The 64,114-nt window shown below is 37.4% G+C and overlaps 2 protein-coding genes across 2 annotated transcripts; one reads left to right on the plus strand and one right to left on the minus strand.

The window, feature by feature from the left end:
* Positions 1 to 4,066: 4,066 nt before the first annotated feature.
* LOC126335173 (60S ribosomal protein L30) lies at positions 4,067 to 9,510 on the minus strand. The gene is made up of 3 exons (XM_049998155.1): positions 9,334 to 9,510; positions 9,103 to 9,248; positions 4,067 to 4,291 (listed from the first exon to the last, which is right to left on the minus strand). Exons 1-3 carry the CDS (start codon positions 9,352 to 9,354, stop codon positions 4,114 to 4,116), a joined length of 345 nt encoding a protein of 114 aa, XP_049854112.1. The 5' UTR covers positions 9,355 to 9,510; the 3' UTR covers positions 4,067 to 4,113.
* Positions 9,511 to 9,566: 56 nt separating this feature from the next.
* LOC126335172 (YTH domain-containing family protein 3) lies at positions 9,567 to 58,340 on the plus strand. The gene is made up of 5 exons (XM_049998154.1): positions 9,567 to 9,998; positions 10,136 to 10,160; positions 11,364 to 11,434; positions 13,016 to 14,794; positions 54,243 to 58,340. Exons 1-5 carry the CDS (start codon positions 9,975 to 9,977, stop codon positions 54,291 to 54,293), a joined length of 1,950 nt encoding a protein of 649 aa, XP_049854111.1. The 5' UTR covers positions 9,567 to 9,974; the 3' UTR covers positions 54,294 to 58,340.
* The last annotated feature ends 5,774 nt before the right edge of the window (positions 58,341 to 64,114 follow it).

Below are 64,114 nucleotides of genomic sequence, written 5' to 3' on the forward strand. Positions count from 1 at the left end.
GGGCTGGGTGCAGGAGTTGTGTACAGATGGACAGTAACTCCTGTTCCCATCCCCTTTCCTCAGATCCCTGTAATAGACCTAGATGCAAGACCTGTCCCATACCACCACCACCACCTATTACAGTCCAGTGACTTATCTCACCAAAGACAGGGCTACCTGTGAAAACAGTAATGATCTGCTAGCTAAGTTGTAACTACTGTGTTGCACTCTACATGGGCATGACAAAGCTGTCTGGCAACATGAATGCGCACTGAAACTGGCTAAGAAACAGGACCTTGCTGAGCACACCGTCCAACATTCTCCCCTTTCCTGCTAATCCCCCTCAATCTAACCTCTCAACTGCACTTAGCTGTCCTCACCTCTCTGCCCCTCATCCCTGCACACTCCACCAGCAAACTTTACCGCCCGCAACCCTACCCTGCTATGCCTCCCCTCCTGGCACCAGATACTTCCTTACCCATACCTGGGTGCCTATCCCATCATGTCTTGCTCATTTTTCTCTGGTTTCAGCTGCCAGATATTGGTCATTTGCTTGAGAGTTGCCCTGACAGACAAACGTATTTTCAACATAGATCTTGTTGGCTGAGAGCTTATTTTTGCATCTTCTTATAGTGCCTATTTGTGACTCAGCATCTCCGCCGTATGGTGAGTAGCAAATATCCATTTCATAATATTATTACAAAGACTTAAAATACAGACAGTATCCATGATGCAGTAGTAGTTCTAAAAATGCTTAGTAATCTCAGTGATTAAGATTGTATCCACAGTGCAGATGAGCTGGCTTTATTCACCATAAATAGAAATGATTCCGATTGTTATGCTGCTCCTAGTGACAATGGAAGACTTGTCAGTTTCAATGACACTGGTAAAGGATAGCTTTTGTAACCAATGGAAGTACAAGCCGTTTCAAAAGGGAACAGAAACAATGTTATGCAGCCTGTGATACATGGTAACATTGGAAATAACATACCAAAGCAATCAAAATCTAAAAAATACCATGCAAGTAGATGAAAAGGAACTGAATACCACAAATGTTGGCAGTCAAGTAGAGCCTTTCCGCATGGCTGAAATGAAACACTCCCTTAAGGGGACCACACCCTGCGTATCTAACCCATGTTAAATTAGGCAAGTATTTGACCCATTGCTGAAAAAACTATTTGATGCAGAACCTTAATATTTTTACTGTATGTTACATGATGCTAATGAGTTAACTGTACTAAAATCTACTTTATTCATTTTATAGTTCTTAAGAAAAAATATTTTTGTTAGTAAATTTAAGAAAAGTTCTCTGCAGAAAATATTTGTGAACTTCCTAATGGGGGAATATTAATGAATGTAGTACTAGAGGTGGCTTTTTATGAAGAGTTTCTGAAAATTTCATTCATTTATCTATGATAGTTTCTGATGTAATTGGGTATGTGTACTGAAAATTTTAGTTTGCGGGAAATTGACTTTAAAGAAAACTTTTGAAACTTGTTACTTACATTTAATTAAAACTGTCCTGCTGCATATAATGGCCCTTCTTTGGCCTGTAGCAGGTCTTCCAGCTTTTTTTCCACCTTCCTGGATGTTTGTCTTGCTTTCTTGTCCATATTAGATGCAGAACTGTCTGCATCAGCTAACCATTTTATCGCAATGTTGCAACCCAGTGATCATATTTTCCACCATGATTAATTCCCAGCTTTTTCAGTACCCATCACTTTACAATATTACCACAATTGAATGTAATAACAGCATCACGAACTGTTAGTTTCATTGTATGCATGCCTACAAATAGTTTTAGGAAGGCAGTTCCAAGTTATGCTGTTGAAACAATTTCAGATCTGTGCCTGCCCACACAGGCATTTCCTTACAAGACCAGGATGGTTTAATTGCTGTAATAACAGTGGCAGGAAGAGAATGCTGGTGAGAATAAGATTTCCAGTTTCCAGAGCTATTTTATTTGCACCACAAATTTTCTCCATGGACACATCTATGACATGGGATTATCAGTAGAGGACTTATGGAAGAAACACCTCTCTTCACTGCCTCCAGATTTTCTTCATATCTCCTAATTGCCTGCCCATAGTATACCTGCAAGTTTTCTATAGCAACTACTTGCAATCACACTTCAACACTAACAGCGTGTTGTTTACAAACACCATAAACAAAAGAATACAGACTGTTGTCTTCGAAGGATAGCCAACACACTCGGGAATAAAAAATCCCCAACGAGCAAGGTAGGGGATATAAAGATCTAAAATATGTGCAGAAAAGCGGGTAACAAAAGTGGGTGTGGCACAGACAGACATAGTAGAAAAATGCTCTAAATGCTAAAAAAATACAGCAAAATCCTTTTCAGAGTACTTAAATAAAACAATCGAAATATTATGAAAATCGATTTTTTCGATCTGAACCACAGTGTGATCCCCTTAAGAGGCATGTAATCATGCTGCAACTAACATTAGTACAGCTCTACAACACAGGGATGGGATGTGGTGGTTTTGACAAACTGCAAAGTCTGTACAGGACAAGCATCCACCCCCAATATAATGGTAGTTACCTCTTGTTCGAGTCTGCATTGACAGTAGTCTTGTCAGTATTTGGATGCTGTACAAAAATCTGAAGAACATAAATCTGTTGGAGTTTTGACGAAGTATTGTACTACCTACTGAGATCTCCATAAATGGTTAAACCTCGAGGGCCCATGTTAAAATCCAGAAAGATGTACCATACGATATCTGCATAGATAATGTTAGACACCTGGCAAAAAATTCACACAAATGTAAAAATTTTGGAAAATTTCACTGTATAAAACTTAATGTTGGTCTTTTTGTAATACCACAGGTACAAACTGTGCAAAATACAGAAAACTTTGCTTATGTGTGATGTTAAGCATCCTTCAGACTTTCAATACCATTAGTGACAATTATAAAAGGGGGGGGGGGGGAAGTAGTAACACCAGTTTTTATGACTAAAATGATTAACATTATTTCCTTAGTACACAAAATTGAATTGTGCTGCTGAACTATGAATGTCAATGCCCTGCGTATATTTGATCATACATGCAAAAACGTGTAGAAATATTTTTGTCATTGACAAGCTGCTACCCTTGAAAACTACTTTGACTTAATTTCATCATAATCAAGGGAGAAAGTTTTTAGCATTCATCAGTTGACATGTTGACAAATGCCCAAACCTGCAGCAATACACCTGAAAATCTTCAGGGATTCCTAACAGTAATGTGGCTATATAACTAAGATTTGCTGAATTAACAGGATAGCTTTTGTTACTAGTATGCATAATCATTTATTAGGTATGAACAATACAACAGTTTGCTAATGATGTTTCTGCACTGCTTGCACTCTATTCCAGCACGTTTACTCAGTTTCTGTTACTACCAATGTTTCCACTGAAATGATCACTACAATCACAGCACAAGAATTTCCGTGCAGGCTGAGTTTGCAGATCAAAATGGAGTTGACTGGGTCAAATGCATTCAACAACCTTTCACATTAATAAAGTAAGGGAATGGCCAGCCAACAAATTCAAAAGAAAAATGGAATCTACCCCTTTAGCAACTAAAAATTATATGAATATCTAGTCACATCTTGAAAATACTTGCTAGCTGCATCACAAGCAGCAGTGTTCATTTTAAAACATGAGAAGTAGCACATTCACATCTCCTGTGTTTATTTTCTTGTAATACGGTGAATGTCTTCAAGCAATTATGTGACTACTGTCACTTTGTGAATGATTCAACATACATTCACTACAGAAAATATTCACAGCAGTTAACCTGTATCCAAACATGCCACGAATTTCATTTTAAAGATACTAATAATTATGGAAGTTTTATGGTATCAACTGGCAACACACACACACCTGCGGCAATTATGAATATTCAGTTTCACCTACTCAAACTGCCAGATCACTGTTCACTTTAAAATTACCACACTTACTTCACCAGTGCTCATGCTACTGAAGTAAATGGTCATGGGTAACTTGGCTGTATTCAGGAATGCAATTTTACAAATGTGGTATCCAAGACTGCCAGAGTAACAAAATTCACAAACACATTTATAAGAACTTTAAATATTAAAAACTTTATTCACACACAAATGCATTTTAACATTACTGCCCATCAGCAGTTGGCATCGAACGAATGATATCTGAATCTCCTGGGTCTGTGATGGACAGTGTGCAGACCCTGAAATATTTTCCACATGCTGTTCCAAGTTCAATGTTATTACCAGAATAGTGATGAACTCCAGTCTTTGCCAACATGGCATAGTATTCAATTTCTGATTTCCTGCAACAAAAAGAATCCTGTCAAATGAAGGTGTACTAGTACAACAGTGCAAGAACCCTTACCATAGGTAAGGATGGTAATTACACAGAACAGGCAAACTAATACCATAATCTCTTCAAGAATGTTATATGTGATTAGGTCATAGCAATTTGTTTGGCAAAAATTACATTTCAAACAGGTTCAACTGCAGAAACTTTCAAAAATCTGCTCTTAAAGTAGGCTTGGATGTCAACATTGCACTAAAACACACACACACACACACACACACACACACACACACACACACACACACACACACAGGTTTGGCCCTTAAATGGAGGATTACTGATGAAATACAAATGTCAATTTTTGCTTAAAATAGTTTATGTATCACACAATTTGCAAACTTTGGTCACAATAGTCTTTGTAAACTGAACAAAAATTTGTGCATACCTCTAGGTTATGTACCGGTACTGGTCACTAAAGAGTTCATTGTAGGCAATATACAATGCTAGTGTAAGACAATTATTACAGCAAAATAAAAGGGCAATGATCGCTCCGAACAAACTGGGCACTGGCTAAAGTACTACTACTGTTCACAGAGGCATCACAACTCTGGATGGAAATAAAATCAGTGCCTGAGAGAAATTTTTTCCACAATGCCGTCACGTCAGTTTAAATGTAGACTAAACCTTCATGAATAATTACTGTTGTGGATCTTTCCATATGTGACCACAATGTGTGTTTTAGAGCTCCTGGAATTACACATTCTGAGCACTACAAATTATCAACATAGGCAATTCACACGATAGTCCCTAGCACAAGAGAAGCTCCCTGACAAAATCTGCTTGGCACGGCTGCCTTTTACGAACAATTACATAACACAAATTTGTCTGCATTTATATGGCAATTCCTCAGTGCTACCACTTTCGCAGGAGAATTTTATTAGGCAGCATTAACAACAGCCTTTGTAACATGTAAATGAAAGTTACAGGGATGGAATGGTGAGCTGCACCGACTAGCACACTGAGAATTCCTCGAGCTTCTAGTTCAAGAAACAGTGTGGCGGCGTATGATAATTGGTTTGTGGGGTGCTTAACTGCAGGGACATCAGCACCCATACAAAGTCCCAATTTTTACACACAGTCCACTCTAACCATTGTTACAAATGATAACACAAACACCCAGTCCCCAAAAAGGTAAAATCCCCAACCCAGATGAGAATCGAACCTGTGATCCTGAGACAGCAATGCTGGCCAATAAGACCACGAGCTGCAGACGTGGCAATGTATGATGCTGCCTGCTAGTCAACTGCGTTAACATGCACTGTAGCACCAGAGTTATTTGAAGTGAATGCTGACTACACAGACACGCTTGTGCCCCACTGTGCTCTTAACTCTTACACCTCAGGTTTCATTCAACTAAAGCTGTGTTTCGAATCAGTAAGGATACACCAAGACGAAAGTCATAGAGGTGGCAATACTTTGTGGAGGATGGAGACAACTTTCGTTGCAATATCTGTTTTAAAAACACCGTAATATATCAAAAAATAGAACAGGAAAGATTGGGCATCTTACATGACAATTTACTGAGCAATAAAACAGCGATGTCTACGGATATGGAGGTCAATTCTTCTTATATTGTGAGTCAGACAAAATACCCAGGTATGCATATAATCCTTCAAACTGCACAGAAAGGGCATTCAATACAAAAGTAAAGCCTGAAGTAGTCCAAAATAAGATTTTTAAATCTGAGTCCAATAACATATCCAAAAATCAAAACTTTCCAAGCTTTTGCACAGAATGGTATGTAATTTTACTGGACTAGTTTTTGAGGGTGCAAACATCTCCTTGCAGGAGCACTAATCTAAATCATATGTTTTGTTTCACGGAGGGGAGGTAAATGGTAACAAGAACTAGATGCAGAACTCGTGGCCATGATCGACGATTTTAAACCATTTTGAATCAGAGGACACATTCTGTTGCACTGTAGGACACAATGATAGATTTATGAAAAATGCTGCCCCACATAACTGAAGAATATTGCCAAAGATACCATAAACTTTGAAGTGAGAGAGACTACCAGTGTGTCTAATGATTTTTACTTTTATTGTGAGGCATATATAGCTATAACTGATCTTTTCATTAACAGTGACTGGGGCCTGAATGCTTTTGCTCTCAAGGCATTCTGTTTCCCATAGATACATACAATGCTAAATATTAAAGATGTAATACATAACTTTCAAAATGGTACATAAAAAACGAAGCTGTAAGCATATACATGCAACAGGTGTCTTGCGTAGTACACAATATGCATTTGGTCACAAAAAGTTCTCTTAACAGCAACAATAAGTTCTGCATCATGAAGGAAAACCATCAGAAAAATGGTCAGTCATTTTAAAACAAGTTGCAATGCTAATGAGAAACACCATGACATCCACGTTCTGCTGAAAAAACTTTTATATAGTTAATTAAGGAAACCTGAACTCCTGAGTAAAAGGAGTGCATCTGTAACCCATTTATCATATTTGTAGTGAGGTGTTCAGAACCTCTCAGCTGACAAATGGTGAATTTTGAACAAATGGTTAAGTGTACTGGAGCCTTTGGAACGTATAAGTCTCAACCTGAAACTATATCTCCCTTTCGAAAGCTATAATCAGACAGCTGATCCCAAGCATATACAACGGAAAGTGGGCTACCATGACAGCACAAAGAGTTAGTGACATCTGCACAACTTCACTAATATTAAGAGAGACAGTGTATGCAGTTGCTGCCTTGCTTGTTCTACTCATTCACCTGCTAATGAGACTAGCCACAAGTACCATTTTAAACAAAATCGCAGTAGCTCAAAATGGGCTTCTTTCGATGAAGTTTCCAATAAAACTCCAATGAAAGCAGCCATGATATTTTCGACCTGTAGGGTCCCAATGAGAAAATATTTTCTAGACCAGACTTAGGAACAAACTAAAAGAGCACTTTATTAATAAATTCATTTCTAAACAAAAATTGACTGCGCTGTGGTAACAGAAAGGAAAGATGCATTCTGATTAACAGTTTAATTTCTTCAATTGGTAAATGGATATAAGTAGCTTCTGGGTATACAGTGAAATCCCTATTTTATGTTTTCGAGCAGCCCAGATTTGAATAATGCAAAATTTAGGTATGCAGAATCGAGAACAATGTTAAAAAACCCTAAATACAAGCACAAACACATGTAATTGACATTTATGATTAAAAGACTGCAACTGTCCCCAATACTTTGTATAAAATCTAAGTGAATGAAATGACATGTGGACTACATGTTTGCACAATAACTTTCGGTAATGAATTTCATCAGATATGAAAAATCATAGATGTGTAACAGCAAGTAAAAAGTCAAAAAATCGAAATTGGTATGTGGGTACAAGGTACTCTAGCTACTTTCTGATATGCTACAATCACAAATTATATGTTCAAATCAAGGGTTTTTGGAGATCCTTTGTGCTCACCAAGAAAAAAAGCAAAAGCCAATGAAAGTGTCTAATTAAACCAAAAGCATCACACCAGCTGTGTAGTCAAACCTTAAGCATAAATTCTGACACCTTAATGGCTAACTTTGTTACCACTGCTGTTAATGTTTAAATGCTTTTCTCATGAGCCGCATTTCATATGCTTGCCACCTTAAAGCGTTATTTTAGGATTGAGAGAAAGACGCAAAAAATGGATTTACTTTTACAGTTGACGTTACAAGCTTGTAAAGAGTCAACTCAGTGAATTTCTGTACACTGTAGAATGCAAATTTGAAAGACAGTTCTGGTGCTACAGTTTTGTTTCATGCCCTGTCACTGCTTCCAATCTTTACAATCCACAGTGTGTGCTGCAAAGTATGTATGTAGTCATGACAGATTTTAGCACAGAAGTCTTTACTGGCTACTGGGCAACTTAACAAGTTGCCAACCAATTACAGTTCATTAGCCAGGAAAGTGCAAGGTTTCGACAATTATGACCAAGCATAATCTTCGAGACTCAGTGTTTGAATTTAAAAGGCTGATTGACATTCTTGCTGAATACAGTGCATCAGAATTACAAGTAAAGAGATGAGAGAATTATGTGTGGCACAAGGAAATGTGGCAACTAGGCTCCGTCACTTATTAGCTCAACTTTGCGTTGACTTGTTTTTCCATTAGCCCTACAACCTAGCAATAGTTTTATCACAATTGTGTGGTGAAGCTAATTGTTACAAGTTGTGCTGGCAACAAAGATCACGCGCTATGTCAGCATTTCCTCTGTGGAATTGAACTTCAAATACAAATAAACCCTAGCTCTTTCATGTCTGACACTTTCCACAGTATAGACTGTGTTCATCTCAAATTTAGAATAAACCGGATTAATCGTGACAAGAGCGATAAAAAATTGCAAATTACGTACATTTCATAAACAAAGATTGCGAATGGTGAACAAGAAAAAAATCTTCGGGGATTAAGGAAATACGTCCTCAACCTTATACTTCATTCCTTCTTCGGAAACTTTAGGGTAGAACATACAGAGCAATATTTACAACTGTCTAAGCTTAACTAATGAGATGCGGTTCCCACTAGTGCCTAATGCACGTTTGGGCGAAAATTATATTTTGCGCCCGCCCTCCCAGCCGAAATCGTGGTTGTGGTGACCCTGATCTGAAGCACAGCCTAGGTTAAGTTAGAAGGACCGGTATGTTTATGTCCGCGCCATATTGAAAAGTGCAAGGGGGGGGGGGGTCAAATACATAACTTTTAGAATACTTTAGGCATCAAAGTTCGCTAAGTCAGTTAATAGAAAGGCATTCGTATATATAATTGTTATAATTTCACTTACCGTAATGGTGGTGTATTGTTTGCAATTATTACCAACTTCGCCTTTCCCTGCCTCAGGGATTTCAGAGTTTGTTTCAGGCCAAGAACATATTTTCCCGACTTCATGACAAGAGCCAGGCGGGAGTTTATGCTCTCCATTGCCTTTTTCTAAAATACATAAGACATATTAAAAATTCACATTCTGGAATGAGACACATGTTTACACATGATACCACGTGTTAAAGAAATTCACCTGTTTCTTTTGCGCAACCATTGTGGCCGGTAGAAGAACGACTTTTTAAGTGCGAAATAGAAACTGTCTCTTCTGGAAAAACTTCACAACCTCGATGCAATAAATAACTCCCTTATTCCTTCCACTACACTGCGTCCACGTACTTCTCAACCTACACCATACCTCAAAAGACCACTTCAATGAACTTCAGAAATCAAAGAGCCTCATGGTATAGACTGCAAAGATATTACACTAAACAAAAAGGGTCAACAGGGAAGGGAAAAATAATTTAGTAGAGGATGTTAATTTTGAGAATGAAAGCTACGATGAGAAAAGTTAACACGTGTATCAATAGTTCTCCAGAAATATTTTCAAAAATTGAAAATAAAAATTGGAGGAAATCCGAAGTGGATGACACCTATCTGGAACATATGACGTACTCAAATCTATATGCGCATGCGCACTTGCCCAACTTTTCGGAGTTAGGATCAGCCGCCATTGTTTCTTAATGAAGTGATTTGTGTGTGGAGTTTTGTATTATTTTAGGAAGTTGTTTGTATATTTTGTGCCAGAAAGACTTTTGACTAATTATCCCTTGTCGATTGACAGTTTTATTTTAAAGACTTTGCATCATTTAAAGAACAGAGTGCAGAAATTAGGTGATGTCAGCAGGCGTGTCAGATCAGGTAAAGGAAGAATTGCTATCCTAGGGCGTAGTAAATTGAGATGCAGTCTTTGAAAAGAGAATAAAGAGTGCGATAACTGTGCTGTAATTAATGCTTGTGTCCTCTTTCGTATGTTACCTGGACGTGAACCTGCGCAGCGGATGAAAGGACAAGGGAATCAAGGTAATACGAACAACTTGTCTTTTTTGCGTATTGTCATATGACATCCCATTGCTACACAATTCCTAGATCGAAGAGAGGTACAGTCTTTATGAACACAGTATTAACATTTGTTGTGATAGTGTGTTGGAAAAAGTAGTCTTGCATATGAATGTTGTTATGTCGTGTCGCCTCGTAAGCAGTTCAGTAAGAAGTGACGTGCAGTCTTGCGTGTTACTGGTCTACCAGTATTCATCTGTATCCAAGTGTCACTAATCTTAAACGTAAAAATTTTGACGTGTGTTGGCCTATAGAAATTTTTAGTAGGTATTATGTAAGTTTGAAAAAAACAGATATGAACTTAATGACACTAAGAGTGAGATACATTGTATGTTGATTAACTTTCCAGCTTGAGATTGTGGTAAACAGGAACTACTCAATGTAAATTGGAGCCCATGGCTAGTTTTTCGTTAAGTCAGTATTTTTGATTGTTTAGGTAATCAGACTTGTTGTTCCCATGATAGATACAGTTTACAAATTAATATGGTACAGGGAATAAGTAGATTTTGATTGCCATTGTTTTGCAAACTCTGTACACTTTATTGCAGAAAACGGTTATGCATAATGAATGACTGATTCAGCATGAGTATGTTGTTTAGTCTGTCACAGTAATTAGCTAATTTCTAAAGATTTTGTAAACGTGCAAGCATCTCCAAGTCTGAAGTAAAAGTGTAAACAATGGTATGTTGTGTGAAATAATTAATGATATTTGCGAGTATTATTGTATATACTATGATTGTTCTAAAGTTTGATAAACATGCTGTAATGTAAGTTCAGTGCCATACACAGGGAAATGTAATTTCTTCTACTAAATGGTTTGCATTTTATAGAAGTGAAATGATGAAAGAATTAGCTTACTCTGATGTCAGTAGTAATTTTCATAATTCTGTGTACATATCTAGAATAAGAACAGCAGTTACATTCTAGGCTAGGTTCTGGAAATAGCGAATGACGTTATAGCCCGTGAAATTAATTACATAAACAAGCTGCACTATGTGATGGTAAGTGGTGTTACATTGACATACAAACAACCAAGATGACAATTATATTAGATTAAAATGATTGCACTAATGTGGGACCATGGAGACTACTTTTAGGGCTGTCACTTTTCTCTACTTAATAATGTTGTTCACTGTTAACCTAAATACTTTTATTTTTTACTTTCAGTGTCAAATGGCCCAAAGGACCACGTGAATGAACATGAAGATTTTGATTCATGGCGAACCCAGCATCATCAGGTAACTTTTCCCATCCTTTAAGTGCTATTGTATGATCTAGCCTGCTTTTTAGATTTACTCAAATTTTGTTGTAAACAGCATTATAATTTATTACATCCTTGTGTTGGTGAAGGCTGCCCATGTTTGTTATTGACAATCCCAATAAGGATCAAATTTTGAAGTTTTAAAGACTGTATATAGTTTTTATTTATTTATGTTTTGTGCTAATACCATTTGGGTACAACAGTGTGTAGGACATGCCAGATACAAAAATAATATATGCATATATAAAGTGTATACAAATTAGGATCAGATTAGTTAATGACAGGGCAAATGGTTGCCCATTTCCTTTTCAGTTTATAAAGCTTCACACATGGAATTTGAACTCCTTAAAGTGTAGTCTGAGGGAAGGAAGAGGGAAGAGATATTTAAAGTTCGTTGCTGGCAATTTATAGTCAATGTAATTGTGATCCGAAGGTAATAGGGCCCCACAGGTTTTAACCCATATTTGAGTATTTGTGCAACATTAGCGTTCAATATTGTTGTTTCATGTGTGTGCAACCACTCATATCATTATGTTAAATTTAATATGCATGTTTTGAAATGAAATGATGCACTTGTAAACAGATGATTACAGTAAAATCCACATGGGAAAAACTTACATGATTGTTATAGTAATTTATACAAGGGCCCATGTCAGCAATGTGGCACAAATGTGAAAACATGTACTTAAAAACAGTTTAAGATAATTAATGTACTGACATAGACTGAAATATAGTTTAGTTGTAGTCCTAGACATGACTTTATATAAACTACCCACTTCTTTAATGAAGTCTCATATAGGGCAGATTGAAAGTTATAAGTAGTGAATAAATTGTGTGTGTGTAAAAATTATTTTGTGGCGAACCAGTGAGTTCTGAAAAATAATAAATGTCCATGAATTTTGAGCACAACTTTTGAAAGCACCTACAAATCTATGGAAATTATACTTCAAAAAAAAAATTTTTTTGCAACTACATTGACTGTACTAGCTGTGAGATGGACATATGTTGTTATTGATGTTTTTTTGTAATGTAGTATGTTTAGGTTGTTTGTATAGCTTATTGCAACTATTGTCACACGGAAAAACGTTTTGGGCCATCATTCCTTTTTATGGCAATTGTAATTGCTAGAGTTGAGCATTTTGAAGTACCTGCTGGCAAGGAACCATTTTTTCTTTTCAATGATTTTGGTATTTTTATGCACCATATTCATAGCTTTTATTTTTCCACAGAATGCTAACTTCTTTGTTCAGCTCCTGTTAATACCGTGTATGTTTCTAGATTGCCTGGTAAGTGTTAATAGTTAAGTGCAGAATGTTATTGCCCCACTGAACTCAAATGCCCATTTCAAATTTTCTAGGCTCAGTGTACTATGGAAACACATGTTTTATGCAATTTATGACAGAAGAATCCCTCTCTCTGGCCGCTGATTGATTATTTTAAATATATATTAGCAGTATTAGTTAAATGCAATTGGTAAAGACACTATTTGTCTCTCTTATTTTATTTTATTGTAATTAATGTGTCTTCATTCTAGTGGAATACTTAATTTCTGTTTCAGGGTTACAACACCCCAATTTCAACTTCAATGGCATCGGACCCATACAACATGTCAAATTACTATGGAACATCGTTTCCATACCAAGCATTTGGAGTTGGGGATGGCACTTGGTCAAATGGAGGTGATCCCATGACTTTTTTGGGTGGTTATGGTGGACAGATGGGCCATGATTCGTACAGTATGGATGGCATGTTTGGTGGTGGCGGAGGTGGGTTTGGAACAGCCTTCGGGCAGCCTGCTGCAGCCGCAGCAGCTGCTGCTGCGGGGTTCAATTACTTTCATGGGAATGGAGACTTTTCAACGTGGGGCAGCTCTGCTGCACCCATTTCCCGCAAACCCCATTATGATGATTATTACAGGGGTGGAGATGGCATGTACACAGCACCTGGAGTTGGTGGATCTGATGTAAAAGCTGTGGAACAGGGAATGCAAGGTCTAGGACTTTCAGATACTGGTAGTGGCAGTGGAAAAGTTTCTGATGGCAAGGACTTAAAACAGCAGAGCCCGTCTGATAAAAGTGGTAGTGTAGATATGGGAATGGGAGGAATGGTGACAGTACAGCAGAGTGTAGCACCGGCGCCCACAGTACAACCGAAGAAGATGACGTGGGCATCAATTGCAGGGCAGCCAGCCAAGCCTCAACCACAAGTTTCTTCAGGAGGAATGAAAAAGAAAGGCCCTGGTATGCCTCCACCACCAATGGTTCCAGGAAAGCATAACATGGACATCGGGACGTGGGAAGGGAAGAATGGTGGCAGCAGTAGTGCATTAGCTGGTGGACCCAAACAGCCAGTTGCACCTCCACCTACTGTGCGTTCAACATGGGGAGGACCAGTGCGAGGTGGAGGGCCTAGGGGGACTGCTGGTGGACCACCAGGAGCTGGTGTTGGCAGCTATCCTCCAACAGCTGGAGGACCACCACATCACCATCCTGGCCATCATCCTGGTCAGGTTGCCGTCTTGCCAGGACCTCACCATCCCCACCATCCTCATCATCCACAGCCAGGTACTGGGGCTGCTCCTCCACCCCATCACATTCAGCAGCAGCCTCCACCAAACCAACATCCTGGAGCTCTGGTGCCAGCGAATTCACTGCCATCGCATCCAGTGCTGGATGAACTGAGGATCAAAAACAACTACAACCCTCCAGATTTTGATCTTTCAGCCAAGGGAGCCCGTTTCTTTGTGATAAAATCATATTCAGAAGATGATATCCATCGTTCTATCAAGTACGAGATTTGGTGTTCTACTGAACATGGAAATAAGCGTCTAGACCAAGCATTTCGTGAACGTGAGGCGAAAGGTGGTGGACCAGTTTTTCTATTCTTCTCTGTCAATGGTTCTGGACATTTCTGTGGTATGGCACAGATGGTGTCACCTGTAGACTACAATTCTTCTAGCTCAGTGTGGTCTCAGGACAAGTGGAAGGGGCAGTTCCGTGTAAGGTGGATATATGTGAAGGATGTGCCGAATGCTCAGCTGCGCCACATTAGACTGGAAAATAATGATAACAAATCTGTGACAAACTCGAGGGATACACAAGAAGTACCGTTCGAGAAAGGAAGGCATGTGTTGCGAATACTGCACAGTTTTCGCCATACTACGTCTATCTTTGATGACTTTGTGCATTATGAAAAACGGCAAGAGGAGGAGGATAACCGCAAAGTTGTGGCACAAGCAGCAGCTCAGGCTGCAGCTAATGCAGGAGAGAAGCAACAGGGACCTCCGCACAGCAGTGGGCCACAAGATCGTAGCAGTGGATTGCCACAGCAACAGAAGGTAAATAAGTAACATAGTTTTCAGCACTGTGGATGTGTTTGTAGCATTCTCAGTAGTCACTGTAGTTCTGTTTATGCACTAATGATGGATAAGTTTTATAATTTTGTCTCTTATGTCAATTGTGACCCAAATGCATATTGAGATGTGTTCAGTAACTATTGTGTTCTCAACACTAGTAAATTAATGCAAAGTAGGAAGTAGTGGAGGATATGGTTCAACCTCTCAACTATCAGAGTGACAGTATCAACAAGCTGTTGTTCATATGTGCTATGTAACTACTGTGGCATCATATAATTGCACATTCTAAAGTATTGAGACCCCAGCAGGAATTATGGGGCTTTGGGCTGAATGATCCTGTGTTTGAAGTTTTTAAATACGTTGAAAACTTTGATATATATCTGACCTCAAAGGATGTCAATGGGATACTAAAACCGCAGAATATAAAAAAGTATATAAAATTGTTACTGGCATGGGGCAATTACTGGCTACGTGAACCTGGTATCAAACTATTGCCTTCCAACATTGCTCGTTGTGCGATACATTTCTGGATGTGCCATCTGACAGTCAGGCTGTTACCTAACTGTCAAATTAGACCTTCATAAAAAGAAAATGTCAGTGGTGATGTTGCTGGTGGAAGCTGTCTGGCGGTATCATGGACTCACTCCACTACCAGTATAGCACACGGTGCTGTAATTCAGTCATCTGTTTGCTACCTGCCTACTTGAATAACTGTCCCAATAATTACATTTAGGATTACATGGTGTGGTATGCTCCTAACATTGTGTGAGGCAGTCAATGTTGCCACTGTAATAGGCCTATACAAAACAATGTAATATAATGAAGCAAAGTGAAAGACTGCTGTTTGGGTAGAACAGTGAAACCATCCAAGTGGATTTATCTCAAGCAGCAGTGTTGTTATAGTTGTTATATTTTCTTATGCATTGTAATTTGTGCTACAAAAAAAAAAAAAAAATTAACAAATGATTGTTGTTTCTGCTCCTGATTCTGACTAGAATACCCATTCCAAAGGCCTTACACAATAAACACAAGCTTAGTTGACACCACTGAATTCAAAGATTTTGCTCTTTTTCTTTCTTTATGCAGCAACACTATGAAAACTCTACATTTGTTTTGAGCTATAATGTATTTTGTGTTTGCTGAAAAACAACATACTTCTCTCTTCGAAATGGATCCTTCTGAGTTCCGTTGATATGCCACTCCTCAAATGCCTTATACACTAGAGTCTTGCTAATCCAGCCATTCCCAGCACATATGGGTGCCAGATTATTGAGTGTCTGAAATTTATTTACCATTTATTTTAAAACATGGAGGATATAGTGAAATTTTCTTTATTAAACCAAAGGAAACAATTTTATAACATAGAGGATATACTTCATTAAATACAAAAATTCATTAATTTTCAAAGAAAACTTAGTCCTTGAGTGTACAATATACTGTACATAATTGTACTGTCATACCACTCCCGATGAAACACCTCCCTAATTTTTAACTATCACAATGATGATACGCGATGGTGGCATGCTTTATCATGCATCTGCTTTATGAGCATTATATCGGTACTGCATATATCTGGTTGTTGCGCAATGTACTCCAGGAAGACCTCGGCAGCTTCAGCACTAGCAGTGAGAGAAATCTTCACACACACTCCTCCTGTGTCCTCTTCATCACTTTCATGTTTACTTTCTTGCATGCTTTTGATTATTTCTTCATCTGTTGAAGTTAGGTCCGTATCACAGTTTTTCTCATTCAGCCACTTAGTATCATCAGCATCAATTTCTTCTGCCCGTGGAAGGTTGTGGAACGTGTCAGTGTACAAAGTAATTGATAATTCCGAATTGATTGACTCATCTCTGTCACTACTGGATCCAACTCAGCATCAATGAATAACCACAATTTTTTCCAGCTCTTCGTTACCATAGCGGTCTCCACTTTGTCCCATGCTTTGGCTGCTTGAAAAATAACTTAACATATGTTGTTTGCTTTCCATGCCTTCAACATAGCCTCTATAGTCATTTTCACTTTTTGCCGGGCAAGGAGACAAGAAGTGAATGTCGATAATGACAATAAAAAACAAACAAATCCCCTGGTCCATATGCAGAATTATGGCTGTCACATTGGGTCTCAGAAAGAGTGCTTGTATACCATCTGACTTCAGAGAAACATCTGAAGGATGACTGGGAGCATTGTCAGTTATAAGGATAGCTTTCAGTGGAAGCTACTTCTTCTTTAGCTCTTTTCTCACTGCTGGTACAAACATTTCTTGGAACCACAGAGAGAATATTTGTCTATCCATCCACACTATCTTCTGAGCGCAATACTGCACTGGTAGAAAGTTTGTCACTCTGTTGAGAACAGCGTGGATCTTGGGATTTTCCAATCACCATAAGTGGTAGTTTATGATTCCCATTTGAATTACAACATGACATTAATGGTACACGCTGTTTGTGTTGCTTGTAACCACAAGCTTCCTTCTCATTGTTGGCAGCTAATGTTTTTGAAGGAAGCATCTTGTAAAAGAGTCCTATTTTATCAGCATTATACAAGGTATCAGCAGTTAAATCGTCTTCCTCTATTATCTTCCCTATCTTGCTTACAAACTCATCAGAATCCTTATTGTTAGCTGAGAAACTTTTTCCAGTGACTGTCAGCTGCCGAATGCCATATCGTTTTTTTCCAGTTTGATAGCCAACCTTCTCTCACTGCAGAGAAGTTACTACCGTGAAGTTGTTTGTTAAGTGCAGCTGCTTTTTCCTTTATAATTGGGCCACTGACAGGAATTCCTTTACTGTGTTGTTGTATGAACCATCTGTAAACAACTACGTCCAGTTCTTCACTCTCCCTCAGTCGCATAACCTTCCGTTTTCCCACGTCACTATCTGTTTGTGTTGAGTACTGTCGAATATCATCATCTTTCTTTTTGATGTCATAAATAGTTGTTCATCCAACATTGTACTCGGTAGCAATGGCTTTCTGCGAAGAATCTCAATTTAACTTTTCTAAAATTTCGAGTTATGCCTGAGGTCTAGCATGTTGTGTTTACTTTTAGAAGACATGATTCCGTACTGTAAATTTCAAATGCAGTATATAAAGCATTGTTGCACACGATAATTCATTGTGCATGTTTTTGGATGTGCGCCGGATTACTGACAGGCCAGATTAGTGAGAGTCTAGTGTAGTATCACATTAACTGTTAGGTCTCATTATGAATATGAATTAAATTTGTAGACCTTTCTCCTGTGTATATAATCAGTGGGAAAAGCATGGGGCTCATTCATTTGTCAAACACAGTGTTTGTCCAAAAGCTTTCTCCACAGTCGCTATTTTGATGAGAAACTATAGTTGTCTGTGTAAGTTGATCCTTGACAGTTGCAGTGGAATGGACACGGAAGCTTCACGCACCTACCTCAGCCGATAATGTATCATGATATTGTAAATTTGTCTATGGCAGCACCTCAGTATTCTTGCAGCTTTATAAACAGCTATTGTTTTCGCTTGCAGCCATTTGGTTTTGCAGTTGAAAGATGGAAGCAGTGCTGTGAGCTGTTGGGGAGCTTGTTAGGTTGTTTCGACTGTAGCTTCAGAATTCCATTGTCACTGATACGATCTAATGCTATGGCAGTTTTGTAAAGAGTCTTTGCTCACCTTTATGCCTCTTGACAAAAACAGTTATGGTTCCTTGCCTTGTATTGACTTGCAGCTAGAATTGTTAACATATTTGCCTTACTCCTCTCAGTACTGCCTTAATAATGTAATCTTATAGGGCAGTGCAGCCAAGTTTGTAACTGTATTTACTCTACAGGAATATATTTTCCATTGTTGGAATATATAGTTAAAATATTATATAAAGTTGATAACCAAACCTTCCGAATTTAGGTTTGGATTCTTATGCATTCCATTGCATGTACTGACGAATGGTATTTGTGTTTAATGGTAAGAGCAGATTTGAAGTCAACTGTGACATTCTTGACCAAAATAATATTAGGAGATATAATTTCCATAGAGGCTGTGCCCTAGTCTAGGGTTCTGAAAGGAGTTTTAGAGTGTAGTACAGTAGCCTTCAACTGGTTTCTAGCAGACATAGGACAGGATTTTTTAAAATTCCGTGTATTTAAAAACAAAGTCAGAGTTTTCCTCATTAGTCAATGGTATAATTTATCAGAATTTTCACTATCAGTAATGTTTATATTACACAGGTTTTAACTTTCCAGAGGCATACACAGCTCGTGGTGTGTTCTGAAATCAGTTAAGTTACAGATGGGCTTAGTATGAAATAGGAGATAACAATGACATCTGAATAATAAAGAGCAATGTTAGTGACATTGTCAAAGCAGGTGTCATTTGCTAATACTGAGGCTATTGCCCAAGTTTTTATAAAATGATGCAATAAAAACTTGTTTTTTGTGCCTCCAAACATTAGTCTTTAAAATTTATACACACTTTTCAAGTGTTCAAACCAGTTTGGAAAACTTTTTTCTATGTAGTTGTTGGTGCCTCAAAATCTTGACGGCTTGCAATAAAAAAAAAAAATTTCTGCATGCTATTCAGCATTAACTTTTTTAAACAGCTGTCTTGACATACACTGGTATAGAGTAAGCAAAAAAAGGGGGGGGGGGGGCAGCCTATAATTTTCTTGAAAGTATTTTGCGCTTGTTTGCTTCAATTCATATTGGAGGCAGTTTGTTACAATATTGCATATGGCTTTTGCATTCTTTTCATCATATTTTGTTTACATTTCCTTACACCAGTCGACATAAATTTGTTTTAGAGCTTTGGTCAAATAGTGTGGAACAGACTTTTTCTCAGCTAAAGTACCTGTATGTGCTGCAGAGATATACTTTAAGGATGCCTCTGTCAGAGTTAATTAATGTGCCAGTCGCTTGCAGCCATGGTCCACAGCACCGACCTTTCTTCAGAATAACAGCAGTTTTTGGTCAACATTAACAAAATTCATCATTGATAGAAGCAATTGTGTAAACAGTGTTTTCTGAAAGTGAAGTAACTAATAAAGGTTGAATGAAGCAATTTTAGGTGTTGTTGTCAAGGTAGTCCTTCACGATAATTGTAAATTACCCTCACTGTAAACAGACTACTTATCCCATGGCTGGAGCTATCATTATTTTAACACTTAACGAATTTTAAAACAATAGTAATGTTAAAAGTCAAAAGTGCCATGTGTTAATATTTTGTAAAACATTAAAATACTACGCATGTATACCTAAAATCTTGATTTGTAATACGGTAAACAAAGTAATGTGCTGCTAAGGCTAGGAAGTCCATTAATTAACAATGTGATTAGGTTAGCACTGTTCATAATTGTTAATATATTTTATAGAAGGTGTCTGCAGAGTATGTATTTGCCTGTTAGTGTGTGACTTACACTCCTTCCATGTATCTGAAGGCTTTCCTTCAATGTGAAATTGGCAAAACTGAAAGTTGTGATTCAACCCATCGACTTTGACCTGTGACATCATCAAGATGGCAGATGCCACTATTTCAAGAATATACAGTGCAACCACCATGATGCCACTTGTTACACCCATGAACAAACATAAATAATTATCCAGAATGAAATTTTCACTCCGCAGCAGTGTGTGCTGATCTGAAACGAGGTACTGGCGAGAGTAAAGCTGTGAGGGCGGGTCGTGAGTCATGCTTGGGCAGCTCAGTCAGTAGAGTACTTGCCCGCAAAAGGCAAAGGTCTGGAGTTCGAGTCTCGGTCCCGCACATAGTTTTAATCTGCCAGGAAGTTTCATAAATAATAATATTTAACTTGAACAATATAATTGAACTAATGGGACAAATGTGGGAAGTAGGGGATTTTGATCAGGTCAAACTAAATATATGACTGTAAAGAATAACAACATGATTTCAAAACCAATATTAATCCAAATATGAAGCACAAAAAATTCTCAACGTTCAACATGATAAAATGCAGAAACCAAAATCTTTGGTATCATAAATTTCACTTGACCTATCTAGCTCAATCGAATCCCTTAATACCAAGAAACCCACACACAACTTGAAAACCCAGTACCACTAATTTCACTTGACCTTTGTAGTTCATATGAGGTTCTCAATATCATGAACCCACACACAACTCCAACACCCACTACTACAAATTTCTGTTGACCTATATGGCAGCTAAAACCCAAAGCCCACAGTTCCAAAACCCAATGTACTCAAATAGTCAAATCTGCTACCCAAACCGTCACTTACTCTATCTATCTCGAAAGAAGTCCACAGTCCAAGTGGCAATACCCATTCACAATATCAAAAACTTAACCTAAACAATAATGGTAAACCAATATCTGTGATACTTACCAACCAAACTCCTGTGCAGTTTTCAGACGCTAGCAGTAAAAACCCTAAAATTCATGAAAACCTGCATGAAAGGATGGTGGTACAACCTCACATACGGCCTTCCAGATTAGTGTTTTCCAGGATTTCCCTAAATTGCTTGAGGCAAATGCTAGTCAGTCCAAATAACTGTAAGAACTTGATCGTAGACAACATCTCAGCCTATTGCAACAAGCCATGACCAACTCTCTTATTCATGACTGACAGAAAAAAGAAAAATAGAATTAAATCTCTGACCATAAGAAACATGGCACTAATAATTCCAGATACAAACACAAATATATCAATGACAATTCACAAAATCAAAGTAACTTCTAGAAATCTGCACAAACTCTTCCAGTAACAATCTGATGCACACAACTTGCAGTGTCAAATGGTTTATTAACGCATCAAACAACAAACTTTAAAACGTAAACATCCAGTGCAAGAGAGTGCCACCAAATGCTATGACATGCCATCTGCAAACATGACCAGACTAAAAAATGCCATGCCACCATTACGTTGCAACATAACACAGTTAATGTCACGGATCGAAGCAAACGTGCAGAATAACATCTTTCAGTTGATGCGTGAAATTTATGGAATACAATGTGGGAATGAATTAATTTACTGAAACAATCGGACAGGCTGTTAATCACATGTAAACCTATATATTAGAACTTTACTGAGAAATAAGATTTGTAGACATCGTGAAAGTTGCCATGAATGTAGACAATAGAAAGATGAATCCGCAAATAGTAAATTAATAAAAAAGCTATTTAAAACGTTTGATGCTCTGTATGTCAGTCTCAATATATTTCAGTTAAGTCGTTATTCTAGAGAACACCTCAATTATTGTGGCAGTTTTTCTACTTTTGGATAACATTACTAGCGTTTCCCCTTTCTCCCTCCCTCTTCATTTTTCATGAAATTTTGTTCTCATTTTGCCTGTGTTTGTGTTCCATAAATTTGTTCATCAGTTTAAAATCATCTTGTTTCCTTGTTTTGATCTGTACTAACTGGAAGATCAGGTAATTTGTTTATGCCACACTGTAAATTATTTCTGTTGCTTCTCTTGCGTTGTTTGTTGTAAGATATGTTTCTCGATATGTTTCTCATATCTATGTAATTTGTTTATACCACATTGTAAATTAGTTATATTTCTTCTCTTATGGTCTGCTGTGTATTGTAAGATATGTTTCTCATATCTAGACAGGACAGCAAACCTTAGATCATCACACAGTATAAATTTTCTTTTTCTTGTTATGTCATATGTATTTCTTAGCATAAAAGAGCACATGCTATCATGGTGGCTTTTTCATTGTGTGTTGCAGTTCATAACTGTTTGCACAGAGAATGATGAAAGGTGAACACAATGAATTATAAATTGTACGATTAGACAAGATGACAGAACCAGTGTTCAATAAATATTGTCAAAATGTGGAAGACATGAAATTATGTGGTAGCATGACAGAATATATTGTGCAGAATGCTGTTGTATAAAACAGATTATTCCATAAATTTTAAACTTTACACTCAGGTGCTTGCCTAACCACCATATGTAAATTGGGAAATTCTGAAAATACCCCACAACATTTTTGAAACAGTCGTTGGGCTGCACTAAAGATGCAGCCCATCACATCATCCAGTTTTTCTTCTGTCACATTTGTTGGGTTTGCCAACTCACAGCCAAACTAAATCTGATTGGAGTATAAAAAAGTATCCCAAGAAATCATGTCATACTCCAAGAAACAAAAGTGCGAAACCCAGTAAACAATGTTATAATGAGTAAAAGCAAGATCAGTTATTGTTGGTCTCATGCTTTCCATGTTGAAAATAAAAGTAATAATTTCATATATTATACCAAATCAAATCAGTAGATTCAGCCATTCTCACTGGCTGTTGGACATTGTCACCTGATTGGCTGCGGCCAACAATGGCACGTAGCAGAACAACTAGTGACACCATAAGTTCACTTAGCCTATTTTATGGTTCCAGTACTGCTTTGTTAACATATTGTGCTAGTTAATATCGATTCTGATCTGTGTTACATTTTGATTGAATCAAATGAAGAATTTCCTTACATTGGAATTTTTTTCCGTTTTTGTTTTGTGTGACTTATGCAGTGTATTCTTTTATGATACAACTGGCAAATTAGAAGTGTAGACTAGATCAGTGTTCATTTGTTAAATGTTAAAGTTAGCCAACAGTATGCGTATGAATGCTTCAATCTGTATTTTATTTACTTTAATGTTTAAAACTGGTATAACTGCTTGTCTAGCTTCCAATAATTATACATCAGGAATCAGTTTTTTACTTCCCTTATCAAAAGGAAAAATGCTCTCAAAGAGTGTGTGTGTGTGTGTGTGTGTGTGTGTGTGTGTGTGTGTGTGTGTGTGTGTGTGTGTGTGTGTGTGTGTGTGTGTGTGTGTGTGTGTGAGTGGGGGGGGGGATATTTCTGACTAGTATTTACTTTTGGGATGACAATATTTGTTATTGCCAATGTATATAAAGGGTGGTGCATGATAAGTCACCTGTTTTGTTTCATGAGTAACATATTTGTTGTTGACAAGATTTGTAATTTATTGATGTAGAAGTAAATACAACATAATGAATCACTTGTTCAATATGATTGTCGTTTTGGTTTACAACTTCTTCAAGTGGCACATTTGCATTTGTGATGACTCTTCAGTACAAATCTTCTGGAATGGTGTGGCATAACTCCACAGTGACGGCCCTAAGTTGCACTGCATTTTCTGGTTTTCTGTTGTATCCTTTAAGGAACTCCCAAAGGAAGAAGTCACATGGGTTAACATCCGGGTGGGGGGGGGGGGGGCACATTCCTCCTCCTGCATAACATTCTGCAAATCTGTTTGACAATCCCTTAAGGCAAAGTCTTTCATGTAGGAAATCAAGCACAACATTGGCAGTATGTGGACGTGCTCCATCCTGCATGAACAATTGTCTCGCAATGGAAGGCATGAGGCCACGAGTTGAGGAAAAAACTGGTTTTGAAGCATGTGTAAAGAGCGTTCACCAGTTGCTGTAGAATCAAAAAAGAATGTACCGATGATTCCACGGCTTGACATCGCGACCGACACACACCCTTTCTCCATGTAGGTCTCTTTCATGTGTATTATTTGCGGAGGTTCTTGTGCCCAGAATCGAATGATCTGTTTGTTCACAGCACCTTTTATGTAAAAATAAGCTTTGTCAGAAAACCATGGGTTGTGTAGCACTTCCCCCTGTTAATCAATTATTCAAAATGACAGTCATAATTACATTATTTATTTTGCCGCCAACTGGTTTCAACCCGCAATGGGGTCATCTTCAGGGCAATTACACTTACTAAGTAATCTACAAGCAAATAGTCAAATTTACATAAATAAACAGATTTTTATACCCGTTTGGTCACTTGATGGAGTCGTCACCCTGCCTGTGCATGGTTGGTAACTATGCATGTTTGGTTCTCTGCATGAGCTTAAATAACCTCCAATAACATGTGGGCAGACGGTAATGCCCTCCACGGTGACCAATGGTTACGTGCTTAAGCGAGAAATCGTAAATTTTAAAGTTTGTTCCAATTGTAATATAAAACATAATAAATAATAATGATAACTAATTAAATCTCTAGAAATTCACAACTATTTAAAATTCAGGTAACTGTTGTCCCATTCATTTTTCATGTCATTTGTGGATAGAGTAGAGCCCTCTATCTTTTGTGGTAGGGACGCCATTGCCATGGGCGATAGTATCAAGCGCCCCCTAGCCTGTGTGGTTGGGACGCTTCGTCATGGTAGCCGCTTCGTATAAGTTGTCTGCTGTAATATCATCTTTGCACGGCATTTGTTGTTATGGTAACGGCATATCATAATGATTCTTCCTCCATGTTGTCAATCAATTTAGTCTTCTGCTCTGGCGTCATCTTTGCACAGCATACATTATCGTGGTGTGTTCTGGCTGCTATCCATAAAAGTTGTTCCTAGTAATTAGCAAAAAACTTTCAAATCAGTTTATTCTCTGTTATAAGATTAACATATTTGAAAAAAGAATGATATCAAGTGTCCCTTAGCCTATTTGGCTAGGTTTCTGTCGCCCCTTCATTACTTTATATTACAACTGGAACAAACTTTAAAATTTTAAATTTACGATTTTTCACTTAAGCATTTAACCATTGTTCACCGTGGAGGGCGTTACCGTCCGCCCACGTGTTGTTGGCCGTTATTTAAGCTCATGCAGAGAACCAACCATGCACAGGCAGGGTGACGACTCCAGCAAGCGACCAAATGGGTATAAAAATCTGTTTATTTATGTAACTTTGACTAATTGCTTGTAGATTACGTACATGATTACTTACTAAGTGTAAATTGCCCTGAAGATGACTCTATCGCAGGTTGAAACCGGTTGTCGGCAAAATAAATAATGCGATTATGACTGTCATTTTGAATAATTGATTATAAGTAAATTAATTACTGTTATCTCCACACAACTATGTTGTCTAAAAATACTGTCTCTTGGTCTTGCTTGATTGCCCAACTTGCAGACTGCAGTCTCCACTCCTTCTCTTTTGCAGGAAGCCTATGTGCCACAGTAATCTTGTATGGATACAAGTGAAGGTTGGATTGAATAATTCTTTCTAGAGAACAGTATGAAATTCCCAACTCGGGACTGGCTCTTCTTGTTGATGTACTCGGACTACGGGTCAAAGCCACTCAAACTGCAACAATGTTTTGGGGCAAACGCACGGTACATGCTTGTGGCCACTGACACTTCAACACAGATCCAGTACCCTCAAATTTTTGATGTAATCTGCATATTGTGTGTGGGCTGGGAGCCCACCGTGTGCCAAAATGAGCATGAAACCGTCTCTGTGTCAAAGTAACGCTGTTTGTCGCTGTGAACAGTAAGACAATCTGAAATGGCGGTCTCACAACGGAAGCAATGAACGCAGAACAACACCTGGCATAATTTCCATGAACTACACAAAGTTGAGCGCATAATTTGAAAGCTATTGCCCCAATAGTATACTTGTAGGGTCAAAATTCAAATGGGAGACTTATCATGCGCCACACTGTATTTTTCAGAACCATTTAGTTCCTTCCTTTGGGAGGGGAGAGGGATGGGGGTGAGACTCATGACCGTTAAGAGGGTGAGGGGAGACAAACAGTTTACCCCTGAAGATAAGTGCTGAGCAACAATTGTGTCTCTGAATTTTTGCTCTATACCTTTATTATATTATTTATTATAATAAGCAGATTCAGAAGGATGTAGGTTGCAGTAAGTCCTGGGAGATAAGAAGCTTGCACAGGATAGAGTAGCGTGGAGAGCTGCATCAAACCAGTCTCAGGACTGAAGACCACAACCACAACAACCACCTTTATTGTGGTTTGTGTAACAACAAAAAACTATTACAGTAATTTGTTCATTTAAGGTGTTTCTATTTTGACTGTACATACTTTGTAGTTAGCTGTAATGTTGCCCGTCATTTGTCCTTGATAGGCACTTTGTGTATTGGTGATGTGGTCACATTCTCTTATTTAAATAAACTGAGGATTGTCTTCCATGCTGCATGTGTGCAGGAATTTATCTGTAATATAAAACAGCCACCTGTCCTGTCAAAGTGATTTTGTTGTTTCATATTGTGACAACCAGCCATGTGAATACTTTTTTCTGATCCACTCCACACCAAGGTAACCAGTGGTTCCTATGTGATCTTCTCCAATCTAACTGAAATTTTGCACAAATGTTCCTGGTAAACAGATCTTAAATTTTACAAAATTCGATACAAAATATAAAATGTTGTAGGAAGCTTGCAATATAGGTCTGTAAAATGTTGAGTGAGTTCCACAACAATTGTGGCTGTGAGGCCACTAAAGGTCACTAAAATACTTAGATTGTCCAAAAATTGTGAGTGTCACAAAATGGTTGGAAAATTTTTGTGATGAATTTTTTTTCCCAGTCCTGAGCTCATGCAGAAGAAAAACAGTGAATGACTAGCATTGAAATTTTAAGAGTGTTAAGATCACAGAAAGGTTGTGCATCTCATTTACATTTCTACAACTTTCAAATTTTAAGTCATTTTGACAGAAATCAGTATAGACACACAACATTTCATGGCCCTGCACTGAAAGCCTCTGAAAACCTTGAACGTTTTGCATCTTGTGGTAAAATTTTGCAGAGTTAAAGTTATACTCTATAGGGTTCATCTGTGCAAAATTTATTTCTGTGGAATGACTCATCTACATTTTATTTGGTAGATTTACTCAGCTGTTTATTTCGGAATTCTTATCAACATCTAGTGTTCAATTAAAGCTATAGTACGCAAATCAATTATTTCACTGAAAACTAATTTGGATTCATATTACTATATTGCAGCAATTCACTTGTTGGTTTTTCTGCACTGTGTTAATAAAAGTGGATTTCTTTTCTGTTTGCTTCAGTTACAGGGCCATTTTTGTTTTTATTATTATTTTTTAAACAAGGTGGATGGATAAATAGTAATAGGACAGCTCTAACATGGTAAGAAAATGAAAATTAGTTTTCAGTGAATAACAGTGATGCTGTGGGATGTATGGATGATGATGATGATGATGATGATGATGATGATGATGATGATACATTTAATAATCCCTGAAAGTAGAGATAACATACTGCACAGAGGTTGTAACAAACAAAAACTCATAAGAGTACGTGCGTACAGATGGTGACTCTGTGTTTTGCTATATAACAACTGTAATTATTATTTTCCACTGATTGCCATTGCCATGTTGCTGTTGTCTACATTTTCATTTCAGAAATTTAATTTTGTTAGTTTTTTAAATTGAATTGCCTTTCTCTTTATACAGTTTATACTTATCTGATGATGAAGCCTTTCCAGATTATCAGCTGAGTCAAGGTATCGTTCTGCAGCAACATTTTGACAAGTTTTGCTACTGATCATCTTCAGGCAATGTGTTGGGTTCATGTCCACTTGGTAATGTTACAGACACTGGACCACAGGCTCCTCTGCCTTGTCCGCAATAGCTAGGTCAGTCAAGTGCATCCTGATCAATTTCAACATAATTTCTCTCTTCACATGGGTACTGCTAGAGAAATCGGTGACATTATTAGGGAACTACTATGACGAAACCACTGTGGAACTGTTCCACCAAACATTCAGTCTGAGGGAAACAACACAACAGTTAAAAGGAGTTGCTACGGGATTGACCCTCGTGCAAGTGATCACAAACCTGTATGTGGAACACTTCAAGGAAAGGGCTCACAGAACCGTGTGTCTGAAACCAAAGGCGCTCGACAGATATATGGATGACACATTCATGGTGTAGTCGCATTGCAAAGGAAACCTGCAGGAATTTTTTGACTATCTTAACAGCATACCGACAATATAAAGTACACTGTGGATGTAGAAAAAAGGGATTTCTGTCTTTCCTTGACGTCCTGATAAGAAGAAAACTGATGGCATGTTAGGACATTTTGTCTACAGAAAAAGACACAAATTGACTTGTACCTAATGCCGGTATTTGTTTCCATCAAGCACAACGAACATCTGAACATCCGTGCTCATGACTAAGTGTACAGAACACGAGACACATGCGACAAGGAGAGTCTGCCCAACAGTTGCAGCATCTGAGGGAACACTTTCCCAGGAATGGCTTTCCGGAGAAACGGAAAAGAATGCGTAAAGAGTGATCTGCTATTGAAAATGGTGAAAACTGTGGATGGAATAGACAGGCAACACCAGGACGTAATATCAGGACACTCCACCACGCTGTGAGTCCCCACTACCACATTTGTGTTACCCCTATTGGAGCCATGCAGTTGGTCCAGTTATTGCAACACAAGGCAGAGGAGCCTGCGGTCAGTCAAGCGTTGATAAGAATTGACTTGTACCTAATGCCGGTATTTGTTTCCATCAAGCACAACGAACATCTGAACATCCGTGCTCATGACTAAGTGTACAGAACACGAGACACATGCGACAAGGAGAGTCTGCCCAACAGTTGCAGCATCTGAGGGAACACTTTCCCAGGAATGGCTTTCCGGAGAAACGGAAAAGACATGCTCTTCAGCCGAACGAAAAGAAGGAAGATGATGTTCCAGAAAAAGACATTAAAGTGCCTTGCATTCCTTCCGTATGCCCACATCCGAGATCACCAGGATGTTGGAAAGAAAAACATTAAAACCATTTTCTGCTTATCGGCTAAAATCAAAAATATGCTTGGCTCAGTGTAAGACAAACTAGGATTATGGCCACTGGGAGTCCATAGAATGAGTTGCAAATGTGCAAACAATATATCATCCAAATGCAATGGTGTATTTTGCAGCAATGCTCAGAACATGTGGGAAATGTTCACTTCAAGCAATTAGACAAATGCCGGTCGCTGTGGTCTCGCGGTTCTAGGCGCTCAGTCCGGAACCGTGCGACGGCTATGGTCGCAGGTTCGAATCCTGCCTCGGGCATGGATGTGTGTGATGTCCTTAGGTTAGTTAGGTTTAATTAGTTCTAAGTTCTAGGCGACTGATGACCACAGATGTTAAGTCGCATAGTGCTCAGAGCCATTTGAACCATTTTTTGAATTAGACAAATGTGTAGTGGCAGAGCTCAGCCTCAACAACGGTCATACCATATTTTATGGACTAAGACACACCTTAATTTTTAAGCAATTTAAAAAATCAATATTTTTGTATCAGATTGCAAAGCCGGACTAAAGAAATTGTTAGTTTATAAAACCAAACTGACCTTTAAAATCCCTGAAAATTGTTATCTGAACTTACTTTCTTCTTCTTCTTTCTTCTTCTTCTTCTTCTTCCCCCTCTTCGTCATTGTGATAGCCCTCTTCATGTATAAGATGGTCCTTACTGCCATTGAGAGCATTATTTGCGCCACACTTCTTGAAGAATTTAAGAATAATGTCTTCTCTCACTCTAGGCCATGACTTGTATCCACTGACATGCTTGTTTTATTGTAGGTCATATTAAAGCTCTCTTCGACATGAATTCATATTGGGTTTCATCCATCATCCTTTTGTTCCATTCATCTCTCATCTACACCTTATACAGTTTATTTATTGAGACGTCAAGAGGTTGCTATTGTGAAGTAAGTCCTCCCAGATTAACAGCAATCTCTGTATTTTCCTGTCTCAGTTTCTCTTTCACAGGTTTTTTTTTTTTTCCAAATGCCTAATAAACTTATCTAACAGAAGAAGAAAACTCTTCTTTCTTTCGTAAAGCACGTTCCTTCCTTCTCTCTCACACCCTGTTAATGCATAATTTCATACTAACCTCCAGCCCTTGTCATGTAAGTGAGCACCACCATCTGGTGGTATTTCAGAAGGTTGTGGCATTGTTTTGTGCTTGAAAATTATCTTTGGATTAAGTTTAGTACCATCAGCATAACATGAAAGGACAACAGAGGAGTCCATTTTTTTTCATCTCTACTTGATCGTAAAGTTACAGTTTCAGCACCGTTTGTCGCAACAGTTCTGCTATTCGGCATGGCGAACATCAGAGGAGCTTCATCCATATTCACTATTTGGCTTAGTTCCACACTGCTTTTCTTTCATTGTTGAATAATAAAACTATGGAAAAATAATACTTTCTCTTCATACTCATGTGGCATTTTCTGAGATACTTCGGTTTTGGTTTGCATTCCAGGTCCATGATGCTTCATAAACCTGTATCAACAGCCAACTCCACCCTTGAAGTCTGCTAAGTCCTCTTGTAGTGTTAGCTTCCGAGCATGTATTTGAATCGTGTATGAATTCCAATGCCATTTTGATAGTGTCTTTGAATCCATTTCAGTACGTCACCTTTTAGTGTTGTTTTGGCCATTTTGCATTCAGTGCTCTATTTCCACAGTTAGGGTTCCTCATTTTTTTAGTTATTCTTTAGTAGCCAGCCAAACGCAAATGTTTTTGCTGTTGCTGAAGGGCCGACATGCTGCTCAGCTGCTCTGTTTCCATATTGTTCTGCATATGCTATTACTTTCAATTTATAGCTCGCATCATATACCTTTTATTTTTATTTTTTTCATTACGAAACTAGGTACTAACAGAAATACTGTACTGTTACTGATAACACAAATCACTTTCATTTCAAGTTCACTATCACTGTAGACTGCACTGATGAATCGTAGTCTAGGCAGTGTTCTGGGTTGGTGTAAGTGGGGTGGGAAGGAGAAAGTGTTAGTGAGTTTGTGAAACGCTGCAACTCATGTTAGTTGCACTGGTGCACTGCTACTGCCAGTTGAATCTGTGGTGTCAATTTGAGATAGGTTTCCTGCGGCATCGAATATGTGGGTATTTTTAATACTAATGGGAATTTTAAATCAAACACTGGACATTTTTATATTATTAATTTCGTGTATAATGTGCACCTGAATTTTAGAAGCAATTTTTCGAAGCAAAAAGTGCATCTAATACTCTGTAAAATATGGTATGTTTGATTTTGAATAGAAAGAGTATTGTGCCAGACGAATTTGTTGTCTGACATGATAATCAAAGAGGCAGTGGAGATATGGGCCCTAAGCAATCTTGTCAACCGTGATAGCTGTTTCCTTATCAGGTCTGCATCGGATGTAGCTCTAGCGAGAATGCGTAAAGAGTGATCTGCTATTGAAAATGGTGAAAACTGTGGATGGAATAGACAGGCAACACCAGGACGTAATATCAGGACACTCCACCACGCTGTGAGTCCCCACTACCACATTTGTGTTACCCCTATTGGAGCCATGCAGTTGGTCCAGTTATTGCAACACAAAGCAGAGGAGCCTGCGGTCAGTCAAGCGTTGATAAGAATATGAACTGGACACGAACCTGACACTTTACCAGAACATGGTGAGCAGGAAACTTGTCAAAACATTGCCACAAAATGACACTTTGACTCGGCTGATAACCCGAGAAGACTTCATCATTGAATTTCACTGAGAAAACCTGCATACCCGTGTATTTATCTTCAAAGTGCATGTCGTTTTCTCTAGAAGTTGACGTGTGATTATGTCCTCTTGTCACTTCATTTATAAGACATTTTCACGTCACTCTCTTCTGTTACAATTTTCATATTTCATAAGGTAACTACTGTGGAACATCATTACTGATTCGGCTAGAACTGTAGATTTCCTATGAGTAATTTCTATCCTAACTTGTTCGTTTACTGGGTGTTTCTTTTCTTATTTGTTTACTGAACTGTTGCCTACCTAATATATATTATCTCCATCTTCCTTGTCTTGCCTTTCTGACTGAGTGCATGTGTGGTTGTGAGGTTGGGGAGACGTGTGTTTATAAGCACAGATTTGACATTATGTTGGGAGAGATGGGTTGTGTATAGGTGGGGAGAGGATTGCAGAATGTTGTATGTGGACCTGGATATAATATCCATCACATAACAAGGAATGGATAAAAGCTTGTGTTTAGACAGTTGGATTTTTGGTTGAGAACTTAATTTTTTTGGGGGGGGGGGGGGGCAATCAGGGAAGAGTGAGTGAAAGGGGGAGTTGTATAGCTTTATTATTTAGGTCATCTGTTGGGCTGTTAGTCTACTGTTTCACAGAGGAAGACCGCACTACAGTTCCTTCTCTAAATCCTCGCACAAACGGAAAATGGCTGACATCGAAATAAGTGTCCAAGGAATAGAAAAGCAACTGGAATCACTCAGCAGAGGAAAGTCCACTGGACCTGACGGGATACCAATTCGTTTCTACACAGAGTACGCGAAAGAACTTGCCCCCTTCTAACAGCCGTGTACCGCAAGTCTCTAGAGGAATGGAAGGTTCCAAATGATTGGAAAAGAGCACAGGTAGTCCCAGTCTTCAAGAAGGGTCGTCGAGCAGATGCGCAAAACTATAGACCTATATCTCTGACGTCAATCTGTTGTAGAATTTTAGAACATGTTTTTTGCTCGAATATCATGTTGTTTTTGGAAACCTAGAATCTACTCCGTAGGAATCAACATGGATTCCGGAAACAGCGATCGTGTGAGACCCAAGTCGCTTTATTTGTTCATGAGACCCAGAAAATATTAGATACAGGCTCCCAGGTAGATGCTATTTTCCTTGACTTCTGGAAGGCATTCGATACAGTTCCGCACTGTCGCCTGATAAACAAAGTAAGAGCCTACGGAATATCAGACCAGCTGTGTGGCTGGATTGAAGAGTTTTTATCAAACAGAACACAGCATGTTGTTATCAATGGAGAGACTTCTGGCTTGCTTTTGTGCGTGCTACCACGAAACAATGGCAAGAGACTGCTATTTGTTGTTACTTACACTGCTGCTTCCTTTGATAATGATCAACAAGAAACAAATAATAGACTGCGTATGATAGATGTTCTGAATGAGAGTTTAGCGAAAATTTTTCTCCGTTTGAAAATCTTTGCAGACGCCTCTTTAGTACATTACATTCTGCACAGAAAGTAGAGTCATCTTAGATTTAAAAATCTAGTCAATTGCCGTGTTTCATTTCTGACTGTATCACTATTACCCATAAGAATAATATGAATATAAACATGACATGATATGTATATTCTTCCGCGTTAACTGTTGTCTCACTCTAGTTTCGTAGTTTATTAGGCACACAGAATTTAAATGAGATAGCAACAAACACGAAAGAATACATGGCAAAATGTTTATATTCATATTATTCTTATGGTGAAGAGAATACTACATGTGATTCACAATTCATAAAATTTCCTATTAGCAACCATCTCTTCTCGCAGGTAGGAAACAATTCAGAACATAGAGTTGGCCATATTGACAAACATCCCTAATTGTCTTGCCAGTCGAAATTTCGTAGTATATTGAAACGCTGCAACATTCGAAGATGAACAATACGGAATTTATATTTACTTCGATGGATAATGTATGAAAATGCAGTGGTCGAAACTCTGGGCGGAGGAAGAAAAGCTCGTCTTCCACCTTTTTTATTTTTTATTTTTTTTTTAAATTTATTTACTGACGCAGAGGTTTTGGCGCCAGTATTTATCTTTGTGCCTGCAAAGCATGCCTGTGTAGCGCTACATATATTCGACGGAAGAAGTTAGTTGTGGCGGCACCTACCAACATTTTTCAGAACTTCCGCTTACTTTGCACTCGATTCTAAGCCACAGGTGGTTTTATGAATGACAAAAACCGGAAAAAAAAGTGCAGCTTAGATTCGAGTAAATACGGTAAACCATGACAAGTAGTTCCTTAATAATGCAATGAGTTTTATTTTTTTGTCAGGTAGCATGTAGTCATAGTTTCCAAGTTACATGCATGCGCGCGCGCGAGGCCCCCCCCCCCCCCCCCCCCCCACACACACACACACAAGAAGGTCTTTACAGGAATTATTTAGTACCACAACAGAAATGAGATTACAGTCAATTTTACTCATTGCACTTCCTGTCAATCTCATTTTATAGATGTCTGTATTCCCTCTTGCCTTTTAAATTTGCTGTGCATCTGAATTTTTTTCCTTTCACAGTTACATTCGGTATCTTGAGGGCTATCCAAGGATTTCTATTGGGTTTTATCTTTTGTTTGTTTGCTCTGCTTGTATTTCAGTTTTCTCTCTCAAAGCTGTCTATTCATTTTCAGTCAAGTTTCACCTAATGCCCCCTTTGAAGTTTGTAGCAACCGCAGGTTCCTTCAGTTTACCCAGGTCCCGTCTCCTGTATTTCCTCAATTTCTGCAGTATTAATCTGCAGGCTCGGACCAATAAATTATGGTCACGGTTGACATATGCCCATGGAAGTGTTTTGTAATTTAAAATCTATCCAAAATTTAATACTATCTCCAGATCTCTTCTGCATATACAACTTTCTTTCACAGTTCATAGAAGATTAAATTGTGCTCTGTGCAGAATTGTATCAAGTGACTTTCCCTTTCATTCATTTCTCCTGGTCCACGTTCTACTATTCCTGGACTGCACATTTAGACATTCTGAAGGTAAAAGGGGTAAAATACAGAGAGCGAAAGGTTGTACAGAAATCTGACTGCAGTTGAGATAGGCGAAGGACACAAAAGGGGAGTAGTTGTTTAGAAGTGAGTGAAATAAGGTTCAAGTCTTCCCCATATTATTCAATCTGTTTATTTCATGAGCAGTGAAGGAACAAAGGAGAAATTTGGAAAGGGAATTAACATTCAGGGAGAGGAACTAAAAATGTAGTGAAGTTTCCCAATAACATTGTAATTCAGTCAGAGATGGCAAACAAAGAATGTATAGGATCAGTTGAAGGGAACGGATAAGTCTCGAAAAGAGTTTAGTAAGATGAACATCAAAATAAGTAAAACGAGGGATTTAAATCAAGTGATACTGATAGAATTAGATTAGGAAATGACACTGTAACCTTTTGTGGCTTTTCGGTTGCGTGGCTTTTTGTAAGGTTAATAGTTGCACGGTGTGTTGCTAACACCCCAAATAAAAGTGTCTATAATGACATTGTTGTGCAGCATATCACTGATATGAAAATGTTTACTTCACAAATGGCTATTTAGAATGTTATCTCCCGGTACGTTATCATTTTATTTAATATTACTTTAGTATTAAATTGGGTTATTTGAAACATATGCAATAATTCCCATTTTCTTGCAATATTTTGTTTAATTATTTATTTCTGTTATTCTTCATACTGTATTACATGTATAAGACATTATACATATAATTAAACATTTTTTCAGTCAACTCATACAAACATTTTATGAAATCAGTCACTATCACTGGCTGCTAGGAGTGCGTTATTGTAACACTTTTCACACACATTTCTCATGTTCTGTACACACATAACTTCCAAAAATCGAGCACAGTGCGATTTAATTTTTATATCTTTACTCAAAGGACAAAACGTGCAGCGCCTGGGCTTAAGTATTCTTTGTTCAGAAGGTGGTGCATTGTTGATGTCTTCAATTCCTGCCATTTTTTGCAGCTTTCTGTCTAACTTGTTGAGGCAGAGAGTGAGTGGCTGCTCTCTTGCACACTATAGGATGTACTGATGACCTTCCGACATCACATAGATACATTCTTCAAGAAATCCTCTCATTGTTGTTATTTGCGTATATGATGAAGGTGTTAATGCAAGTAAATATCAGTCATTCAGGAAAATAGGGCAAGTGGCCAGCATCTACTTTTTCTTGAGGTTGAATAAGTAGCGCACATTTCATGTAGTGTGTCAACACCTGTTTTGATCTTATTGTATAGTGTTACAATTTCTGGTTTCTTTTCCTCCGCAGTATTAGTGTTGATGGCACTGTCATGATGCAAAGATGAAAGGAGAATAACGTTTTTGCCCTTCTTTGGCATACATGAAACTATGATTATATCCTTTCTGAATCCAAAAAGACTGCTTCTAAGTTCACGACCTCTCATGCAAACCAAGTCTGGAAGCTCCCTCTTATTCTTTCTAAAAGTTTCTACTATTGTAAGTTTATTTTTTGAGGAGCTCTTCAGCCAGTGGTATGGAACAAAACCAGTTGTCTAGGGTCACATTGCATCCTGTACCTTCGATAGGTCATACAAGTCTATTTACTACCTCCTTAGGCGAGTTTGACGGTGCAAAGGGACCCTCTGGCTTTTTCCCAACATATATTTCCATCCCCAAAGTATACCATGTTCTTGCATCACATAAGATGAAAATTTTCAAACCATATTTTGCAGGATTGCTTGGTATATACTGTCAGAAACTGCATTTGCCTCTAAATGCGACCAGTTGTTCATCCATTGCCATATATTCAGACACAGTATAATTATGGACACAGTTTGACATGAATAATTCAAATACTTCTCTGAATGCAGCTAGGCGATCAAGTTCTCTATGCTGTGGTCTGTTTCAAATATCATTGAATCTCAAACAATGCAATAAGAAACGAAAGCACCATAAACTCATTGTTGCATGAAATATTGCAATTCCAGAACGATTTGTGTCCCAAAAGTCTTCCAGGTTTTGGTGTCCTGCCCTGTAATGCTCAGCCAGTATCAACAGACCCAGAAGAGATTTGATTTCTTCCTCATTTGTTGGTTTGGCATCACAGTCTCTTGTGAAATTTGATGCAATGTGTTGTATGTAAATATTTGTGCACGATGTAATAGTTCTAATTATTATGTCATTTATAAATATCGAAAAAGAGTCCACAGCAGTTTTTGCAGATTTTGCGATAGCTTTCACACCAGGGATATTAATAATGTCTACGCTTCTAGTTTTTACATTATGACTAGGACAATTTTTCATCATTTTGTAACCTTATCCTTTCCAATAAAAAAAATCATGCTTGCTTTCATTATCTGCTACACTTACTTGCGGTTCCAGTTCCAGGTTGTCTTCATCCTCTGTTTCCGTGTCACTGTGATGAGAGAGAACTTCACAGCTGTCTGTTTCCTCCTCCAAAAGTTTTGTCTAAGACCTCTTCCAGAAGCTTCCACACTCTTTCTTGTTCTATTTCGTAACAATCCATGGCTGTTTTAACTGCAGAGAGTGATAAATATAAGCAGTTGCTGTGGAACACAGCTGTACGCTTTCTTGCAGCACTGCAACATAGAGTCGCGTGGGGTGCCAACAACTCCCCAAGGCACATTGATCCATGTTTTCTTGGAACTTGTGCTTCCATTGTAGATTCTGTTGTTACTCAAAGCTTTCATATTACGTCCTATGTTATACGCCTATACATTGTGTAATAATCCATCAATAAGGATGATTGGGGTGTTCTGAACAACTCGTGCTACCGCTTAAGGGTTAAAAATAGTACCCGAGTTTTCTTTTGTGCAACAAAATGGCTGATAGTGGCTAGAGTAGAGAGGATATAAAACGGAGACTAGCAACAGCAAAAATAGCATATGTGAAAAAGAGAAATTTGTTAATATCGATTATAAATTTAAATGTTAAGACTCTGGTCGGCCAACCACCGCCACACTCTGTGTGGTTTTACTTTGTTTTGTCTGTTCTTTGTCTGAGTATTTCTTGTCCTGTGTCGTCTGCCGTCTTTCCTGTTGTTCGTTTTTCTTCTCTATAGGTTTTTTTTTTTTTTTTTTTTTTTTTGTTTTAAAAGGGGGTCCGATGGCCGTAGTAGTCTGGTCCCTTTAACCCCCCACAAACCAACCTAAATGTTAAGAAATCTTTTTTTTTTTTTTCTCTTCTGAATGTAGTGTGTAGAGCGTAACATTGTACAGGAGAAAAACATGGATGATGAAGCTTTTGAAATGTGGCACCACAGAAGAATGCAAAAAACTAGATGGGTGAATCAGAGGATAACTGATGAAGAGGTACGGAATCAAATTGGGGAGGAAAAAAATTATGGCACAACTTGAATAAAGAAGTGATCAGTTGATAGGATACATCCTGAGACGTCAAGGAATAATCAGTTTGTAATGGAGGCAGGGATGAGCACTTGAAAAAGATGGAGTGTCAGTAAAGCTCCATATGAGCTCTAATTTCTTTGATTTTCTCATAATGATAATTTTGTGTGAGGTATGTGAGAGTAATTAATATTTGCCTGATTCTTCTTGAGACATATACTCCAGAAATTTAAACAGTAAATATTTCCATGATGCACAACACTTGTCTTTGAGCACCTACCACTGTAGTAGCGTCTGTAACACTCATGCGCCAAGGAAACAGTCCCGTGATTATTAATCTTACTTGGTGAGGGTTCCAGACTGGTGACCAGTAGTCAGGAAACAGTTTAATGGGTGTTTTATAAGTGACTTCTTTCATGGAGAAAATGAATTTGCTAAGGATTCTGCCAGTGAATGCCAGCCAGGCACCTAGTTTCCATACTTTGTTTTATTTGGTCATTACACTTTTGGTCACTGGATAGTTGCTCCTAGGTATTGTACTGTAGTGGGTTTTCACCAGTAGCATAAGAAATTAATCTCTTCACCTATTTACATGCAATACATTTCATTTATTTACATTCAGGATCAACTGGCAGTCCCTGCAATTAATGTTGTGCAGGTTTTTGTGTATTTTGCTGTAGTCTTCTGATTTTTGCAGCCTTCTTATAGACAACAGCATCATTCTTGGGTAGCCTTATGGAGCCTCTATTACTGTCCACTATATCAGTGGCCATCAGACTGTTTTGCTCAGGAACCAATACTGGCATTGTGTGGAGGGACTTTGGCCCAAATATGTATCAATCTTATTTTTAATTGGTAACCTACATAAATTAGCATGGTATGAACCTCCAATACACTAATGATAGTAAGGGTGTGATAAGTCGGCGGCCAGCCCCCGAGTACTGATCATTAAAACCCAGAAACATTTGAAACATTTTGTGTCAACTGTTCTGTTTAAAATTGCTGTGACCCCAATGCTGTGGCACTGTAATTACCGGATGAAGTATTGTTGCATTGTCTGAGTGAGTGGATGATTAGTTGATTAATAATGGCAATTTTACTTATATTTAAATGCTTTAATTTATGCAATTTGGGTCAATCCATATGAAGTGGTCCAGTGATGGTTGCTTGGCTATTTTTAAATATTTTAAATTTTTTAATATGTGATTGCCCTACATTTGAGAAGTGCAAAACAGTTTTTTAAAATAATTTATCTTGCACCTTTACTGGATGCCATCAGCTTTTATTTGTAGGTGCTAGACGACTTTTCAGTCTGGAGACATTAGTGAAAATTTGAATATCTTTGCATTGGGTTAAGTTACAAAATTGCAGTTGACATTATTGTTTTTAGAAAAGTGTCCTCTACAACATTGTCTGTTACACAAACTAACCTAAATTAAAAAATAACCAGTCCAAAAGGCTTCCAAAGTTTGGTGTCCAAATTTTCAAAATTCCATTTTTTAGGCCCAAAAATAACAAACAAGGAGTGATTTAAGAGAGCCAATTTTTTCCCTATACTTGGATATCATACACTACTAGCCTCATATAGAGCAAGAATACTTCCAAATGTTTCCTTAATTTTGTATGAGTTTTTGAAATTTGAAAATTTTCATTTTTTGTACAGTTTGGTGTTAGTTATCTCAGGTGGGACTGAATATAAAAATGATTTTTGCACTATATGATAGCAGTGTACTGTAAAAATTTCGACATTGGCATCTGACTGTGAACAAAGATATGAAGTTTTGAAAATGAGGAAATATTTCACGTTACTCTGCAACTGATCTTATGGCTATTGCCTATTTAAATGGTTTATTGTTTCACTGTAGTAAAATTTCATTGTGACATATATTTAGTTAACAGTCACCCAATATTCATGGAGTTTATTTATTTTTAATAATGCAATATTAAACAATAGGAGCTTCACATTTGTTCTGTGGTAATAAAAATGCCCATTTAGGTTTAGGTTTATTGTCATTAAAGAAGTACATTATTGCTGGGTGTGGCATTGTAGAAGTACATTATTACTGGGTGTGGCATTTTTGTAGTCAGTCTGTTCTGGAATCTCTGTTAGAGTGGATGTACATACTTCATCGAAAGTGTAGAATGTGTTATGTGCTTTGTTCTGTGTGTAATTTGTAATTAACTTTCAGAGATTAACAGGAAAGCAATAAAATGGATGAATAGTGCTCTGTTGGACAGATAGCAAGTGTAGTGTGTCACAAAACAGTTTACAGTTAAGTTTAAAAAAAACTTGAAAAATGTCAGTGACTTTGATGAAGTTAGACAAACTTTGTTTAAATTTTGAGTAAGTTCTTCTGTAACATCAGTGTGTAAGTATCATGAGATGAAATATATTCTGAAGTACAACCACATTTTTGGAAGAAAGTGCTATGATCCACTTAGAGTTAATAAGAAGCCTATTACTAAAAGTTTGAGGGAAATAAAACTTGAACATTTGTCCTTGTTATTTGAGAGTGAAACAGCTTCCCAAGTGAAACGTAATATGATTCCTGGAAATTCGCTGTGCCCACATTGTTACTCAAAAATATTTGTTGTGAATCCAGAACCAGAATCATGTAACCTTGTTAATGACATTTATATTCCTAATGAGGAAGCTGTTAGCATATTGGATTTTGCTTGTTCTAAGTTAGACGTATCTCATGCGTTGGAAATAATAAAATTAAGTAACAGTAAAGAAAAGCAGCTATTGAAAATAGGTACAACAAATTTCAGACAAAATTAGAAAAGACTTGGAATCCTGTTTTAATAATACAGATACCAACATTATTTCTAAAGAAGAAGAAAAGAAGAAGAACTACCACCTGCATCAACAGACACTTGAGTATTTGAGCTTAATAGAGAAATTAAAAATTAAATGTTCAGTGCCATCTAAAGAGGAAAAAGTTAAAATTTTAAGTTTGCTCCCTGACTTATGGTCAAGAGAAAAAAATAGTTCATGGATCAATGTTTCTCATTGTTCGGTTGAACTAATCTGAAAATTAGTGAAAGCAAGGCATTCTTCCAGTTTTAGGAAAGAAGAAATGAGTAGGTATAAGTGAAGAAACAATTAAAAATATCCAGCAGTTTTTTGAAGACAAAAACTGTAGAATGTGCCCAGGTTGCAAAGGTAGCAAAAGAGTTGTTCAAATGGAGTTAAAGTAACAAAGCAGAAACAACTAGTGTTGTCAAATTTAAACGAATTTTATGTAGCTTTCAAAAATTCTCATCCTGAAGGCAAAATTGGAAGGTCAAAATTTTGTGACCTCCGCCCTATGTGGTGTATTTTGGCTGGATCATCAGGGACTCACACCGTATGTGTTTGTTTATATAATCAAAATGTCAAACTGATGATTATGGGTGCCAAACTCAGTGATCTCAAACAGTTATGATTGCATGATAAGTTTGTGTAATAAATGCCCTGGCAAGGAAACTGTTATTGAATTGTTCATGAATATGATGAGGAAATGCCAGACAAGTATTACCTTCAAACAGTGGGTCACAACTGACAGGGAAGAAATGATAACAGTGGTTAAGTCTCAGAAAGAGTACTTGGAATCTTTAATTGATAACTTACAAAATCTCAAAAGTCACCACTATGTTTCTAAAATCCAAAGCAAGTTTTTGAAGGACAAAAAAGTACAACTTCATGAAACTGAATGCATAGTGCTAGCTGATTTTGAAGGAAATTTTTACATTTGTGATTCAGGATGCAATACAAGGGTACCACTGGGTCAGTGACCAGGCAACAGTGCATCCATTTATTCTCTACTTTAAAAATGAAAATGGTGAAATTTGCAGTTCTTCAATTTGCATTCTAAGCGACTGCTTGGCATGTGTTTCAAAAGTATGTAATAAATTACGTAAAAGAAAATTTTCCTAAGGTTGTGAAGCTGGTATACTTTCCAGATGGAAATGGTAGTCAGCATAAGAACATTTAGAATTTTTCTAATCTGTGCAACAACAAAGTAGACTTTCGGTTGGAGGCTGAATGTCTTTTTTCCATGGTTAAAATGCATGTGATGGAGTAGGAGGTACAACAAAGTGTAAAGTAAGTAAAGCCAGCCAACACAGACCAACCACAGACCAAATTCTCACAGTACAGGACATGTATGTCTTTCGCAAGATATTAAAGGCATTACCCATTTTCTGATCAAGAAAGAAAAAGTGGCTCTGCATATGGAAAAAAAAAAACACTTCAAACCAGATTTGAAAACTGTACATCAGTAAAAGGAACAAGGCATTTCCACAAATTCCTTGGCATTGCAGAAAACTTAGTTCGATACTACGTAAAATCAGAAACTGAAATTTATGAGGCTCTTTGTGTCAGTAAAATTACGCCTGTCTTCAACCTTGAATGACATAATTGACATAATTGCATTTGTGTATGATGGACAGTAGTGGCAAGCAGAGGTTGAAATAATAAGTTTGGAAAACAACAATGTTTTTGTGCCTTTTTACTGCCCTGCTGGCCCAAGAACATCATTCAAGAAATTTACTAGTGACAAAGTTTGGATACCAAACTTTAAGGAAACTTGCAGTGCTTGAACTTACTGCAGCAACTGGGATGTCTTATTCTATTTCAGAGAAGCTGTCTGAAGAAATAAGTATTCTTAACATTCACCAGCAGGTTTAGGAACAGTTCATCTTGAAGGATGTTAATTGAAAATTTATTTTAAGTATCTCAAATGTTAATTTCAGTGATGTTTCCACTTTTTGTATGTAATTCAGTACCTTAATTCAATAATTATTGATTATATCCCACCAATATCACACATGAATAGGCAACAGCCATAAGATCAGTTGTACAGCAATGTGAATTATTTCCTTATTTTCAAAAATTTATAACTTTGTTCACAGTCAGATACCAATGTTGAAATTTTCACAGTACATTACTATCATGTTGGTGTACAGACTTTGCAAAAATCATATTTTTATATTCAGTCCCACCTGAGATAACTAACCCCAAACTTTACAAAAAATAAAAATTTTCAAATTTCAAAAATTCATAAAAAAATTAAGGAGACATTTGTGAGTGTTTTTGCTCTATATGAGGCTAGTAGTGTATGATATCTAACTATAGGAATAAAATAGGCTCTCATAAATCACTCCTTGTTTGTTGTTTTTGGGGCTAAAAAGTGGCTTTTTGAAAATTTGGGTTCAAACTTTGGAGGTAATTTTGACTGGTTATTTTTGAATTAAGGGTAAATAGACAATATTGTAGAGGACAGTTTTCTAAAAACATTCATGTCAATTGCAATGTTGTAACTTAACCCAGTGCAGAGATATTCATATTTTTGCTTACATCTCTAATCTGAAATATTGTGTGCACTTACAAACGAAAATAGCCACCATTCAGTAAAGGTGAAAGGTAAAATTTCTTTCTTCAAATAGGCCTAAATACTGCATTTGAAGATGACTGTCTCTGTAATGCGCATTATATATCCATGTTACTTCCGTGTCAAAGTTTCTATCATAGTATGCCTACGCCTGCTTTTTGTCAATATTGGAAGACAAATAATAAAATATTCCCCTTCACATCCTCTTAATCCCACAGTGACCAAGCTATATACTTCTCTGCCCCTGAAGTAAGTGGCCAACTTATCTCACGGTGCAACTTGCCAGTGTCAGTTAAAATTACACACATCTTAAAATATTACTTTCTCTGTAGATGTATTTATTTATTACTGAGCAGGAAAACTACTCTTAAGAAGCTCTTTTAGATGACATTATTGGATTAGGCTGTTAGTCACTAGATGCATAGTATTAAAAAATACAGAACAGGGAATAGAGGAACATATATTGATGGGGATATCAGCAAACTCATTCTTGTCAAGTATTGAAATATTTTACTTGTGGGAAGTATTCTCTGTATTGCCATGGTCACTTGCCATGCAGAGGTAGCAGAACTGCCTCCAAGTAGCTTTGAATGAAAGGTGGTTGCCAAATTGAATCTTTGAATTATTGTGAGGTGCCCATATGTCTCAGGTGGAAGAGAGAAAAACGGACCTTTTTTGAGTTCAGTTCCTGCTCTCCCACAAAGTTCAGACCTGTCATAAATATTCAGAATCTCTAGTTTGATCATGCAAGCACAAAAATAAACATTGCTTTAGCTTTGTGCAGTATACAGTTTATCGTTTTTGAGTGGGTGCCCAAAAAAATTCTGAGACAGCAGTTGGATAAATATATTACTGAATTAGCCAGAGGTCCATTGCTTGTTCTGAGAGATCGTCTAGAGAGATTGTCTGTTCACTTGAGGCAAGAAAATTCACCAAGAAGAACTTACTTTTCATATACTAGACCACCTCTGAAATGCAGTACATCAAAAATATTCCAGGGCAGGTGAAGTGATGTGTGTTCATCGTTGTGAGAATTATGATGTGATGTGTGGGGTAGAAGCACATGATGTTCTACAGTTACAGGCTGTGTTGAAGTTACATTTGCTGGATTTAATATATATTCATTATTGTGTAAAAATAGGTTTTATGTTGCACAAATCGTGCCATTTTAAATCTTGATTTTGTTTTTTAGCTGTTTGAGTAATGCAGTAGATTGCAATTGTTCTGTGTTAATATTTACCAAAACCTGATTAGTGAATAACTGATAAGCAGATGGAAGCTTTTGTAACCATGTCAGTTTGTAAAAAGATCCATGACATTCAGAAAAAAACTCTCCCTTTCATCTTTTGACAAAGTTCTCATGCACAAAGATATGTCCCTGTACACATTTTGGAAACAGTAGGAATTTTAATCATATAAACTGTCTGTTTAGTGGTTTTCATAGCGGTAACACAAGGAATTTAAATGCTATCATCACTGGTGCTTCTCAAAGACAAACTTTTTTCCCAGAAAGTGTGAAGATAATCTGTGAATTGAGATTGAAACCTGAGAAGCTATAATAATTTGACTGTATGCCACTAAATGAAAGGTAATTAAAATAAGCTCATAAAGATGGCAGTGCCATCAAAAGTTTGTCATAAAATCACTAAACATCTGTTTCACCCTTTCACAATCTTGGATTAAGCTCCAAAGTAACTACTTAATGTCAATAGTTTATGTGAAATCTTGATAACAACTTGCTTATCCAGTGAAAATGTGGGAGGGTATTAGCTGTTTTTATACTAGTCCACATAGTTGGAGATCGCCAAAGTACTACAATTCGAAATTGAAAGCCAAAGGATGATTCTGCATTCATTGCTTCAATTGTGATCCCTGGATTCTCTTTTAATGAACTGGGTTGCTCTGTTGACAATAATTATATTAACTTTGGTATGGACATTGGAGAGGTAGTGTTAGAACAAACAAAAATTTCGACATTGAAATAAGTGTTAACTATGAGAAACTCAATTTTAAAATTAAAAAATTGGAAGTAAATTTCAGTAATGGAAAAATATCAACACTTAAAGAGTTATATTAACTTGGTGGAAGCGGTATATCTACTATGAAGATAGTTCCTGTGCTGTTAGTTGTTATGTACCTGTAATTTCAAATGCAGCATCAATTTTTTAGCATTTAGGAAAGTATCGGGTATTGTTTTGGGATGAAAAGATAAGACACTGTTGAAGAGGAAGCAGTGTAATGACTAAATATTAAGGAAGGAATGAAAGTTAGATCTAATCATTTTTCATTGGTACTGCTGACTGCAGAGTTAGGAATAGGAGAAATGTGCTTGAGGGAATTGAACTTTTTGAGCATTTTCTACTGTGCTTGTGATCACCATGTGAAAATTTATTGAAGATGATCTGAAAGATGTTTGGACCCTCACTTCATCTCTTAATTTCCTGTTAAGTGGTCAATGCATTTTTAGGTGTTAAACCTTCATTCATTTAGATCTTGTGAGAAACTTGACAATAAAAAGGAAGGTGGTCTAGGCTAATGTATTTGTGGGGTAATAAGGATCACATACATGATTTTCTTGACTAAAATATTGGGCAGCATTTTTCCAAAATTATCCTTGCCAATGGAAAGTGTGTGGTCACTAAAATGTTTCCAGAACAAAGGTTAGAAGATGAGCTAATGGCAGACGTTGAGGCTGTGAGGACGGGTCGCATATTATGCTTAGTAGGTTGGTAGAGTGCTTGCACTTGGAAGGGCAAAAGTCTCGGGATCTGGCACATGATTTTAACATGCCAGGAAGTTTCACTAAAATGTTGTTTATGGTATGTGCTTCTTTTGGTTGAGATTGATTATTTAGAATATTACTCTGTAGTCTATCTTTCTAATACAGGTTCACACCAGTAACCAAACTCCTGCCTTCCATATTATCATTTAAAATAATTTGAGCATTTCATCTGGAGTGTTTCCAAATAATCATATGAAAGTCTTCGAACATGATCCCTCTTCTAGGTCCAATGTGATGTTGCTGTTGGATGCAGTTGTAAACTTTTTGTGTTATCTCACTCTTCAAAAACCTTAAAGACACTAGTGACTGAGAATGGTGTAGGTTAGAGAAACATAATGAGTCGGCACAATAAGTGGTACATCATAGAGTAAAAATTGGCAAAGGGTGGCTGATATATCCAGTTGCAACATGTTCCAAAGATTGTTTCATAGTATTCTGCATATGGTGAGTGGCTCTACCCTGATGCTAGTGCCTTTATTTCACCTAAGATTTTCTATTATAATATTTATACAGTATAAGAGATTTGATGCAGGCATAACATAATATATATGCTTCGAACCTAGCTACTGTACAATATGTAGCAGCACGAAGAAACAATAATGTACATTTTGGGTAAGCAGCTATTCAAATTTTAATCCATCTACTGATTATGACATCCAGATATTGATTTAGTAATTATGAATTTATGGAACAATAATAAACCTTTTTATGCTTTGTATAACTGTGCAGTTTTCCTTGGTTGTAAAATTTCACACTTACTTCAGTGGATGTTGTTATGATGAATGTGATGAGGTCCATCATTTTTCACATTACTGCATAATCTGTTACACATAAAATTATGTAATGCAAGTATGTGTGAGAGAAGAATTAAATACTATCCTGGTCCAGATAGCTACTGTGGGTAGTTTCATATGCTTGGTTCAAGCAGTGTTAAGAGTTCCTTGTCACCTAAAAACTAACATTTTTTGCAGATGAAAAAATGCAATTTTAGGTTTTCCATAATTGTTCTTTCTTCTGACCTTAAATTTTTTGTTGTACTTTTCAGTCAAATTTGTTATGGCAATAATGTAATAGTTAAGGATTTTGTAAAACTATGGCAACAAAAGTCCTTTAATTATATTCTGAAGTTTGTATAATGAAGGAAAAAAAACTGTTATGTAGAGGGAGATTTGAGCAGTAGGTAGCCATGCAACCAAGAAAAGTATCATCCCCCAGAGGCAAGGAAACAAAAGTATAAGGCAGAGGAGACAGTATTACATAGTGCAGGAGGTAAGTACAGGACAAAAACTAGCAGAAATCGAGTAGAGCAGGAATAGACAACTGAGATGTGTTGGGGGGGGGGGGGGGGGCTGTGTTCTCTTTTGTACGATATGGAAATGTAGTATTTAGGGGAAAGGTGAAGAGGCCAGATTGTACAGACTGTGAAGTAGCCATTAAAATTGGCCATGTTGTGTAGCATATTATTCTCTGTGTGAGTGATCAGACCTACTGTTGATCACAGTTTGACATGTTTTCTTCACGCTATTGGGCCGATGGTTGGTGACTGTGCACACAAAACTTTTGCAGTGCATGCAGTAAAGCTTGTGTATGACACCACTGTTTTCATGATTGGCTGTCGAACATTAAATTACTATATTGCATGTTTTAGTGGGGGATCATGCCGCCCAACAATTTCAGTAGCACTTTAAATACCACATTAAAAATATCTATTGACCATTCACTTTTTCTGCATCAAAACAACACTACTCTTGAAACCGTTGCAATCCACATAGGAGAAGTTGAGGAAAGTAAAGTGGAGCTAAATTGTAAGTGAGGAATTTCTTGAAGATTATAAAAGGTTGGTTAGAATGGAATGGGAGAGAATCAAAGTTTGATGATGTTTGTGTGAAGTGAAAGAGATTATGTGCAGTGTGAACTTGTTTTAGTCAATAGGATGGGTATCAAAGAAGTTGCCCTCACTCCTTGTATGTATAGCAAACTGTAACTTCGTATAATAAGGAAGATGTCCACAGTACAGCCATAGCACACTTGCATGCCAAAATTATATTCATCTAGTTCATGTGCCATCCAAAATCCCAAAACCCTCATTTAGTCCAGTTCAAGGAATGTCCTTGATCTGGACACAGGACCAACACACTTTCTGTTTACTCCTATTCCTCCATGATCACATCAATATCCCTCCAACACATCTGTCTGGGCTGTGTATGAGATTGGATTGATACAGAAAAGGGAAGATCTGAAGACCAGCATGTTTCATTACAGGTTTGTTAGTAAGGGTGCAGCTGTCATGGAGATTTTCATGATGTAATTTACTGTAAAAATTCTGAGAACGTATGTCCCTGGAAGAGTCAACCAATTTCTTGCTTCCTTTTATGTATACCTCACAAAAAAGAGCTGGAAGACAAAGTTAGAGAGATTTAAGTTCACATGGAGGCTTAGCAAAATTATTATTATTATTATTATTATTATTATTAGCGAATGTCCCCATAGGAGAACGATAAGCAGGAACTGTGTTGTAGTGTCTGATTTTAGTTCCTTTTGACAGGCATTTTTTGTTATATATGCTTTGAACAAGTCCGAATGCTTTCTTGAATTTCTGTACTCGGTTGTTTTGTGCTATTTTCTCGAGTCCTGTTGGTTCAATAACTTCGCCGAGATACTTAAAGTGTCTGACTCTGTTGATTTCACCAAAATTTGTTTCCAGTTTCTGAATATCTAATTTGTAGCACATAAACTCAGTCTTCTCAAAGGAGATTTGCAGGCCAACCTTCTCTGCACATTCTTTAAGGATCTCAATTTGTTTTATTGCAGTTTCTTCACTGTCAGTTATAATTGCTAGGTCATCTGCAAACGCTAAATATGGGATGTTCAATTTTCCTTTACCTCTTCCTAGTTCAATTGGTTTCCAGAAGTTTTGTTTCCTTAGTTCGATTTCCCATTCTTCCATTACTTTGTCTAAAACTATGTTGAATAATAGTGGCGAGATCCCATCTCCTTGTCTTACTCCTGTTTTAATTAAGAATGGTTCCGAGATTTTGTCTATGAATTTAATTTTTGATTTGGTTTCTGTCAGTGTTTGTTCGATTAGTTTTTGGGTTTTGGTGTCTAGTCCACATTCTTCGAGAATATTAAATAGAGACTGTCTGTCTATAGAGTCATATGCTTTTTTTAAAATCAACGAATATGCACACTATTGGTTTAGACCGGATTGCTTTCATTTTTAAAATAGCTTTAAGGTTAAAGATCTGTTCAGGGCATGATCTGTTAGGTCGAAAGCCTGCTTGGTAGTCTGAAATTGTATGTTCTAGTTGTTCTTGTGCCCTCTTTAGTAGACACGCGGATAAAATTTTATAAGTCACAGGTAAAAGTGAAATGCCTCTGTAGTTGTTTATGTCTGCTCTGTCTCCCTTTTTGTGCAGTGGATGAATTAGTGCACACTTCCACTCCTCTGGAATATTTTCTGTCTGCCAGATTTCTGTGATGATTTGGGTGATCTCTTTTAGGGAGTTTGGGCCAAGGTTCTTCAGTAGTTCAGCTACAATTCCATCCTCTCCTGATGACTTATTATTTTTGAGCTTCTTAATGTGGCTATATATTTCTTCCTGAGTTGGCGCTAGTGAACTTTCATTCGTGCATTCTGGTTGTAATCTGGGGAATCTTGTTTTCGGTTGTGGGCAGTTTAGAAGTTGTGAAAAGTATTTAGCTAGTTCTTGGCAATTTTCTTTGTTAGTTAATGCTAATTTTCCATTTTCTTTCCTGAAACAGAGGTTTCGTGGATTGTATCCTTTGACTTGATTTGCGAACATTTTGTAAAAATCTTGTGTGTTGTGGTTCCTGAAGTCTTCTTCTATTGAGTTTAGTTGTTCACGAAGATATTTTCTTTTAGTTTGCCTAAGTATTTTAGCTGTTTGCTTTCTCACTTCGAAAAATGTCTGTTGCGTGGTTTCTGATTTGTCACAATTGTAATTTAGGAAGGCATGTCATCTCTCTTCTATTGCATTATCACAATCTGAATTCCACCATGGGTGTTTGGATTTTTTCTTTAATGGGATCAGTTCTCTTGCTTTCTGTACAATTTTTGTTTGGAAATCTCTCCAATTGTTTGCAGGTTGCTTTTCCCATACTTCTGTAATTTTTGATTCTTCGATTTTTTTCAGATCAAATTTGGGAATTAGTGGAGTTTTCTTTCCTCCTTTCCTTTTTGGAGTGAATTTAATTTTCACTCTGGTAAGATAGTGGTCAGAATCTATATTTGCCCCTCTGCGGATTTGAACGTCATGTATTTCTTTTTGGAAATCATAGGAAATCGCAACATGGTCTATTTGAAATTCCCCTAGCTGAAGGATAGGGGATCGCCACGTTTTTTGTTTCTTAGGGTCCTTTCGAAATGATGTTGACATGATTTTTAGGTTGTTTTGCTGGCACAGCTTGATGAGCCTCATGCCATTCTTGTTCGTGAATTTGTGTGCAGGGTAGTTGCCGACTGTTTTTTTATATTTCTTTTCTTTGCCGATTTGTGCGTTAAAATCACCGAGGAGAATTTTTACGTCCTCCTTTGGAATTCTGGACATTTCATTTTCAAGTTTTTCCCAAAATTTTTCTGTCTTCTCGGGTTCCTTTTTGTTATCAATGTTGGTGGGTGCATGACCATTAATAAATGTATATGTTTTGTTGGTGTGCTTGACTCGCATGGTCATTAGTCTGTTACTGATTTGATTCACACCTATAACAGAATCAAGGATGTCCTTATTCACAATAAAGGCCATGCCAAATAATGCAGCTCCTTTGCATATTTTCTTGCCTGTTTTACTTTTAAAGATACGGTAGTTATTGTAGTCTATTGTTTCTGAATCGGTGAATCTAGTCTCTTGAAGAGCAAGGATTTGAATTTTCTGTTTGTTGAGTTCTGTCATCAGATTATGTAACTTGCCAGTTTGTATTAGTATTTGGATGTTGAAAGTGCCAATAAATGTATGCGACTTTCGTGGAAGTTTACCAGAGAACTCCGACTCTCTCTGTCGTACTAGCCCAAGCTCCCCAGAATCCGATAGCTTGGTTGTCGCCACAGGGCGAGTGGATTGTCCACCTGGGGTAATATTAATGTTACTTGTACGAATCATACTGCTTGTAATTCAGTTCCAGCTATGCTGGGTAGTTAGAACCAGGGATTGTTAGTTCCTGGAGCATGGTGTTCAGCCGCACCTCACATGGTGGACAGACGCTGGCCAGAGTACCGGTGGTTGCCACACAGACGTGTCTGCACTTTGGATATGCTTTATCTTCTTCGTAAAGCTAGCCTCTTCTGCCAGTTCCGCTGTACCGATGATCTTCATCTCTGTCTTCACTGCCGTTGAGGTCTTCATCGTACCCTGACAAGGGGCCCTCACAAGGTACTATCACCCGGGCCAGGTGAACCAAGGTTTTTTAACGAGGTGTTACTCCTCCCCCTCCTCCTTTTGCAACCGGGCTTGGGACCGGCTTTGGCGGAGTTTTATTATTATTATTATTATTAATAATAATAATAATAATAATAATAATAATAATAATATTGTGCTGAAGGAACATTAAAGGTTTGCTTTTATGAAATTTGTGTGTTAGAAAATGAATGCACTTTGTTTTGCTACAGTTCAGTTGGTGGGTGTGTTTTTTTTTTTTTTAACAATAAATTATTTTGCATAATTGTGGAGATGCTCAGTTGCAGCTAGGCACAACAGAAAGACTTGTCACTCCATAACCTTTCGGCCTACAAGACCATTGTCGAAACACACACACACACACACACACACACACACACACACACACACACACACACACACACGAGACCGCTGCCTCTGGCAGCTGAAGCCACACTGCAAGCAATGGCAGCAGTGCATGATGGGAGCAGCAACTGGATGGACGTGAGGAGGCTGTGGTGGGGAGGAGAAGGGATAGCAGGGTAGGGGTAGGAGAAGGGAAGTACTGTTGTGGAGTGCGCAAGGAAGAAGTAGAGAGGCAGTAGGGTAGCTAGGTGCATTTGGGAGGTAAGAGCACAGTAGAAGGGTGGGTGGGAGATGGGCTAGCGGAAAAGGAGAGAAGTGAAAAGACTGGATGCAGTGGTAGAATGAGGGCTGTGTATTGCTGGAATGGGAACAGGGAAGGGGCTAGATGGGTAAGGAAAATGACTAATGAAGGTTTAGGCCGGGAGGGGTATGGAAACGTAGGATTATATTGCAGGAAGAGTTCTCACCTGTGCAATTCAAAAAAGCTGGTGTAGGTGGGAAGGATCCATATGATACAGGCTGTGAAGCAGTCATGGAAATGAAGGATGTCATGTTGGGCAGCGTGTTCAGCAACAGGATAGTCCTTACCCCCACCCAGCTGCCGCTCCCATCATGCACTGCTGCTGTTGCCCACAGTGTGGCTTCAGATGCCAGAGGCTGCAGTTGTGTGTGCACGTGTGTGTGTGTGTGTGTGTGTGTGTGTGTGTGTGTGTGTGTGTGTGTGTGTGCGTGTGTGTGTGTGCGTGTGTGTGTTTTCGAAAAAGGCCTTGTAGGCCAAAAGCTTATACTGTGACAGTCCTTTTGTTGTGCCTATCTGTAACTCAGCATCTCTGCTGTATGGTGAGTACCAACTTTCCTTTACATAATATTGTTACATTCCATCCTAGATATTCTGTTGTTTTATTTTATATATAAACTCAAACAGTGAAGATGATTCAATTTTTGCCTTGTCTGTTTGCTAGATAAGAAAGGATGTTTGTTCCATATTGGTCAGTGTGTGCAAAGTTATTGCTTGATCTAAACAATAAAATATTTTTTTGGTAAATCAAAGAAGATAACTATCGTTCAGTACTTCTTATTTAGACCTGGAGTAGCGTCACACATGCACAAAAGAACAATTGTTCTGCACAGAGCAGGCTGCTCAGCATTCAGGACATTCATACCTAAACGCACATGGCCCCTCTGTATCCTATCACCTTTTCCAAATTTTGCATCATTCCAGAACTCTTAGCGGGTTGGATTAAGAGGAAAAGATCCAGTGATGAGTGGTGCATTTTGGAATGGAATCATTTTGTTGGCGTGAGAGCATTTTGGTGATACTTGACAAACTCCAGTGGCAAACAGTACAAGTAAGGCATTGTGCATCAGGGAAAGGTTTGCTATTGAAATTCTGTGAGTGTATATTCTAGGAGAGTTGGGCAACACATTACTTACATCTCACAAAATGACCACAACAAGAAAACTCGAGAAATTGGTACTAATATGGAGGTTTACAATCAGTCATTCTTCCCATGCACCGTTTTTGAATGGAACAAGGAAGAGAGACTGTAGTGCCAGGAGTGCTACACACTGTCAGTTGGTTTGCAGAGTGTAGATGGAGATGGGAACTCTTCCTCCAATGCATCCTTCAGTCCCACAATACCTACAGCCTCATTTCTGTTACTTTCTTCCCTGAACATACTTCTTCATGATTTTATGTCCCATGTCTTCATGCTTTGCCACTATCCTGATGTTTGTTTTACAGTCATATGTAGTCATTCACTCTACTATTTTTGCCCTCCCATTATCCTCCCTTCCATTCCATCCCCCCCCCCCTCTCTCCCTCCCACTTTGTGTGTGTGTTAATGCGTTAAAATTTTTGTTTACTGTGTGTTCTTCATAATTCAACTAATAGACTGCTTGGTTATGTGTATTTCAGGATCGAGATGGAGGGAACAGAGGAAGAAGTGGAAGAGGGGGCCGAAATTAATGAACCATATATATACCCCAAATGTAGCTTCTATTATAAAACATTATTACATAACCCTCTTGGTTTACACGTCTCAACTAGAGGTGAAATTTTTTCTCCACTTATGTTATGCTAGATGAGAATTGTATATGGATGTCTTTGTGTGTAGGATTCAAACAAAAACTAAAGCCTAAAAAAGTTAATTCATTGCATTTGCATATTTATACATGTTTACAGCGACTTTAATTTTTATTTACATAAAATTTATCTGATGTTAAGAACTGAAGTGAAAAGAATCAAAGTAATTCAAGTAAATACAGTAGTTATTTCCCTTACAACAGTACTATTCTGAGACTGGTAAAATGCTGCCCTTCAGCGGATCTTGTTAAATGGGCAGAGGGTATTATTTTGATTCTTTAACTACTTCATATTTTCATTTTGCTTGTTTTCTGCAATAGCAATGTAAAATTGATGAAATTGTTTGACTGCCTTCATTATTTTTCTCAAGCATTTATGTTTCTCCTAGTCAAGCCCATTAAAACTGTAGAAAATTGGAGTACATGTATTTAATACAGTGAATACCCAAAATTTTATTTTTGAAGAGCTGTTCTAGTACCAAATACTTTCAAAGTGTTGCATAGTTTGTTAAAACTTTCACCTTTCAGATTTTTTAACTAAACAATGAACTGATTTTGGCTAGGACTACTTGGGAAAAATAAGAGAAGGAGAATGAATTGTTACACTTACCAGGCAACCTACCTTGAATTGTCATATTTAAAGTTCCCTTCAGGTGATTAAGATGTGGCCCTATCTTTAATTTGACCTAGTGCACTTTGATGTCTTAGAGCAACCATTGTCATTTGGAAATTGTTAAAATGGTAATTCGTGTAAATGATGAAAAACTTCATATAAATGGTGACAAACAAAACAAAAAAAATTAAATGTACTGGTATTCTGTGTTAATGCTTTTTGGGAATGTCTTGTTCTATATTTAATGGAGAAGAATCAAAACACTAAATTCTCTTAAGATCTATTAGCTGAACAGAAAACTTACACCATGGGACTGAAGCTTCCCATGTTTCACCAATCTGTGTATTAGAATAATACAACATTTGATGTGATGTATTTGAAAAATTATACATGTGTATTATGAATTTTGTCATATTTGATGTATATATGTCCCCAAAAACCAGTGACGTAAAAATTCTTGATCCATGTGCTAAGCATTTTTTTTTTCTTTTTGGGTTTGCAGTTGTATTGGAAATGATTCTGATATTTGGTTTAGTTGATTTCTGCTTGATCAAGAAGCCTGAAGAGAATCCTCTAAATTGTATGTTTCTTTTGGAATGTTGTAGAATCTTCTGAGGATTATGAGTAGTAGCTCTTGAATGGATCTAACTCCAAATTTCCAGATACCTGTGGTTAAAGCATATATGAATTCCATATTTGCTTTAGACCTTTTCCAATTTGCTGGTAGTTGATTATTGTGTTGATTCTTTGTCCCTTTTCGCTCCTTGGTATAAGTGGCTGCCATTGAAAAATTAGTTATGTTATGCAAAAATAAATTTCTGTTTGCTGTAGCTCATTAGAAATGCGTGCTAAGTGTGTGCTGTATCAAAATGTGCTGAAATTGTCACAGGTGAAGTTTTAAGTAACCCTTTAATTTCTGCGCTTTTCTGCTTCGTACTATTCATGTGCCCTTCGCATAATTACAACCATGTTGTGTATTTGTGAACTATATAATATATGCATATATATTTAAAAGTAATTGTTTTCATGGTTGGTTGGAAACTTTTTAACAGTAATATAATGATGCAGTAACGTTGAAGGAATTATCTGGGAGTAATTTCTTTTTATATGGGAAGGAGAATTACTTGTGGTTATGGTCTATATAAAGAAGAATAATGAGCTCATTGATAGATGAAAGCCAATCTTTAAAAAGTTGCTGTGAATAAAATTACAGTGGAAGTACATACTGAATTATTTTCTCATCTGTTTTATTAACTGTTTGTGTTACGTATATTTCTTTTCTTGCATCTAAGGTAGATCATTTGGTCCCACTTGTCTGGATCATAAAAAGTTAAAACTGAAGTGACTGTTGTACTGCTGGAACAAAACAGCTGAAAAAGTGCAAGGTGGAACTTCCATGTGTTGATGTGGAGTGATTTCTGTGGCAATTCGTGCGTTGGATGAGGACATAGTGCAGTGAATGAAAACGTTTTTGTGTGCTGGATTATTTAAGCAGTCCGCGTATTTAATTCCTTTCTTTATAGAACAGTGACACAGTGACAGATAGGACCTTTTGTGAGATTTATGAAGTTAGTGAAGGCAGAAGATTGTGTCATAGTGAAGGAACTTAAAATTGATTGTAACTGAAAACAGCTTAGTGCATCATTTTCTTTCACAGCAGCACACTTTCTCAAATTAACTTGCTTTAATAGCCAGAAATGTCATGTGGACTTTATGACCCTAAAACTGGAAAAAGTGATGCGATGAGAACATTGAATGTCCTTTTTAAGCATTTTTCAAGGAGAAACAGTCTGCTAGAAATGAAAATATAGAACAGTTTGACAAATGACTGCTATTAGAAATCTATTTAAAAATATATACTTGTAAAAATTATTACAAGAACTTGAAGAATGTTACTGTTGAACCATGTGCGTAGTGCTGTTTCCTCATTTAATTATGTGCGTACTTTTTTACTCAAGTTATTTTTCCCCTCCCTGCCACCAAATATAAAATGTGGACTTTAATTAAACTTAATTTTTATACTTTTTGTTGTATGTTGTGGGATTGAGCCAGAAATGTAGTGAATATGATGATGCTGTTGAATGCTTTTGGACTCTTGAAATATATAAGACTGCAATAAATTTTAAACTTTGTTTGAATCGATAAACAATAGGTTGTCAGAAAGAGAATTTAATATCAGTGTTGGATTTGCTAACAATCTCATTTTGAAGCGTATGTGGGCTTTCAGAAGTCTGTTAAATGAGAATGTAAACTGAAAAACTGGACATAAAATGTTAGAAGCTTCAAGTGACTTTAAAAAAGGCTATTGTTTATGAGCATTGAACTGAGGTGTGTGATTGATAGTGTGTGTGGTGTGTTTCCCCAACCAGATTTTATCTCCTCTTGTTACCATTGATAGCATTAAAAATGCAAATACATCAATAGATGCATGCTTGTTTGATGATTTCCAAAAAATTGTGATATTTCTACATTGCAGCTGCTGATTTGAATGTAACAGTAATCTTGGAACTGTTAATATGTTTGTAATCAGATTATGCATTATTTTTTAAATTTAATTTTAAATAATGAATTATTATGAAAACAAGAGAGGAGATATTGTATTTTCATGATTGAAATTGCCTAGTCATGGTATTTGTGCGTGGAAAGGCCTGGATGTAACATTGTACTATCAACAGATGGATTTGAAACCCTGAATACTTTTTTCTTTGTGTGTCTGCTGAGAGAACTTTGCCCATTTTATTTATTTTGTTTTCTGGTATTGACAATAAGTGCCACAGTAGTTACAATTGTGAAGTAAAGTAGAACAGACCTTTTGGGATTATTCCATAAGCTTTCTCTTTCCCTATCTGAAAATTATTGATAAAAGTCAGTCCCTGTTTTTCTGGATTCAGTTGCTTCTAACTGAAATCTTTCTTTTGCATGAGTCACGTACTGATACCTATATTACACACTGCTGTCAAACATAGACTGACTAACTTAAAGAAAGCTGTTTTATTTGGTTGGCAGGGTACCATTGAGTGTGATGAATTGACTTGTAAATTTGAAGTTTTGTGTAACATTTAAGGGAATGAAAGGTGAGGAAAATTTCTGTTTGGACTTGCTTAATTCAGGTTTTAAGTATGTATGCCCTCTTACATGTGTGTGAGGGTGAAGGTTTGAGTCATTCTTCTTCGGTAACTAGTGTGGCATACAGTTAGTCATATCCATGTAAGACTACAAACTAAGATAGCAAAGGCAGAAATGGGCAAAGTTAAAGGGATCCGACTAGTGGGAATTATTGTTGATAGATAAATAAAAGCATCAGTTAAAACAAAAAAATATGTATTTTCTTTGTGTGTGTGTGTGTGTGTGTGTGTGTGTGTGTGTGTGTGTGTGTGTGTGTGAGAGAGAGAGAGAGAGAGAGAGAGAGAGACCACCCAATTCCATTAATGATTGTTCTAACTTTTTTAAAGGAAATACCAGAAAGAAAATATTAATTTTCATACTCTTATTTTCATAGTCTTGTGTTTGCAGATGGTGCAGTTTCTTTTATTGTGTCAAATGTTTGGTGAGAGAAGAGATACCCATACTCTCTGAGCTGAACTTCAAATGATCTTCTGCATGACACTCAGAGGGGTAAAATGAGGTTATTACTTCAAGTCCATTGAAAGCAATAGATAAATTTTCTGTTACTGTTCATGAAGCAAATGAAATCACAAGGAAGCAACTGTTTTGGCCCTCGTAAAAAAACAGCAAGTCAGATAAAAAAGTCTTATAAAGTACAACTGCTGGCATAGGTAATAAGTTAGAGGAGCCTTTTTTAGTGTATAAGATCCTGACTACAAAACTATCAAATAAACATTGAACTTCAAATTACCAGCAGCAGAAATGAAGTTGGACTATTTTGTCAGCTTTCCTTCAAGCATGTTGCAATGCCTTGTGATAAGAAAAAATATCTATGCTTTGCTGTAATTGCTCCCATTAGATCCATTTGTGACTGACTTGTGCATTTCATAAAGAAAATACATTTATAACAGGAAAATAAAAACAAATAGTGTAGAGTAATATTTATTGATGCTAATGGGAAGTCATTAATAAATACAAAGGCCATATGGGCAATCATTCAACTAGTAGATGAAGCCTTTATCAGTGAATTGATCCACTCCTCTGAGAAACTTCCAAGTAAATTTCTCTTTTCTTAATGTGCACTACTGCCTCTATTTTTAATTTAATTTCAGTCAATGAAACTATTCTTGAATTCCAAAATTAAAGTCAACAAAAAAGGGAGGAGACAATTAATATTCACACAAACTAATTTGACGCTCGGTGCGGTGGCTGATGGGAATGACTAAATGTGAAATGCCTTTACAGTTGCTTACATCTGCTGTCATGCCGAGTGTCAACTTAGTTTTTATGTATAGTAAGATTGCCATCTCATGTGGAATATGGAAACTAAAAACGGTGAGTGGCATAAAGGCAGATCCAACTTAGCAATGGTTCTTTAAATGCGAACATTTTAGGTTTGGCTTTACCATGGCTGTTATTACAACAAGTTTGCTGTTACCAATATAGTAAACTTGTTTCACTTAATTACAATGGTTCTATCACTGTTTTTGTGTTACGTACTCTAGTGACTTTATGCAGTGAAAGAATTACTGGTCTCAAAGTTTATAATATACATCATGTTTTGCCCTTGTATGTTTCTCTGTGTTCATCATTTTTTAAATTTCATGCAGCTAGTGAATTAACTCTTATTTGTAGTATTTCACATTCAGTCATGACTTAAGTGTGTAAATTTATTACTGTTAGAAATATGTGTGGATTTTACTCAGAATGCATAAAATTGTGATACTACCTAGGTGCAAAATTTCATCAAAATGTGTGCTAAAAACCTTATTTTGATGTTTTAATTGTGGCAGGGTAAAAATTACAAAGAAAAAGAACTACTTCACTGTTTCAATATTTCTAAATAATTCACAACATGCTTTGTAAAGCAGGGTCTGCAGACGTCACTTGCATCAACCTTGCACTTACTTGGTGTACAAAGGAAGGAATACCTATTTGACTGCATGAAATAAAAAAATTTAATTGAACAGAGATTCGCAGCTACTGTTATTTGTGACAGTGTTCTGCTACGATGATGTTTTTAATATGACAAGTGAACTTGTCTACTCACTGACCAATCTTAGTCATTTTGGTAAACTAATATTAAACAGTGGAAAAATTACACTACGTGGACAGGTCTTTATGTATCTGGCTCCCCCCCCCCCCCCCCCAACCCCACCCCTCCCAATCATTTAGCAGACAATACCTTCCAATAGACATATTGCATCAACTGTCATCTGTCAAGAAGCTGACATACTTTTTTCATTGTGGTAGTCTTTATTCTGGCAGACAGTTATGTGATCAGGTACTGAAGAATTTCCTGAAGTGGGATTCATTCTTTACACTCTTGTGTGTACGAATATTCGCTATCTCATTCATGAGTCCCAAAAATATAAATATTTTTCTGACCAAATTAGGACTCCGAGCTGCAACACATCCCTGTCATGTTGTTCGCGCAAAACCATTACCCAACTGCATGTCTCGTGTGAATGCGTACTGAGTTGTTGCAACAGCTCTTATTTCAACTTTGTCTTTGTTAATAATCAGCGAATATCTTTTGGAAATACCTTCTGCTCAGTGCTGTAAGCCCTCACTAAAGAGATCGATTAACACACTGTGACCCTCAGTCCTAAATTGCATTGAAGTCTACACATAATCCAATAAATGTTGGCCATTAGGTGTTCCCTAGTATCATCCTTTTGCATAAAAATTCTACAAGGGTGCTTTGAGACATTTGGTAAAAAAGCAAGAAAAATTGTAGGAAGAGAGGTCTGCCAGTTATGCAAAACATTGTTTTTCCAAGTACCCAAAAATGTTTTAAGCACCACTGTGCCATCATCAGTTGGTTTCTGTTTTATTTAATCTGATGATGGCACAGTGGTGCTGAAACATGTTTGAGTACTTGGAAAAAACAGTGTTTTGCATAACTGGCGGAGCTCACTTCCTACAATTTTAACTGCAAATACGGTAAACACAAGGAGCTGCAAATCCAAATGATGAATAGCAAGAAAAATGTTTCATAAACAACTGACCCTACTTCTCGACAGTCTCCTTTGAAGGATATACATGTAGTCCAATGACCCTCCAGCTTTTTCATCCTATTGGAAAAATAGGTTCTGTCAAACTCTGCAAACTCTCATGACTGCAACTAATAGTTTCTCATTTGATCAAAATTTGTTCCCAGGAAGCCAAAGTTTCAAGTTAGGGAACAGTAAGAAGTCATGTGGAGCTAAATCTGGTGAATAGTGTGGATGAGGAACCAAAGTTGATGCACTTTCACTGTTGTTAACACTGATGTGTGGGATGGTGCATTATCCTGGTAAGAGAGCACTTTTTTTCGTGCCAACCTTGGTATTTTTCCCACCTAACCCAAGTTTCAAATGAACCAACAATGAAGCATAATAGGGCCCAGCTCTGGTTCTGCCTATTTCCAATTAATCTATGAGAATTATTTCTTGAGACTCCTAGAAAACAGTGGCCATCACCTTACCAGCTGACAAAATTGTCTTTGTCGTCATAGGTGCACTTTCACCAGCCTTTGTCCATTGTTTTGTCAGCCGGTTTGACTGGTGTGTAATGATGGATCCAAATTTCACCAACAGTCACAAATTGCCTCAAAAAGGCTTTCAGGTTCCAATTTAAAATCACCAGACACTGTGTTGAAATGCTGTGACATATGTGCTTTTGGTCGACTGAACACTCATGGCACCCACCTTGCACACAAGTTCTTCAGAGCCAATTCTCCACAAAGGGTATTATGCATTCATGCAGCTGAAATGCCTACAGTCTCAGCAATTTGATGAATTTTTATTCGATGGTCATGCGTTACCATATCATGGATTTCATCAATAGTTTTCTTTATAGTGTCTTCAACTGGACGGCCGGGACACGCTTCATCTTCGGTGCTTGTCTGACCGCATTTAAGTTCATTAATGCAATGATGGTGCAGAGTCTGTGTGAACTTCTTCACTCAGTTCTGTTTTGATTTGTCTGGCAGTCCAACCCTTCAAATGAAACTGCTTAATAACAGCATGAAACTGGTTTTCTCCACTTTCAGTCACAGTCTGAACAACAACCAGTGCAGGTACCTGTAACAACTAACTGTACATTGTCGAAATACTTTATACGCTTCTTGGCATAATGAAGTTTACCAAACATGAAGGTCCAGCAAAAGTGTTCATTCTTTAATGGAAATTTGCCAGATTTATCAAACCAGGTACACTTAATAAAATATCTTCCTGCTATTGCCTTACTCTGGTATTAGTTTGCATATGCCAGGTGATAATTGTTGATCTGATGTACAGCTTGATGCCAGTGGTTGCTGCATCTTGTAGAAGATATTCATAGTGCCATAAAAATATTCCCATTTACTTACTATAAATGCCATTTAATAATGCCAAACTTAGCATGACCTTTTGTTGAGTACAGTTGGTATGTTGGGTTTGTCACTTTTTAGTTGTACAGTGTGTCTGAGAAGTCCCAATATCTCCAGATAAAAACAGTATGTTGTATGTTTGGGTACTTGCAAGTAATAAAACTATGTACATAGTGGATCCATAAGTGCAACACTGTGCCTTACAGGGTGATCTGTGGGACTCCACATCGTCCTTGACATGTACAGCATCTAGAATTATGCTTCGAAAGGCTTTCCCTAGCTTTTGCACAATTTGTCATTCAAGTCACAAGGACTCGCTTATTCCCCACAATGAGTTGTCTGCCATGGTAAGGCCCAGGTTTTTTTATGGCCATTTTTGTGGAACTGAAAGTGTTACTGAACCATGCCGAGTCCCACAGCCTCAAAATCGTTCATCAAGGAACTAGCACACCTGAACAGCAAAGTGTGCTGTAGCTCCATCTTGCTGAAGTATTAAACATCTTTCCAACATATCCAAATAAGAATTTCTGTTCTTTTACCCTTTGAAAAAATATGGTCTGAACAAGTATTGTGACTTCCTGGCCCATATTATAATACAAGACTGGTTTCTTTCCAGATTGTGCACATAATGAGAATTATCCTTAGACCAGAAACAACATTCCTCCTGTGTGATCTGTGGTATGCCGCTCAGTTATCAGAAAATTTACTGCTCTGTGTTCTTGTCAGATAATTCATTCATGAGAATCAACCTAAATCCTTTCAAGTCTTGAAGTTCAAATGCTCTTTTGTGAATGGGTTCCACTAATGACTGCCCGGCTGATTGAGTGACAGCAGCACACATTTCCTGTCACATTTTCTTGCCTCCACTACACGGCCTGTTTTCGACGCTGCGTGAAACAAGAACACATGTAACTCAATCAAGTAAGGTTGCTTTATGAAGTGAGGCTTTGTCAAAGTGATCTCTCAATTCTCTCATTATCTCTAATTGTTTGCTTTGTCTGGATTTTCATGTACTCACTCCTCAACAGTGTAACTGTTGACTGTCACAGAGTTTCACAACTAAAGTGAAACAGTATAATACTGGCAACAATTCTTAAAGTAATGATACCAGAAAAACAAGTATTTATTTCCTCAGCTGAGCGAATTGGGGTACAAGGCCTCCTCAGACATCCTGTTCTCTTGCATTTCCACTAAATTATTTTATTGTACATAATTAACTTTGACATGTTTAGGTGACAGAAAGTTCCTCCATTGACTTGCTATCTTTGTGGCAGGATGTGACATGACTACACTAGGTATATTTTCAGATTAGTTTGTTTTGTCTTGACTCATAATTTTGGCTTCTGTCTGTGAGTCGTGTGCAGTGGAAACTGTCACTGTGTTTAACATAGGCTTCTCATGCTGCCTGGATTATTTTTGGTACACAGTAAATTAGTATTGGGTCTTTGGTAGTACTGTAATGAAACATTTGAAAGTGATTAGCTGAGGAACACAGAGTAACATAGCCACAGGCCGTTGGTAGCCCTGCGCCTGCTCTACGGACGTTTGAGTCACAGCTCCCGTACAAGCTAAGTAATTTAAGTAGTAATAAACTGTTTCTAACACTTTAAACTAATTTATTACGTTAATTATA

This window comes from Schistocerca gregaria, chromosome 2, assembly GCF_023897955.1.
Source record: "Schistocerca gregaria isolate iqSchGreg1 chromosome 2, iqSchGreg1.2, whole genome shotgun sequence".
Taxonomy (NCBI): domain Eukaryota; kingdom Metazoa; phylum Arthropoda; class Insecta; order Orthoptera; family Acrididae; genus Schistocerca; species Schistocerca gregaria.

Coding starts and splice junctions, on each gene's coding strand:
- LOC126335173 (XM_049998155.1), bottom strand. CDS start 9,354: ATGGTTGCGCAAAAGAAACAG. Junction 9,249..9,333: donor TGGTTGCGCAAAAGAAACAG/GTGAATTTCTTT, acceptor TATGTATTTTAG/AAAAAGGCAATGGAGAGCAT. Junction 4,292..9,102: donor AACAATACACCACCATTACG/GTAAGTGAAATT, acceptor TTTTTGTTGCAG/GAAATCAGAAATTGAATACT.
- LOC126335172 (XM_049998154.1), top strand. CDS start 9,975: ATGTCAGCAGGCGTGTCAGATCAG. Junction 9,999..10,135: donor CAGCAGGCGTGTCAGATCAG/GTAAAGGAAGAA, acceptor GAACCTGCGCAG/CGGATGAAAGGACAAGGGAA. Junction 11,435..13,015: donor GGCGAACCCAGCATCATCAG/GTAACTTTTCCC, acceptor TTTCTGTTTCAG/GGTTACAACACCCCAATTTC.